Source organism: Lathyrus oleraceus, chromosome 5 (assembly GCF_024323335.1).
Source record: "Lathyrus oleraceus cultivar Zhongwan6 chromosome 5, CAAS_Psat_ZW6_1.0, whole genome shotgun sequence".
Classification (NCBI taxonomy): Eukaryota; Viridiplantae; Streptophyta; class Magnoliopsida; order Fabales; family Fabaceae; genus Lathyrus; species Lathyrus oleraceus.
This window is the reverse complement of record NC_066583.1, coordinates 349,647,597-349,719,685: the sequence shown is the minus strand read 5'-3', so window position 1 is coordinate 349,719,685 and position 72,089 is coordinate 349,647,597.

Below are 72,089 nucleotides of genomic sequence, written 5' to 3'. Positions count from 1 at the left end.
TCAAAACACCCAGAAATCGCAATTAACTACACCAATCGAATCAGCAAAGCATGCATAACACAAATCCAACAACCATTATCACTAATTCGAGCTCACAAAAGAGTAATCAACAAAAACAAGTTTGAACATAGAACTTCAAAGTCAGATTTCTCTTAACACAGTTAATCATTTCAAGTGACACAAAGCTCAATGGAATCAGCATCAAAAGATCTATCCTAAGCACCTCATGATTTTGGAAATAAAAGAGATCGAAAACTTACTTATATTTGAAGAAAAGAGTGAAACGGTTGCTGTTTTGATGATGTATGCTCAAACAGTCGAGGGTCCAAGCTCCAAATGATGGATGATGAAGTTATTTAAGCTCAAACTTGCTCGATTCAACCCTTAGCTCCAAACTGCCATGGAAGTGTCTTGAAGAAACAGAACCCGAAAATGGCCTTCCAGCTGGTGTTTTGTGTTTGAAAAGGCTCTCAAATGTTGGCCAGAATGAAGAACAAACCAATGGAGATCGTGTACTTTGAAGGTTTTGAGCAGAAATTGCAAAAATGTAAAAATGGAAAATGAGAGAGAATGAGGATTTCTGATGTGCAAAGGCTGCTAGGGTTGCTTCAAATGACAGAAAATGTCTTAAATATGGACTGTTTAGCATTGGTTGATGAAGTGTTAAGCTTGGTTAACTTAAATGAAGCCAATTGCCATTTTGCTAATTTCCAACATATGCACATGGAGGTGTATGGTCCTGCCCGAGTTTGGGCCTTGGACAAGTCTTAAATGTCCTTCCAAACAATTCCCAAATGGCCAAATGTCTTAAAAATTGCCAAATCAAAAAGTCAACTTTTGCACACACTTGAAATTAATAAAGTCAAGTCCAAAAATGGCATTTTGCATGGTGAGGTTTTGGCACATGATGAATGCATTTTTGGAAAGAGGGGATTAAATAGGACTTGTAGGAAAAAACCCCACTAGAATTGGCCTTGTGGTTCATGAGATATGGCCCTTTGAAGTTCACAAAATTTTGAAATTGAATTGATCATATCTTGACAACCATACATGGGAATTGAGTGTTCTTGGACTTTTTGAAAATGGGAGAACAAGATCTTAAACGTTGATGTTGGGCAAAAATTCATTTGAAGCTTGTATCATGATGTAAGTTTAAGATCAAGAAGTTTCCATTTTTGGCAGTTAAAATTACAGGTCAACTTTCTATTTCTGGAAATTTTCTGTCTGACTTCACATTCTTCCATGATGAGGTTGGACATGATACATGAGGCTTATATAAACATGAATGAACTCCTTCAAATCAATTCCATCCATCAAATCACTGATTAAATCCACAGTTGACCAAGTTTGACTTCAGTTGACTTTTCTAGGGTTTTGCATGATTGAACCACTTCTGATGAATTCCAAACCCTAATTTCTTGAGAACTTGATTCCAAATGATGTCATAAGTCATATGAACTCTTGATTATTGATCATGGTGCCCAAATTCTGCAAGAATGGCCACCATCCACTGCTTTGACTGACTGTGACTGATTTTGACCTAATTGACTGATGGTTGCTTCAGCTGCAAGCAACAAGGTTAGATGACAATATTTTTGTACTTTTTGAATGATAAACATATGAAAAGCAAAGATATACAAATGCAAAGTATGCTTGGTGATCAAGAATCAACTCACAAGGCACCCTACCCACTAGGAGGGAAACTAGGGCATGCAGTGATCCTTGAGGCCATGATATGATATGATATGGGCCATGAGGGATCTTAGGGCCCAAAATTGGGGTCTTACAGATGCCCCTATTTAAGGTCATTCTAGCCGGAGAAGTGAAGTTTAGAAATCTTCAACTCGACGTGGTAGAATGGGCTTAAATAACAGTAATGAGACAAATTTTGGTCCCTAAGAGACCTCATGATGCAAATGTATGCATGCAAAAGACACAAATTCTGTGGGGAACATGATTCACACAGAAGAAAAGACGATTCATCGGAGTAATTCACTCACCAGGAACAGAGACTCTAACAAGATTCTTGTTGGCGATAGACAAAACTGATATAGCGTGACCAAGACACGACTCTGATTAGGGAATAACAGAAAACAGAACGGAGAACTCACTAAGGAGTGAAGGACTCACACTGGGGAAAAGAATTCCAAAGGAAAACTAAATCCATTGGAGAGACACAAGCTGACTCCTGGGGGGAAGCAACAAGAAAACTTCACTGAGGAAACACCAAAGAAATGAGATGTTACCGGTATAAGGGTAACAAAAAAACAGGAAGGAACACCAAGGATACCGGGTTGTAGGTATGTAACAGGTGACCGACCAAAGACGTGAATTGGTGTGTGTTCCAAAACACTCATCATCCTGAAGAGAGCGAAAGCAAACTTGTTTATAGGATGGATATTTGATTCTGTAAAGAATGCAAATCTTACTCAGTTGGGGAAACAAACAAAGTGTTCGACAAAAGAGTGCATGAGATATATTATTCATAGCCGTCAAAACGTGAATAATATACTCGCACGGAAAGTTATCCTGAACTGGGTTGTAGGTTGTTTATAGGATAAGATCCGAAATCGTGAATTGGTTTGTGTTCCAAGACACTCATCACCCTGAAGAAAGCCAGAACAGCAGACTTGTTTATAGGATGGATATTTGATTCTGTAAAGAATGCAAACCTTACTCAACTGGGGACACAAACCCAAAGAGTGCATGAGATACAATATCCATTACCGGCAGACCGTGAATAATAATACTCGCATGAGATATATTATCTATTACCGTCAGAACGTAGATAATAAACTCGCATGGTAAGAAACACCAGAGATACCGGTTACTGGGTATATAATAGGTGATCTACCGAAAACGTGAATTGGTATATATGCCAAAACACACATCATCCTGAAGAAAGCTAGAACAGCAGACTTGTTTATAGGATGGATATTCAATTCCACAAGGAATATGAATCTTACTCTGAGGGGAAAGCAACAAAGGATTGACCCAAGAGCGCATGAGACATATTATTCATTACCGGCAGACCGTGAATAATACACTCGAAAGGAAAAGACACCAGAGATACCGGTTACTGGGTATATAATAGGTGACTAACCAAAGACGTGAATTGGTATATATGCCAAAACACTCATCATCCGAAAGGAGGGCTTGAAAAAGCAAATCGACTTACAGGATGGGCATTCGAATCCACAACGGGAAAACGAATCTTACTCAACTGGGGACACAAACCCAAAGAGTGCATGAGACATATCATTCATTACCGGCAGACCGTGAATAATATACTCGAAAGGAAAAGACACCAGAGATACCGGTTACTGGGTATATAATAGGTGACTAACCAAAGACGTGAATTGGTATATATGCCAAAACACTCATCATCCGAAAGGAGGGCTCGAAAAAGCAAATCGACTTACAGGATGGGCATTCGAATCCACAACGGGAAAACGAATCTTACTCAACTGGGGACACAAACCCAAAGAGTGCATGAGACATATCATTCATTACCGGCAGACCGTGAATAATATACTCGCATGAGATATATTATCTATTACCGTCAGAACGTAGATAATAAACTCGCATGGTAAGAAACACCAGAGATACCGGTTACTGGGTATATAATAGGTGATCTACCGAAACGTGAATTGGATATATATGCCAAAACACTCATCATCCAAAACACAAACTAGTTAAAGGATGGATATTCGATTCTACAAAGAATACGAATCTTGCTCAGCTGGGGAAAATCAACAAAGGATTCCAACTAAAGAGCGCATGAGATATATTATTCATTACCGGCAGACCGTGAATAATATACTCGAAAAGAAAAGACACCAGAGATACCGAGGTATATAATAGGTGACTAACCAAAAAGAGAGACAATCGATACCAAGCATCCGGGTAAACGAAAGACAACTCAAAGGATAAGTTGCAAGCATCCGGCAATTATCCGACAACAAAGAATATTCGACTCCGCAAAGGGAAAGAACGAATCTTACTCGACTGGGGAAACGCAAAAGGCTTCGACTGAAGAGTGCATGAGATATATTATCCATTACCGGCAGACCGTGAATAATATACTCGCATGGAAGATTATCCACAACCGGTTACTGGGTTAATAAAGGATAAATCAACCGAAAAGAAAGGCATCGGGATACCAAACTAGGTATATAATGATGACCAATCAAAAGGAGCAACAGACATTACCAACAAAAGGGTAAATGAAAGGCGGTCTGCTGAGGATAAATTGCAAGCATCCGGCAATTATCCACAGGGACTAGCTGGAGATGCATTGGTATACAACCAATGATCCGGGGAACAAATCACTAGCAAACGGTGAAAGGACCCACTGGGGATAAAATTGCTAGCATACGGCAATTATCCACAAAAGACTTGCTAGGGATATAAGTGCTGATCTGAGCAACTTATCCAAGCAAAGGAAAATCAACATCAAATACTAGATGGAGATAACCACAAAATTAGGGTTTACATCTACCGAATACGGGGTAGAAGACCAAAACTACTCCGCTGGGGAACAACCCACTGGGAAGCACAAGACTTTTGACAAATAGCCAATTCGGGAATAATCCGAAAAGACGGACTGAATCAAGACACGTCCTAATGAGGATATAACTCAAATAGGAACATCCATCCCAATATATGTGTTGGGAGGAAACGGAAGAAACCGTCATCCACGAGGATATATCTCAGTGGGGAACTGCAGAAGGAAAGACAACATTTTCTGCTTATGGGGTTGACTCTATATGGAGAGATTTATAAACACCCGACATCTGCTTGGGGAGATCTTATAAAGAGATCTGTATCACCACAGCAGGAGACACGACAAACAAAAGATATATGGCAAGAAATGCAACATGAATATCTGAATGTTTATGAACATGCATGAGTATGCGTGATTTATGTTTGATGAATGCTGACAAAACAGACAATTCTAACACAAACAGGTTCAGGGATCAAACACCCGGTATTATACTTCCAGGGGAAAAACCAGCTGGAGAGCCAATCTGCGGAGATCTGTATGCTGTAAAGCAAAGATCTGCGGGTACTGCTGAAGAAGCAGAGGGTCGGAGATATCAGGAAAACAACCCAATCAGGGTACAGAAAGTCACAACGGGCAAAACAGCCACCAAGACGAATATGTAGGGGAACAAGAGAAGTCCCAAAGTATCTGCAGGAGATCCCAGTGTCAACTGAGAAATAAAAGTGCGCTGCACAAACTGCTGTAGAAGCAACTTCACACAACTCCGCTGGGGAACAACCCACTGAGGGAGAATGATATCATCCAAATAGAATCTAACTGCATAAGCAACTCTACTGGGGAAAACTGTCGGCTACTCTCTCGGGGGACAAACCACTGAGGGAGGACAGATCAAACAAGTAGATTCTGCAACGAACCACTCCACTTGGGGAGAATATACATAGCAAACTGATCACAACAAGTAGATTCTGCAATATAAGCCACTCTACTGAGGATCACAAACAGTCAGGAAATCAAATCCGTTCTCTGGATGCTAGAGCCATCATCCGACTATATTGGGGATTGAAGGAGTATTCAACAGGCAAAATTGCCACAACAAACATTCTGCAGACTACGCTGAGGAAAAGATGGTTGAAAAATACCGGGATGTCAACCCAAATAACCACTGAGTAGGAAAATAAATCCTGCTCTGCTGAGGAGAGAAAAGTACTCTGATGGAGAGATAGCAACAATTCCACGGACGACTTCGCCAGGGAAAAGGTAAAGTACCGGGTATCGAACCGCTGACTTACCGAGTCTTCAAAAAGAAAGCGATCGTGCTGAGGAAACAGACAACTCCGCTGGCAACTGCACTGGGAGAGCGACAACAACTCTGTTCGCGACTCCGAGGGGGATATCAATCAACAGCTATACTCATGACTGCTGAGGAGACAAATAAAGTCTGGGGAATACGACCCACTGGAGAAAGTGACGGGGCACCAGGATGACAAACCATCTACCGCCGAAACTCACAAGGAAACACCCATGCTGGGAAAAACTGCTGCTGGAGAAACAAAGTCTTCCACAACACTCTGCTTGCGGCTATACTGGGGAACAACCCCAACAACAACTTTGTTTGAGGAACAACCCCAACAAAGATCTGAAGAAAGAAGATACCACCAAACCAGGAAAATGAACTAATGTCTTACCTGTTGGGAATCATGCCACCCTCAGGAGAGCACTGAGATATTCTTGAGTATCCTTTCAATCTTGTGAATGTTCACTTTGTTTAAAACAAAAATTTTGAAAAAATTGATTTGTTTAAAACAATGACATTTTATCAATTTAAAACATGCAAAACATTTGTCGAATTGAAACAAATAAGAGTGCAAATAATTGGATAAAAAGCTCAAATTGATTTGATAGAATGGTAGCCTGCAAATGGCAAGACTCCATAGATCTGTACAAATTTGAAATCAGTGATATATATTGGAAGAGGGCTACATTGAACATAATGATCCTTTCTCTACCAATTTGAATCTCGATGTATCCGAAGCTTCAGTTGACGACGAATCGAGAATCTTCTGACGAAATGACGACTGATGAACCAGAAAGTCTTGTCAGGATGCAGTTACTTGCCAAATCCCTAATTTTTGCCTAGATTGCCCCAGGGTGAGGTACTCAATCTAGCGGGATACAAATATTCTTTTTTTTTCAAGTCTCTAATTTTTGCCTGGATTACCCTTGCGGGTTCTCCACCGAGACGCTCATTTTTGCCTAAGCCGCCCTTTCGGGTTTTCAACTTAGCGAGCTATTCTGTTTTTTTTATTTGCATATACTTTTTTTTTTAGGCAAAGTATCTCTTAACTGCATCTGAATTCACAGGACGAGTGAAATCCTCCCCATCCATTGTTGTAAGCAACAAAGCTCCGCCTGAAAAGGCTCTCTTAACAACATATGGACCCTCGTAGTTTGGAGTCCACTTGCCCCTGGAATCGGGCGCGAAAGACAAAACTTTCTTGAGCACAAGGTCACCTTCTCGGAACACACGAGGCTTGACCTTCTTATCGAATGCTTTCTTCATTCTCTGCTGATATAACTGACCATGACACATGGCAGTTCATCGCTTCTCTTCGATTAAATTCAACTGGTCGTAACGACTCTGAATCCATTCAGCATCAGTCAACTAGGGACTTGAGGGTATAATTGTTCTTTTTTCCTTGGAAAAATTTTGAAAAAATTTTCCTGGTTTTTGATCTTTTCATCTTTTTCACCCTCTCATTTTTCTTTTTCTCTTTTTTTTTTTTGATTTTTGATTTTTTTTTTTTTGTAATGCCCCAGTTTGACTGTTTTGCTGATTCTCGTGATACAGCTGAATGAGCTTCTTTGGTGCTCAAGAAGGATAGGAAATCTCATCAGGAATCCCCTTTAACATCATCTTCCTCTGCCTCAGATACAAGGACTTCAAGATTGGGAGATGGCGTTGGGTCATTATGTTCAATGGGTTTAGAAATCCCTGCATAATGATTATGGATAATGAAAAGCTTTTGTATTCAAACAAGCAAATCAGTTATGCAGATGAAAAAGCTGTTTTTTTTTTTTGTTTTCCATGGTTTTTTGTGATCACTGATTTCATAAAGAAAAGCAAAAAGTGAAAACAAAGGAAAAACAAATGTTAAACAATGTGAAAATTGAATGAAAACATCATTGTATTAAATGCTGCCAACAATGTCATCACTTCTCCTTTTGGCATGGGAGAAGGGTTTTGAACAAAATGAACAAATCATGCTGACTTATGAATGACCGTAGGAACATCCACAGCGACCCAATTGTGGCAGACACCACCAGGAATGATGAAATTGTTCACGTCTTCTGCATCCTCTTCTAAGATAGCAGCAGCCTCTTCTGCAGGTTGATCGGCGTGAATGAACCCTCCACTTGCGAACAAACCTTGCTCCTTAAGTGCCCCAGAACAGTAGCCAATGCCAGCCCGGGATTAGTCAACCAGGAATAAATCCATCAACAGTACATAGTCTGGCAAAATCCTCCTCGAGTTCACAATTCTCTTGCTCAGGATGATCTATCAATCTGGCAGAATCGGCTCTGGTAAAATACCGGCAAAGTGCGTCTTCAAAATAAATGAAGGTCGCAGGGTCAGACCACAGGACGGGAGACCGGAACAAAACACCTGTTTATGCAAATGATGCATGAAGTGTTTATGCATATGCTTGTTTTTGTATCAAAGGAACCCGAGGGTTTTATTTGCAAACTTTGAAATATTAAGCATTTTGATCTTATATGAGAATATCTCATCAGACATATCAGGTGAAAAAATTTTCCCGGTTTTTTCATGTTTTGAAAATTTTTGCAAATAAACTCCTTTGAGTTCCTTGAAAATTTCTTTTTATCTGATGATATGGATGTAGATGAATGTATGAATGCATGAATGCAACAATCACACTCAAGGATCAAGCAAAGCACACCAAACAAAGGTCGTGGGAAAGCTCATTGTATCCCTAATATCAATCATCCATTTTGGTGGATTTAGGTTTTCACCTTATCGACACCCAAGTTCCATTGATATTAACGGTACATGAACCGGTTCAGACATTCTTAATATCAACCAGCCGCTTTGGTGGATTTTAGGTTTTACACCTGATCCGGGATCCATTGATATTAACAATGTTTGAACGACTCAACCACGAATCACGGGTTTGTTGAGAGTCACGAGCATGGAGTCTCGGTTAAGAACCACCCAAAGGGAGTGTACTAGGGTTTAAACCTGCCAGACATGTTCTACCAGAGGTTCCCATAATCATCGTTCCATCTTTCGAATATTATCGGAGGAACGAATACTCGTATTCCAAGAATATTCTCAAGAGAAACTCTTATGAGTGTAGTATCGCGTAACAATCGTATCAGAACTGACATCTGAACGACCTCCGCACTACAGTCCTAAAAATAGGCCAAGATGGGTTTGGTAAACTAAGGTCCTTGGCTTCTGCGGAACATGATTGAAAGAATAATGCCTAACCACAAATGACTTGTGTGACATTATTAATCCAACATGACCTCCACCAAGTGAATGGGCTCGCAAGTCAACTGGCTAAGGAATACTCCACACCAGTCAACAAGACTATGCCATTCTCCTATCCTAGAGTGCACTCGAGTTCGGGCATAGAACTCATCTCACAAATCACCAAAGCAAACAGCAATTGTATATCAAGCAATTCACACATTACAATCAATACAGTGATCCCAAATTGTACAAAAATATGTCAAATAACAAATAATAATATAACACAACAAGGGTGAAAAGTAGGCAATACCACCAAGGATATGTCCCCAGCAGAGTCGCCACTTTTTCTGTAGCGGTGTATTCGTCGCTATATGATTTTTCGATTAAACCATAAGCAAAACATACAATGAAATTTCGAGTCGCCACCGCACTTTTATTTATCCAAAGGACTGGCTAAAAAGCGAACAAAAGCCTAAGAAGTTTTACACGTAGAAAACTAATAAAAAGATCAGAGAGTCTGGGTAAGGGGTAAATTACGCAATGGGAAGGTGTTAGGCACCCACTACGTCCTAGGTACTCCTAGGGAGCCCTTTTCACACTTGTTGTAAAAGATTGTTATTTGTTATGACATAAACATTGTGCAAACATGATTGGGATGGTGAGAAAAGAATATACAATTTTATTATTGGGTTTGAACGGATGAACCCGCTGCCTACGTACCTTCCATCAAAGGTAAGGATCAAAACGCCGTAGTTCGGCTAAAAGATTTCCAAAAGTGGGTGGATTCAATTTTAAACACAAACCCTAAGGTCTTACGTTATCCACGGGAGAAAACTCAACCTTATACAAACAACAGGTCCACCATGTGAGAACAGCTTCAACTTGCCAGGGAGGGGTTAACCCTATAATAGGCAAGGAAGACTTACAATTCAATCAACTAAGGACAGAAGGCGAGATTAACATCAACCACTAAGATAAATCAAACCTATAGCTCATGTATGAAAAGATCAACAATGGACAAAGCCAAAACAAGTGAATGAGTGAAGTTAATTGATTGTGATTATGAAAATGGAGTCAAAGTATGATTAAGATTAATTCAAAGAAGTATTATGAAATGGAGTTTGAAAAAAAAGTCAAGGACTTGGGTCCAGGTTTTTAGTTAGAAAAAACATGAAGATGTTTGCACAACACTTATGTCAAGTTTGAAATCGAAGTGTGAAAAGGTTTAGGACATAATGAATGATGAATGGATGAGGATGGAAAGTAAAACTTCTTAGAAGGTTCACTTCTTGAGATCATATAGCAGATGATTCAAGTGCGTCCTTTGGAATGACAATGAATAATAACAAGCAAACAAAGCAAAAAGAAAAGCGGATATCGGATGCCAATCACTGGTCTTATACCAATCTCCTAAAACAGAAATGGATATCAGAGGCCACTCAATGGTCTTACACTAATCTCCTCAAACAAAGAAATAAAAGGCGGATACCGGATACCAATAGATGGATTTACACCAATCTCCTAAAATAGAACAGGATATCAGAAGCCACTCAATGGTCTTACACTAATCTCCTCAAAAGAAAACAAGAATGAAATGTGGAAGTCAACTGCCAATCTATCTGGACTTAGGTTAACTCCACATATGCTCATAGGAAAACCAATGCCACATTACAGGGACTTACAATGGATCCTCACATACAAGAACAAAAGCAACAATATGATCACAGGAAAGCAAATGCAACCTTACAGGGACTTATAATTGCAACCTCACATAAACAAAGAAAGCAAAACATGGATGTCAGATGCCAATCTGTCTGGGCTTACTCTAACCTCCACAGTATGGTCCTAGGAATACAAATGCCAACTTGCTGGGACTTACAGTTGTATCCTCACATACAATCAAACAATGCAACATGATCACAGGAAAGCAAATGCCAACTTGCTGGGACTTACAGTTGTTTCCTCACAATCAAACAAACAAAACAACAGAAGATATGAGTGACCAATGAGGTCTTACACTCTATCCTTCCATATCATAGGAGCAATGGCCAAAGAAATGGACTTACAATTGTCCTCAATGGGTAAACAACAATGACAATATCACAAAGACAAATGAGATGATTGTGCATTAATGAGCAATTAATGATGATGATAAATGCATGAAGCATACAAGCAAACATGTGCATATGAAGCAATCAATCAATCAATGAATATCAAACAGCACACTCTATAGCCAAACAAGGAGGGGCTCACACAAGAGGGTTAGGCACTAAGGCCAACTGGAATAGGGTCAAAGATTTGCTCTTAACCTTGCCATTGAGAGGCTAAGGTGAAGCAGATGAAAATGAGATGAGGGGTGTGCCTCATTGCTTCTATCCCTGATAAGGGAGAGCATATCAGAAAGTGTGGGAGCTCAGAAAGATGGAGCTCTTTCCACATTATTGACTCGATAGATCTTGGGTTTTGATCTCAATGCTACAACCATGTAATGGGAGCAAGGAGAAGACTCACTGAATAGTAGGGGATAGGCTACTTATCCCTTTGATCTACCAATTGCCTTACTTGAAGGACTTTTCCTGCTTGGGACAAAACTTAAACACACACAAGCATTGCCTCTTAAGGAGGACTTCAGACAGTTTGCCCGGCCAAATAACAAGCCGGGTCTCCAGACTACATGAAGAGAGAGTAATTATACCTCAAAAGCAAATTGCTAAATAGCAAAGCAAGCAAGTTCAAAGAACTTAAGCAACTAAAAGGGTACCTGAAATAGTCCAACTAATCAGTACACAGTTTCAACAATTTAAATCAGAAGGAAATGAATCAACAGTTAACAATAAACAGAAGTGCAAAAGCACAAGACCCAACTCATATGAGTCATACCACCTACAAAACAAAGATTAGCACATGACATATAATCAAGCTCAATCAAATTGGCAATGGTTTCTTTGAGGCAAATGCTTAACCTGAAACAAATGAACTCAACATAAGCCAAGAGACCACTAGGGCAAGCCTAGGGTCAAAAATAAATGATAAAAGTCAAACAGCAAAGGAAAGTCAACCAAAGTCAAGTTCAAACATTTAAGAAGAAAACCCAATTGGTTTCAAACTCATATCATGCATCAATATCATTTCATAGACAACAGGAAGCAAAATATGGCAAAAAAGAGCACACAAAGGTCAACAGCAAGACCAAGCTCAAAAGCAATCATAAACAATTCAAAAAATTTCCAAATAATTCATGCTCAATCAAAATCCACATAATGACATGCATATAAAATTTCAGCTCAATTGGATCATGGGAAGATGGTCAATTAAAATCAGAAAGTCAGACAATTTCAAACATGATCAAAAAAGTCAAACATACATGTATCAACTTCAAAAAATCATAACTTAATGAAAACAGATGAGAAATGGATGGGATTAACACCAATGCAAAGCTCAAGATGTCTAGTATGCACATGTAAAATTTCATGATCATCCAATAAGATATGAGAATTTCCCAAATGAAATGGCAAGGTGTGTCACACAAGGTCAACATTTGACTAGGCAGAGAAGAAAAATCTCAAACAATTAGGAAATGGCACAATTAATTCCAGGAAAATTCACACATCAATAAGACATATAAGAGATGGCTCATGCAAAATTTCACATTAATTGGAAGCCAGGAAGCATGTGAACAAAAATCATGAAATTGCATATCATTGGTGTGACACAAATTGTCACACCCTACTTCAAAAATTCATATCTCACAAACCACATATGATAAATTCAAGAACTCTACATCAAAACAAACATGAATTAGTGTAGAATAACCACAAAAAATTTCAGGGGCATTGGATACATCATCACAATTTCACAATGGTTTTGGCAAGAGGTGTAAAATGTGCATACATGTCAAGAAACCTAATACCATAAAAAATCCAGCCACACAAAAAATAATTAAAAATCATGATAAAATAGTGGACATTCTCATGAACATGATGCAAAAAATTCCATGATTTTTGGAGTTGAAATGAATGAGAAATGATTTTTAGAAGTTAAGCAATCAATTTGGAATAGAATGAGCAAAAGAACATGGTTTAATGGGTCAACAAGTTGACCGAGTGGCATTTTTGCAATTATCACAACAACTATGCAAAACGCAGCGTACAGGGCCACGAAATAAAATGTTTTGATTGGCTCATGTGGATAGCACAGTAACACGGCATGCAGCACACGTGAATAGTACAGATTTTTCTGGAAAATGATTAGGGTTTTAATGCTACAGTATGCTACAGTGCTCATCATCTCTTCCATTCAAATCGAAATTTTCAAAACACCCAGAAATCGCAATTAACTACACCAATCGAATCAGCAAAGCATGCATAACACAAATCCAACAACCATTATCACTAATTCGAGCTCACAAAAGAGTAATCAACAAAAACAAGTTTGAACATAGAACTTCAAAGTCAGATTTCTCTTAACACAGTTAATCATTTCAAGTGACACAAAGCTCAATGGAATCAGCATCAAAAGATCTATCCTAAGCACCTCATGATTTTGGAAATAAAAGAGATCGAAAACTTACTTATATTTGAAGAAAAGAGTGAAACGGTTGCTGTTTTGATGATGTATGCTCAAACAGTCGAGGGTCCAAGCTCCAAATGATGGATGATGAAGTTATTTAAGCTCAAACTTGCTCGATTCAACCCTTAGCTCCAAACTGCCATGGAAGTGTCTTGAAGAAACAGAACCCGAAAATGGCCTTCCAGCTGGTGTTTTGTGTTTGAAAAGGCTCTCAAATGTTGGCCAGAATGAAGAACAAACCAATGGAGATCGTGTACTTTGAAGGTTTTGAGCAGAAATTGCAAAAATGTAAAAATGGAAAATGAGAGAGAATGAGGATTTCTGATGTGCAAAGGCTGCTAGGGTTGCTTCAAATGACAGAAAATGTCTTAAATATGGACTGTTTAGCATTGGTTAATGAAGTGTTAAGCTTGGTTAACTTAAATGAAGCCAATTGCCATTTTGCTAATTTCCAACATATGCACATGGAGGTGTATGGTCCTGCCCGAGTTTGGGCCTTGGACAAGTCTTAAATGTCCTTCCAAACAATTCCCAAATGGCCAAATGTCTTAAAAATTGCCAAATCAAAAAGTCAACTTTTGCACACACTTGAAATTAATAAAGTCAAGTCCAAAAATGGCATTTTGCATGGTGAGGTTTTGGCACATGATGAATGCATTTTTGGAAAGAGGGGATTAAATAGGACTTGTAGGAAAAAACCCCACTAGAATTGGCCTTGTGGTTCATGAGATATGGCCCTTTGAAGTTCACAAAATTTTGAAATTGAATTGATCATATCTTGACAACCATACATGGGAATTGAGTGTTCTTGGACTTTTTAAAAATGGGAGAACAAGATCTTCAACGTTCATGTTGGGCAAAAATTCATTTGAAGCTTGTATCATGATGTAAGTTTAAGATCAAGAAGTTTCCATTTTTGGCAGTTAAAATTACAGGTCAACTTTCTATTTCTGGAAATTTTCTGTCTGACTTCAAATTCTTCCATGATGAGGTTGGACATGATACATGAGGCTTATATAAACATGAATGAACTCCTTCAAATCAATTCCATCCATCAAATCACTGATTAAATCCACAGTTGACCAAGTTTGACTTCAGTTGACTTTTCTAGGGTTTTGCATGATTGAACCACTTCTGATGAATTCCAAACCCTAATTTCTTGAGAGCTTGATTCCAAATGATGTCATAAGTCATATGAACTCTTGATTATTGATCATGGTGCCCAAATTCTGCAAGAATGGCCACCATCCACTGCTTTGACTGACTGTGACTGATTTTGACCTAATTGACTGATGGTTGCTTCAGCTGCAAGCAACAAGGTTAGATGACAATATTTTTGTACTTTTTGAATGATAAACATATGAAAAGCAAAGATATACAAATGCAAAGTATGCTTGGTGATCAAGAATCAACTCACAAGGCACCCTACCCACTAGGAGGGAAACTAGGGCATGCAGTGATCCTTGAGGCCATGATATGATATGATATGGGCCATGAGGGATCTTAGGGCCCAAAATTGGGGTCTTACATTGTTCATCCCAACCGATGACAATTACTATTCCGTGGTTTTCTGCCTTCTAACCGGTAGATGTAATCCCCTCTTGGTGGTTATCATTACCCAATTTTTGGTATTGATATTCCTTCCCCTTTTTGAAATTTGCTTTGATTAAGCAATTTTATCCTCAGCGGGTCCTCTTTCATTCACTGTTTGCCGGTAATGTTTGTTGTCCCTTTTGATTGGTCATCATTATATACCTAGTTTGGTATCCCAATGCCTCTCTTTTCGGTTGATTTATCCTTTAACAACCTACGACCGGTTATGGATAATCATCCATGCGAGTATATTATCTACGTTTTGACGGCAATATATAATGTATCTCATGCACTCTTCGGTCGAAGCCTTTCGTGTTTCCCCAGTCGAGTAAGATTCGTTGTCCCTTTGCGGAATCGAATATTCATCCTCATTTGTTTGGATGATTGCCTTGCTTGCAATTTATCCCCTGTGAGTCATTTCTCGTCTACCCTTTTGTTGTTGGTAACGATTGTCTCTCTTTTCGGTCGATTTATCCTTTTAACAACCTACAACCCGGTTATGGATAATCTTCCATGCGAGTATATTATCTACGTTTTGACGGCAATAGATAATTTTCTCATGCGCTCTTCAGTCGAAGTCTCGTCCTTCAAGTTGAGTAAGATTTGTATTCCTTGTGGAATCGAATGTCCGTCATATAAACAAGTCTGCTTTTCTAGCTTTCTTCAGGATGATGAGTGTTTTGGAACACAAACCAATTCACAATTTCGGTTGATTTATCCTTTAAACAACCTACGACCCGGTTATGGATAATCTTCCTTAAGAGTGTATTATCTACGTTTTGACGGCTATAGATAATATATCTCGTACACTCTTTGGTTGAATCCTTTGTTTGTTTCCCCAACTGAGTAAGATTCGCATTCTTTACAGAATCGAATGTCCATCCTATAAACAAGTCTGCTTTTATATCTTTCTTCAGGATGATGAGTGTTTTGGACCACACACCAATTCACGCCTTGGTCGGTCACCTGTTATATGCCTACAACCCGGTATCCTTGGTGTTCCTTCCTGTCTGCTCCCTATATCGACTTCGGTCCCCGACGGAGTCAGCTTTCCCTGAGTTGAAATACACCTTTTTCAGGTCTTCCTCAAATGATTTGGTCGATTGATATCTCTCACCCGTACACAGGTCTTAGATATTCATTCTTCCCGAGCTTGTTACTCACTAACCGGTAACACCTCATCCTTTTGCTTCCCCTGGAGAGTCTTTGTTAGATTTCCCCAGCGGAGTTGTTATTGTGATTCACTTTTTTGCTGTATTGGCATAACTCCCCAGTACATGCATTTGCCCGGCAGATTTGTCTTGTCAGCTCTTTCCCCAGTCTGAGTCCGGATTCTCATCCGAAGTATCCTTTGTGGATAGTCTTGCTGTGTTGGCGTATTTCCCAGCACACGCATCTTTGAATCAGCCTGAGTCTTCCATTGGATGTGTTTCCCTTTGGAACTATTTTCCCTAGTGTCATTCCTTTACTCTCCAGTAAAGTCTCCAGTCCCAAGTCGTGTCCTGCTCACGCATTCTTTTCTTTTTCTTATCCCCATAAGAGTCCCGTGAGAGTCTCTGTTCCATTAGGAAGTGCATCATTCCTGTGGATTTGTCTTTTCTCCTGATTTTCTTCTTTGTGGACCCATATTCCCCACAGAGTTTGTTTGATTTACATTCATACATTCGCATCATGAGGTCTCTTAGGGACCAAAATTCGTCTCATTGTTGTTATTTAAGCCCATTCTACCGCGTTGAGATGAAGATTTTAATCTTCACTTCTCCGGCTAGAATGACCTTAAATAGGGGCATCTGTAAGACCCCAATTTTGTCCCTAAGATCCCTCATGGCATCATATCATAGCATTGCATAGCCTCAAGGATCATTGAGCACCCTGCTTCCTTCCCTGTGGGTGGGATCTTTTTTTTTAGAGTGGTTCTTGATCACCAAGCATTGCTTGCATGTGTATATCATGGCTTTTCTTTTAATCACTAACCAAAATGTACAAAAATATGTCATTAACCTTTGTTACTTGCAGCTTAAGCAGTCAACAGGTCAAAGCAATTCAAGTGAATCCTTTATGCAAGAGATGGGGTTTTCCTTGAGATATGGATCATGTGATCATTATATTGAGCTTATATGATCTAGAGGTTCATCTTGGAGCAAATTCCCCAGGTGGTTGAGGCTCAGGTCCATTAGAATATTTTCAGGTCATCTGTGACCAATGCAATCAACTGAAAAGTCAATTGTGGGTTTTGAACTGGGAAATTGAGTTTCTTCATCCCATTCATGTTCAAACAATGCTTATTCATCATGTCAAACATTTCTATTGAAGAATTTGAAGTCAAATCAAAAGTTTCCAAAAATGGAAAGTGACCTATAATTTCAAGTTTCCAAAAATAGCAAGTTTTTGGACCAAGTTCAACTTGACTTTCCAACATCAAATAAGCTTCAAATGAATTTTTGTCCAACATGAAAGTTGAATATCTTTCTCTCCCATTTCCAAAGAGTCCAAGATCATGAGCATCTGATGAATGGTTGAGAAGATATGATCAAATCATTGCCAAGTGTGCATGGAACTTCAAAATGCCATAACTTTTGATCCAAAGCTCCAAATTGAGTGCCTCTTTTTGCATTTTGCTCCTCATGACATATATTTTCCAAATCCATAATGGAATTGCATGAAATTTCATCACATGACCATTTTCTCATTCATGTTCATTTTGGAGGGAAATTTGGAAATTCAAAATTGGTGCATCATATGAACAAAATATCAATCCAATTATGTGCATGAGATGTTTTTAAGTGAATTTGAGCCTTCATGTGGTACTGTTCACGTCCAAATGCTCCATGCACCTCACATTTTCCAATTTTTGCCATACACCTCATTTTCACTAATCATAATTAACTCATGCTTAATTTTGATTTGGATGTGATTAGGAGACCATATATAAACAAAATCATAACAGAATTTCAGTCTTCTTCATCAATTCTAGATCTAGATTCAAGTTCCCTCCATTTTTGGTCTCAATTGAAACTTCAATTTCTTCCACATAACACCTTGATTTTATTGGATATTCTTGTTCTCTGATCTTCATTGAGTATGAATCAAGCTCTGGATTGAGGATTTTGGCCAGGATTCGTGCTGTGCAAGCTCAAGAACATGAACATGGAAGCTGCCATTTGAGCTAGATCCAAGCAATTCCAAGCCTCAATTATTGCATCAAGCTTTAAGTCATCATCTCAGGATTGGATCTCGATCAATTGAAGCCTTGAATCGCTCGTTTTCTTATACTGCTCTTCAAGAGGTTAGAATTTTGAACCTCTTAATTCTTCAAATCATTGCCATGTTTAAGTAGATCTCATCATGCTGAGCATTCTGGTGGTTATAGAATTGATTTTGGTTGTGTATTGACTGAGTTATAATGAATTGAGGTTTTGAATGCATTGATGTTTTTGCTCGATTTGCACTGGTTATGGTGAATTAATGTGAATTGATGTTAGATTCGTATTGTACATGAGCTAAGCTTTCCATTGATATAAATTTCCCACGATTCTGGAAAAAAATTGTGATGCGTACACTGTAGCACCACCGTCTTCACGAAGAAGACGGTGGAAACCACCGCATGAACCACCGTCTGCAACTGGTGTGTTGCGCTAGGGTTTGATCCCTGCTGGCGCTCGCGTGGCTGCCTGTTGGCGAAATGATAGGCCAGGATTCTTTGACCAATTCCACATGCGCGCTGACCTGCTGACATGGGCGCCACCTCAATTATTTAAACTACAGCGTTTTGGCATATCCTCCCTTCGATTCCTGGTTGTTGCAATTTGTGGAATTATTGTGTTCCAAGCGCATTTTTCTTTGTACCTAGTTCGATCCTCCATTCCAGCATATTTTCAAATTACTTAATCCAATTCCATTTCCCTCCATTTTATCATGATTTCTTCATTTTTCATTTCAATATTTTCATGCAACTTGTAAAATTCATAAAAAATTGAAAATGATTCCAAATAATTCCAAATTTTTTCTCACATGTTCCTTGAATTGTCTATTATTTTATGATGTGATTTTCTGATTTTTATCATGTCTGGATTTTCAGAATGTGATTGATCTTTGAACATGTATGCAAATGTGACATGCTTCATTCATTCTATTGTGAAATGCTCAAAAATGATCCAATTACCATGAAATTTGGTATGCTGATTCCCAACATGTTGCATGATTTGTGAGATTTTATTTGGCATTTTTGGCATTTTTCTTCTCTGTTTGGGACACATGATTGTATGGTGTGACAATGTATGTCACACAATTTGATGCTGATCTTATTCATTTTCATATCCATATCAATTGAGCTTTCCTGTTTCCAATTTTTTGCATGATGCTGTTGATTGACATGTGGTATGCTCATAAAAAAATTCATGATTGTTTGAGTCATTTTTGTTTTAATATGGAATTTTGATTCTTAATAACCAATTGTGTGCTTTGAAATTTCCTTTGCCATATCTTGCTCATATATTGACTTTGCTTGATGCTTTTGACTTGGTCCTTTTTAGGACATGTTCTCACTTGTTTAAACATGATTTTTGCTGAATATTGGTTGCTGTTTTGACTTTTTGATCCACCTTTGACCCTAGGCTTTGCCCTAGGGGTTTATACTCACAATTTGAGCTTTGCATTTCAGGTTCAAGCATTTAGCTCCATGGTTGATGTTGCCTCATCATTTGAGCTTTGCTATTTGCTTTGTTTGCTAACCTTTGGTTATTTTGTAGGTCTTTGGTGGTGAACTCAATTGAGTTTATGGCTTACATGTTGTACATATTGGGAATGTCTGTTTGTTGTTATCTGTTGTTTGTTTGTCTGAACATAATACTGATTGTTTAGCTTTTCATACAGGTACCTTAGCCTCTTTAGTTCATTACTTGAACTTTGCTTTGCTTGTGGTTGGCATACCACTCAGGTAACCTCTTTTCTCCATGTAGTTTGGAAGCCCTGTCGTTTCTGTTTGGCAGGCATTTGGCTGAAGTGCTCCTTAAGAGGCAATGTCTGTGTATGTTTATCTTTGTGCTGAAGACCTCCTTGTCGAGGCATACATGTTAAGTCCTCCTAAGTGAAGAGGCAATTGGCAGATAGAAGGGATTTGCAATCAATCCCCTGCTAATCGTTTGATTCGTTCATTATGCTCGCACTACATGCTGAAGCTTTTGAACCTAACCCAAGATCATTGTATATAGAGTCAGTCATGTGGAGTAGAGTTCCTCATTCTGGACTCCCACACTTTCATTGATTCAAGCTCACCCAGGCTAAGGTTAAGAGCTATGAGGTCTAACCCTCATTTCCCATTTCATCTGCTTCACCCTAACCCTCAATGTTAGGGTTAAGAGCTCAAAACACCCATACAGTATCGGCTTGGTTGTCGAGGTTGATATGACCCCTTGACTAAAGCCTAACCTTGATTGAGCCTCTTGTTTGTGTATAGAGTGTGCTAATTGATTGTGATTGCTTGTGTTCACTTTGCATATTGTTCTTGCATATTGCTGTTGCATATTGTTTTGTATATTGCTTTTTGCATTTGTTATTTGTTTTGCTTGAGGAGTCAGATGTAAGACCATTGATTGGCCATCTGTTTCCTGTTCCTTTTGGGGAGCTGGATATAAGACCATTTATTGGCACTCCATTTCCTGTCCCGTGTTGCTTTGTGGAGTTGGACGTAAGACCATTTATTGGCACTCCGTTTCCCGTTCCGTTTTCGGAGTTGGATGTAAGACCATTTATTGGCAATCCGTTTCCAGCTTTTATTCTTTTATAAACTTTGCTTGTTTGCTTATTGCTTTGTGTTGCCTTTTCCAAAGGAACCACTTGGATCATCTACATATGATCTCAAGAGAGGAATTCCTATGAAGTTTTGTTCCTCATCCTCCCACCTTTTGTTCTTTAAACCTCCATTTGCATGTTAACTCGAACCAGAAAACTATTGTGCAAACATTTTTCACTTGTTTTCAAAACTAGAAACCTAGGCCTTATGCCTTTGATTTTCAAACTTCATGTTCACAATACTTCTTCTGAATTGAACTCTAATCATACTTTGACTTCCTTTTGTGAATAATTCTAATTGGTTAATTCCAATCACTCAATTGCTTTTGTGGCTTTGTCCACTTCTTAATCAAGTTTTCATACATTAGCCCTAGATCTCAATTATGTTAGTGGTTGATGTGAATCTCACCTTTTGTCCTTAGTGATTGCATTGTAAGACTTCCTTGCTTATTATAGGGCATAATCCCCACTAACCAGTTGAAGTTGTTCTCACATGGTGGACTTGTGGTTGCATAGGTTGAGTTTTCTCCCGTGGATAACGAAAGACCTTAAGGCTTTTGTTTAAAATCAAACAACTCATTTTTTTTGGAAATCTTTTTGCCGAACTACGAGGTTTTTATCCTATAAAGGTACGTAGGCAATGGTTATCCATCCAAACACAAAAATAACTAATTTGTACATTCTTTTCTCATCCCTTCAATCATGTTTGCACAATAAATATTTCATAAACAATAACTTTTTGCAACAAGTTGTGAAAAGGGTTCCCTAGGAGTACCTAGGATGCATTGGGTGCCTAACACCTTCCCTTTGCATAATTACCCCCTTACCCAGATCTCTGTACCCCTTTTATTAGTTTTCTCTTGCAAAACTTCTTAGGCTTTTGTTTGCTTTCTAGCCATTCCTTTGGATAAATAGAAGTGCGGTGGCGACTCTACCTTGTATGATTTACCTCGGATCTAATTAATATTTCCGATGGTGACGAATACACCGCTACAGGTATGTCGACGAAGACTGTTTGTACACTCTAGGAACCTACCATAATGTTTTCCACATGCTAGATAATTTAGGATTACACGATATTTATGCTAGTAAAGCACCCACCTACGATAGGCTCACTAGGGAATTTTTAAGTTCCCTAATTTACACTGTCCACCCTGGCACTGCTAGCACGGTAGGTACCATTTATTTTAGAATGTTTAATGTCGAATACGAGTACACTACCGATGCTTTAGCGGGTTTGCTCGGAATGCCTTATGGTGATGGTGTTGTTTGTGAGACGCCCTTAGATACTGAATGGGCACTCGAGGCATTTACTTTTTGGAACAAATTATCTAATGTTAATGTCACTTCCTTTGAAGGAATTTTGGCTTCTAATATCCGTAACCCGACCATACGTATTTTTAGATACCTTTTGGCATGTACTATATTTGGCCGGGAAAATTCTAACAAAGTAAATGCCCGAGAATTGTTGTTTTTACAAGGGTGCCTCACTAATCGTAGGATCAATTATGTTCCTTTCATGTTGGCCCATATGTCTGCCATCCTTAAAAAAGGAGGAACCATCTCTTTCGGTGGTTTGATTACCTCCATTGCTAGAGCGTTGAATCTACACGCTGAGTTAGCCACCTTAGAACCACTCCCTCACTGCACCATTAACTTGAAGTTTTTGAAAGATATGAAATTATGCCAGGTGTGGCGAGAAGGTGGTTTCTACCTCATGATACATGGTGCAGTTGTACCTAATGTTGTCTTACCTTACTCTCAGCATACGGATGTGCGACATGCGAGGAACTGGACATACGATCTAGATGCTCCACCCTTTATCAGTCCTTTGCCACCTAACGTTCCTATGGACGAAGGGCAAGGGACCGATGATTAGTCTGATCGGCGCAACCAGTCACCTGTTCATGATATTCCTACTGCATCACCTACACACACCACACCTTCTTCCTCTAACCCTTTTGCAGATACCACTCCCGGTTTCTACATCACCGAGGAGATGTGGCGCGAGCACCTGGCTCGTGAGGAAAGGCGTGACACCCTCCCGAACACCATAAACCAGCAACTGTCAGATAATATGAGTTTTATGGTAGCTTCCCAGCACCGTAGTGAGCAAGCACATCGGACTATCACTAAGTCCTTGCTTGCGATCACTAATGAGCAGCAATGCCAGCGACAGGCTAATGAGCGCCACTTCGCTCTCATCGAGGCCACCGAAGGATCTCTCCTAGGTCGCTCTTAGCAGTTGCAGGAAGGACTTAGTACTCGAACCAGAAATCGTCGACCCAGGCATCCTGACCAGGGCGGTGACGGTGACCGTATCGGTGCTCACCCCTAGCTCTCTTTCTCTCTCTCTCTCTCTCTCTCTCTCTCTCTCTCTCTCTCTCTCTCTCTTCCAGGTTACTCCTACCCTATCTCATATTGAAACATTGAGGACAATGTTCGGTTTAAGTGTGGGAGGATATTTCATCGCTTTTTATCTTTCTTTTATTTTTATTTCTTTTTATCGCTTTCCTTTACTTTTATCGCTTTTTACCGTTTTCTTTTATTTTTAGTATGTTTTGTTTATTTTGGTTGCTTGTTTTCCCTTTCAATAAAATAACATGTGTTTGACGAGTCATCTGGGTAAGTGTATCCTTATTTCCCCCATTTCTTTAACCTTACCAAAACATTTTAGCCAAGAAAATAGTACATCTTGAACATTCAGGCTATAAGACAGGTTTATAATAGGATGTAAAAGACTTGGGAAAACTTTTTCTAAAAATCGGTATTGTCTTAACACCTTAGGCTTCATGATTATAAGAGTCGATCCCGATACCCCATATGATGTAGCCCCGGTTTTTTTCCAAATAAGTCCTTAAGTAGTTTATCCTAGCAGCCATCTCCGGCTTAAGCATGCTCTACGTAGGGGACCGATGAAAATAAGTGAATGATCACAAAAATTCCTGCTTTATTCTCAAATCGCATGAAAATCTGGGCTAGGTGACTCTCACACGGTCATTTAACCCAGCAAAAATAAAAACATATGTAGAACATGCAGAAGAAAAACAAAATAAATAAATAATAATAGCCTATTTGTTTGTTGGTTCAGAGGTATCTGGTGTTGAACTTGGTAGGGTGGATTACGATCCAATCCCCCACAACTGCAAATTGGGTTAAATAAAGGGGTTACACCAACTTATGTACCGGAGCCCCATTCTTAGAAAAATAAAAAAAATAAGCCCATTTGCTTGTTGGTTCAGAGGTATCTGGTGCTGAACTTGGTAGGGTGGATTACGATCCAATCCCCCACGACTGCAAATTGGGTTGAATAAAAGGGTTACACCAACTTATGTACTAGAGCCCCATGCTTAAGATCATAATCACTAACCGGTCACTTTACTATGAGTATGTACGGATAACGGGCTTAATGTGATTGCACCTGAATGAAAAGGACTTTAAGAAAACAAAAGTAAGGCTTAGGTATGGTGGGGTAATGTGGATTGATTTGTATAAGAACGAAGCCTACGACCGCAATTGCGGGAAGTGTCACTACAATACCCTTAGTTCGATTCGTCAGTACCTATCGATACATTCCTCGAATGAACTCATAAGTATTTTTGCCTCGAATTAACTCTAGTTGATATTGTTTTTCTTGCATAAACTATAAAGAGTTTTGCTTGAGGACAAGCAAAGGTTTAAGTGTGGGAGAATTTGATCACACTGAATTACACCGTGTTTTTTACTCGGATTTCACATGTTTATTAGGACTTTATTATCATTTTTTTGTATTATGCTCTCTTTTCTCTTGTTTTCAGATATTTAGCACTTTCGGACTCTTTTGGAAGAAACGAAGCAAAAGACCTAAAATTAGGGTTTTTCATCGAAATTACACACATGGCGTTTCACATGGCAGCCAATATAAGAGAAGCCATGAGTCACCAGCCCTTAACTAGGAGCTAACCGCCACATTCCCATGATCCACCCCATTTACACACATGGCGGGCGCCATGAAGGGATGGCGGGCGCCACCTTTGGAAGTCACGTTCCCACTGAGGGGAAGTTGTAGGGCACCATGGTCTTTACAAGCTGCTGAAAACCTCTATAAATAGCTCGTTCCATTTCGTTTTCTAATCATCCAACTTAGTTTTACAACACTAAGCATATATTTATCATTTGTAATAGTGATAATTCGTCACATCGGGGGGTTATCACACCTTTGTGAGATTGAGTTGGGTCACTTCGAGTTGCTGTCATCTTTAGCTTCAGGAGTCGGAGGTTTATTTTTGTACCAGAATCGAAGCCTCCATTTGGAGCAGGTTCTTATTTTTGTACCAGAATCGAAGCCTCTTTTATTTTATTTATTTCCCACATCGCTTTTATTTTATTTATTTCCCGCACTCGCTTTTATTTTATTTATTTCCCGCACTCGCTTTACTTTATTTATTTCCCGCACTCGCTTTACTTTATTTATTTCCCGCATCGCTTTTACTTTATTTATTTTCCGCACTCACTTTACTTTATTTATTTTCCGCACTCGCTTTACTTTATTTACTTTACCCACTTTACTTGCTCTCCACGCCTCACATTCTAAAACAAACTTTTCATCATGATTAACACCGTTGTGTTTGTTTGTGTTACTATGTCAGGCTAAATCTTTTAAAGGTTAGAATGTAAATCGCGATTAAAGTAATGTTTCACATATTGAATCTGTAGAAATACTTTAAAGGATGTTTTGATTTTTAACTTGAGTTTTCTAAAAACAAACTTGGTTACTTTTAATTATTCGAGGAGTGCGAAAACACCCTGGCTTAGTAACTAGTTATTTTTATCATTTTAAGAAAAAACTACTTTTGAAACTATTTTCGGACGCGTTGATAGATTTAAAGTCAGGAAACTCCTTGGGTAAACTTTTCAAATCAAAATCACTTTTCTACTAAGTTTACAAGTCTCATTTCTTAAAAATAGGTTTACTACTTTAGCATTCTGCGCACCTTTTATAACTGACAATAAAAGGCCTTAATTTAAGGGTAAACTCGGTTCTGAATATGCGAAAGCGACATTTCCTGTTACGTGGATTCTTTTCAAGAGTAGAAAATATTGCCTCATAAGTAGTTCTATTTAGACAATCGAAACATCACTTAACTGACGTGAACTATATTGAACCTGTCTTTACCTGCATTTATTATTTACCGTTATTTTGCAAACCCAATATCTCTTTTATACCGTCTTAGATAAACACTGTAACGATAGTAACCGATAGATTGACGATTGGTCTCTATGGGATCGATATTCTTTTATATTACTTTGACGTAATTCGTGCACTTGTGAATAACATACGATCATTCTTCTTCCAACATCATTGGACCTACTGAAGTCAAATGAGTTGTTCTTGACATTAGACTTTGACCTTACATCCATCTTTTTCAGGAGTTTCTTGAACTGTCTCCCTAGTAATGCTACATCATTTGCCAGATCTCCATCAGTATCTTGACCACTTTCTTCCTCTTTCTCTTCAGTGTTTGACATGAAGGCTATGCTTTTGACTTTCTTTTCAGATCCATCATTCATTCCCAACTCAAATGTTTGGAAGGATCCAATTAGCTCATCCACTCTCATATTGCAGATGTCTTGAGATTCTTCTATGGCTGTCACCTTCATGGCAAATCTCTTGGGAAGTGACCTGAGAATTTTCCTCACTAGTTTTTAAAATGACATCTTCTCACCCAGGGCTCCTGAGGCATTAGCAATTTCAAGGATATTCATATGAAAGTCATGAATATTTTCATCCTCAAATTTTCAAACTTGGTAGTAAGCAGTTGCAATCTAGACATCTTTACTCTAGAGGTACCTTCATGAGTGGTTTTAAGAATATTCCATGCATCTTTATCCACCTCACAGTTGTTCATCAGTCTGAAGATGTTCTTATCAACCCCGTTGAATATAGTATTCAATGCTTTAGAGTTTCCAAGGGCTACTTCATCCTCCTCCTTGGTCCATTGTTCCTCAGCCTTCTTATCAGTTGTAACTTCTCCTTCCTTAGTAATAACGAGATGTTCCCAGCCTGTTAGAACAACCTTCCAAGCCTTATTATCCAAAGATTTCAGAAAGGCTACCATTCGAGGTTTCCAGCAGTCATAGTTAGATCCATCCAGAATTGGTGGTCTGTGAACAAATCCTCCATCTCTATCCATAGTACCAGAAAGTAACGTCCCAAGATCTCACCCAGAACCAGAGCAGGATGCCTGCTCTGATACCAATTGAAATTCTGGTATCAGATATGAGATGTCGAAGGTAATGTCACGACACTAATATCTAAACAATATAAACAGGATAAAAGATAAAGAACAATAATACAAGTGACACAAGAAATTGTTAACCCAGTTCGGTGCAAACTCACCTACGTCTGGGGGCTACCAAGCTAGGAAGGAAATCCACTAAACAGAATTAGTTCAAAGACTCTCAGTAAACAACTTCAAGTTATAGTCTTTTCACCTAATCTCTACCCGTGTGACTTCTATCTAAGAACTCTTAGATAAGAGACCCTACTCACTCCCCCTCAATCACAACAGTGATGTAAAAACAAATATTATAAAGAAATAAGACACTCTTCAAGAACACATACTTGATCTTGCTTAAAAGCTTAAACCAAGTCAACACACACTCATGCTTCAAACCTTAAAGTGGACAAATTACAACAAAAAGTCAGTCCAATTCAATCATCAATAGGATGAATGAATTGCTCACAATACACAAGCTCACACAAGACTAAAACCCTTATTCTCTCTCACTATTTCATTTGTTTTCTTGTGTGTTAAAACCAAGTTTTTAATGCCCTTTAAATAGAAGCTTTTGAATGGGGTTGGACATCATAAAACCCTAAATTTATTTTACTTTCGTATCTTCTTAACAGCTGATCATATCCTATTGGAAAATAAATCAATCTGGTTTTAATTACTGCTTGAATGGCGCGTCCAATCTCCACATCAATCACACACAAATTAGCATAAAAAGCGCAATCACAAAATACATAACATTCGGACTGAATGTTCTGTATACACATGTCTTGACATCGGGTCTAACATCTCAGCTAAATCCTACACAACCATATCTAAACACCCTGTAGGAAACTGATATCTCATGTCAAGACAACACTTGTGACAACTTGTGAAAACTCTAGGTTTTACCAAAATTGATGCCAACACATAGAACCAACACTACTAAACATGTAACTATTTTAACTGGAAGATATCTAATGAATATTCATGTGATGAAGAAGTAGCATGTGAGGAACTGGCTACCTCCTACAGAGAACCATGCATTAAAAGTGAAGAAGTGTGTCAGCTAGGAGAAAAACAAAAGAAAATTATATCTCAATTGCAGGCTGAAAAATAAAGATATCAATCTACAATCTCTGATCTTCAAGATGAGGTGATATTGTTGACTTCTAAACTTGATAACATAACAAAGGTTGTAAGAATGGTGAGCAAGGGATCTAATGTGTTAGATGAAGTTTTGCAAGCTGGGAAAGTCGTTGGAGATCTGAGGGGGATTGGCTTTCATTATCAATCTCTAGAAAAACAAGGAGAAAGATCTATGACCAACTTTGTTCTTCCTAAAAGGGAGCTTGTGCCTATAATGACTAAACATCTGACTCAACACTGTGCTAGACATTAGAATACTCAAATTGGAGGCAAGTTATTACGCTAGAGATGTCATTAATATGGAAAATATGGTCATATAAAGCCTTTGTGCTTCAAACTATATGGCTATCCCGGGTATCCAACACAACCAAGGGCTAATCAAGTGGTAACTACCACTAGAAAGGAGTGGATACCAAAGCCTGTCAACACTAGTCTCATAGCTCACACCTCTCTTAGAGCTTCAGCTCGAGAAGACTGGTATTTTGATAGTGGATGTGCTAAACACATGACAGGTGTCAAGAAGTTATTGGAGAATATCAAGTCATACTCAACCAGTTATGTCACTTTTGGAGACGGGGCTAAAGGTGAAATTAAAGGAGTTAAAAGACTAGCCTGTACTGGAATCCCGAGTCTTCATAATTTCCCATTGGTAAAAGGTATGATGACTAATTGGATTAGTATCAGTCATCTATGTGATGAGGGTCTTAAAGTTAATTTCACAAAATCCGAGTGTTTGGTCACTGATGAGAAAAATGAAGTTCTGATGAAGGGAGTCGGGTCTAAGGACAATTTCTACTTATGGACATCTCAAGAAATTAACTCTTATTCCACATGCTTGATACCTAAAGAGGATGAAGTCAACCTGTGGCGCCAAAAACTTGGACATCTACATCTGAAAGGCATGAAAAAGATTGTATCAAAAGAAGCCATTAGAGGTATTCCTAAGCTCAAGATTTAAGAAGGTGAAGTTTGTGGTAAGTGTCAAATTGGGAAGTAAACCAAGATGTCACATCCTAAGTTACAACATTAGACCACTTCAAAAGGTTTGGAACTTATTCATATGGACTTAATGGGTCCTATGCAGGCCGAGAGCCTTGGTGTGAAAAGGTATGCATATGTAGTTGTTGATGATTTTTCAAGATTCACTTGGGTGAACTTCATCAAGGAAAAATCAGATGTCTTTGAGGTTTTCAAAGATTTATGTCAAAGGCTATAAAGAGAGAAGGGGTGTGGATTTGTCAAGATTAGAAGTGACCATGGGAAGGAATTTGAAAATAGAAAATTTGATGAATTTTTCTCCTTTAAAGGTATTGGTCATGAGTTCTCTTCTCCCATCACCCCTCAGCAAAACAAAGTTGTTGAACGCAAGAACATGACTTTACAAGAATCAGCTAGAGTCATGCTTCATGCCAAACAACTACCTTACCATTTTTGGGATGAAGCAATGAATACTGCTTGCTATATTCATAATAGAGTCACTCTAAGAACTCGTACTTCAACTACTCTTTTGGAGCCCAATGAATATTTTTGGGGTACTCTACAAACAACAGATCCTATAGAGTTTTTAATTCCATAACCAAAGTCATGATGGAATCCATCAACGTGTTAGTGGATGATAATATCACAGAATAAGAGACTGATGTTGATGAAGACTTTGGGACATCATTTCAACAAATTGACACTTCTAAAAATGAGGGAGTTATTAAGTCAAATATTGAACCAGGAGGAACTGAACCAGACAATCATCAAGTCAACAAAGGTCCCTCTATCAGAATTCAAAAAGATCATCCAACAAAACTCATTATTGGTAATCTTAATGAAGGGTTCACCACTAGATCTAGAGAAGGAAGCCTTGACTGATGAATTTTGGATCAATTCTATGCAAGAAGAACTATGACATTTTATAAGAAATGAAGTATGGGGCTTAGTTCCTAGGTCTAAAGGAATGAATGCTATTGGGAAAAATGGATCTACAGGAACAAATCTGACGAAAAAGGAATTGTGACCAGAAACAAGGTTAGACTTGTTGCTCAAGGATAAACTCAAATTGAAGGGGTTTATTTTGATGGTACTTTCGCTCTTGTTTCTTGCCTTGATATTGATGGTAAATTCATGATAGCTCAAGTATATGTTGATGATATTGTGTTTGGAGGGATGTTGAACCAGATGGTTTAACATTTTGTCAGGCATATGCAATCTGAATTTGAAATAAGTCTTGTTGGTGAATTGACTTACTTTCTTGGGCTCCAAGTCAAACAAATGGATGACACTATCTTTATCTCTCAAGCAAGTATGCTAAGAGTATAGTAAAGAAGTTTGGCATGGAAAATGCTAGTCATAAAAGAAGACATGCACCAACCCACTTGAAATTGACCAAAGATGAAAAAGGTGTAAATATGGATCAATGTATGTACAAGAGTATGATTGGTAGTTTGATGTATCTTATACTTAGCATATCTGACATTACATTTGTTATAGGAGTATGTGCAAGGTATCAGTCTAAACCCAAAATTAGTCAATTCCTCAAGTGAAAAGGATCCTGAAGTACATCAATGGAACTAGTGACTATGGAGTTTTGTATTCTCATAATGCAAATTCCTTGCTTATAGGATATTATGATATAGATTGGGCAGGCAGTGTTGTACTTTTGGAGGATGTTTCTTCTTGGTAAGTAATCTTATATCTTGGTTCAGCAGGAAGCAAAAATAGTGTGTCATTATTTATGGTTGAGGCTGAATATATTGCAGTAGGAAGATGCTGTTCTCAATTAATTTGGATGAAACAAATGTTAGAGGAATACAATGTCCAGCAAGATGTCATGACATTATATTGTGACAACCATAATGATATAAACATATTCAAGAATCTTATTCATTACTGCAGAACTAAGCATATTGATATTCTTCATTATTTTATCAGGGATCTTGTCGAAGACAAAATTGTTACTCTTGAGCATGTAACCACTTAGAAGAAACTGGAAGATATTTTCACTAAAGCTTTAGATGCAGCTCAGTTTAAAAAGTTAAGGGGTGAATTGGGCATTTGAATGCTTGAATTATTATAGTAATTACTGATATGGAGACATGGAAATCAAATTTTCTCTTCCCTTCATTTAATGGTTCACAAAACTCAAAGAATATCATTACAACCCTTCCTTATTTTCCCAACACGCGATCCTAGCTACTCTATAAACATCATTCATGTTACCTATTTTAGTCTCTCTCTCTCAATCTTACTCTCAGTTACCCTCATCTTTGTATCTTCTCTTCGAAGTCCATACCTCAAATATCCAAAATGTATCAACCTTCTATCTCAACTCCTAATAACCATACCAAGGAGCAATCGAACCCTAAAACTATTGGTATTGAGATAGATCTCTCTGATGTCATTACCAATGTCGTTCCCCTCTCGATGGTTCTTGGGCATGCAACCCCTATAAGGAAGGTTGGATCCTGTGCTTCAAGAAAAGGCAAGCCATCTGTAAGACCCTAATTTTGATCCTAAGATCCCTCATGACATCATATCATTGCACATTGCATTTGCCTCAAGGATCATAGCATCTTGGCTCCTTACCCTAGGGAGGGACTTGTGTGAGTTGGTTTGAGACCACCAAGCATGCTTTAATTGTATATTATTGCTTTTCTTATTTAGTTTACTAACCATAAGCACAAAAATATGTCACTAACATCTGTTGTTTTGTAGCTTGAGCAATCATGTGATCCAAGGCTCCTAGGAGGCCCCTATGCTCAAAGAATGGCCAGGTGAAGTTGAAAGCAAGCATGACAATGGTTCACAAAGCTCTCAATTATCATATATTCCTCCCAAGTATCTCAATTTGTCAATTTGATCAAAGCAAACCAAAGGGCTAAAGGATTGTTTCCCAAGGAAACCCTAATTCAACTTTGCATTGATTGTGCCTTGCTCATGAAGCAACCTCAACCTATGATCAAATACAATCAAGGTAAGTTCTTTCACTCATCATTTCATGCATATTTGAGCTTATTTGAGTGTCCTCGATCATCATTTCATCAAGATTTGAAGTTTGGACTTGAGAAGTTGATCAGTCAATTCATCTGACTATTTTGAAATCCACTGAGGCCTAACTTTTGACGTGCTTGACAAATGAATATTACACCAAGAGGAAAAATGTTCTTAAGAACCATATGAACAACTTTGATGTTCATCAAAAATTTATTTGAAGATTGGAAGGTCATCATCCATTTCAAAACATTATAGGTCATTTTAACTAAAACCCTAATTTTAGGTCAACTTCCCAAGGACATAACTCACTCATTTTCCATGATTTTGAGGTGGAATAAAATGCATTGGAAATTTTAAGATGTCTACTTCATTTTTTATGTTGAACAAATTTTCATAATCCTAAAATAAGTACATGTGATAATACAAAACATTATAGGTCACTTTGGACCAAAGTCATTGAAATGTGAAAAGGTCCAACTTCAACTGCCCATAACTTTCTCATCAAAAATCTAAATGATGCAAAATGTGAGTCCAAATTGATTTTATTGAAAAGATATACAACTTTTATGTTGAAGGTTTTGTTATTTGGAGCTTGTATCATCGAAATAGAAGGGCCACCCATGCACCTGTACAGGCCCATGCATGGAGGCCCTCACTTCATGCACACATGATATTCACCTTGCTTGCATCACTTTGTGCTATAAATACAGGTGCTCAGCTTCACTCAAATCCAACCTTAAGGCGCCTTACATGCTGCAGAACTGAATCCTCACCCTCCATTAAAGGAATTTGGCAATTTTTCTTCATTTTTTCAGTTCCAATTTTCAACTTCCTTGGTTGATTATTGGACTTTAATTCCTTAGGCTAGCTCTGTTTCCATCTCAAGAACACACTGCACTCAAGAATTGGGAAGGATCGTGCCTCAGAGATCTGCACTTCAAAGGTTGTTGTTCAAACTTTTTCAATTCGAAACTCACTGATTCTTGCATATTTCTAGAGTGAAAATCAATGGCACAGGGGTGATGTACATCACCCCAAATTTCCAATGATAAGAGGATCACATGTTTTCATCAGGATTTCATAACCTGCAATTTCCACTGGAGCTAGCATGCTCGTCGGAGAAGACGGTGGAGTACACCACCGTCCCTGTTGCCAGATCACATCTGGACCGTCCATTGTGTTTTCCAGATTGAATCAGGACCTTTAAGACAATGGTGAGCGCGCGCATGAGGATCCTTGGATGTGCCACCTCATTTAATGAGGTTGATCCAACGCACCAGGATTTTTGGCAATTTCTGATTTTCCATTTTTATTTTTTTTATTTCATTTTATTTCAAAAATTCATATCTCTTTCATTTTAATTCCAAAAAATATGGGACCAATTGCACTATTTCCCTTTTTAATCCTAGTTTCTGAAAATGATTTTTAATAGTTTTTATTTTGTCATTTGATATTTTTTGTGAATTTTCTCTTTTCTTGTTATTTTTAATTCATTTTAAATAGTTTCCAATATTCAAAAAATGCAAAAATATTTTCTTAACCTCTTTGAATGATGATGGATCTATGAAAAATATCCTCATCAATTTCTTAATTGATTTGAGATTTTAGTTCAATTAGGTTATTTTTTATTCATTTTTAATTGATTAAAAATAGTTTCTGGTTTCCAAAAATGCTGAAATTTTTTGTCAAACCTTGTTTGACCTTGTCGAACTTAGGATGATCCATTTGGACTTTTTCAAGTTGATTTGAAATGGATTTGAAGTTTGACCTTTAATTGTTTATTTTAATTCAAGTATTATTTTAATTCTCAAAAATACCAAAAATATTTTATTTGTTTCTTGACCTTTAAGTTTCATTTTGCTTCTGTTTACAATTGATTGACCTTGATTCTATTCATGTTTGATCAACGTGTGTTGGTATTTTATTTGAATTTCAATTCATGTACATTCTTATTCTTCTTCTTCATCATCTTTTTCTTTTTTTAATCAATGAGTTAAAGATTGGTGGTTAGCCTTGACATATGAGAGGCTTAACCTTCCTTGATTCAAATCTAATTCATCTTGATCAAAGATCAAGTGAATGGCTTTGCATTAAGGATAGGTTGCTTCTTGGTCAAGCTAAAAACCTAAATCAATACAAGATCATTCTTCTTTTCTTTTCTTTTGGCAAGTTGTAGGAGTTTGGCTTACTAGTCATGGTCTCTAACTTGTGTTTGTTGCCTATAGTTTTATTGGCCGACCTCAGATAGGCGTGACTACTACATTAGTCCACTTACGATTGCTTAAAATAGCGCTAAATTGCCTTATGGCACACTAACACTAACTACTAATCATTAGCTTTGAGTTCAAATCATTTAATTCTTGCAATTTACTTTAATGCAATTTAATATTCTTGTACATTATTTCATTTGCTTTTTCCCTTTGCATACTTGAGCTCATGTTTATGTTAATGCAATTTGCCTTTTGCTCACTTGAGCACATTATTGTGTATATACTATTGTGCTTGTTTTGTTTTAATTGTGTGAACCAAATGCAAATGGACAAAAGGACTTAGATTTTAGGACCTATACCTATGCAAAAATTGGAATCAAGGAGCAACTAGGCCTCATGCCTTTAGAATGCTATAAAAGAAGAAAATGTCAAAGAGCAACTAGGCCTCAGGCCTTTAGAATGCTTAATCTTGAAGAAGGATTGGAAAGGACTTAATTCTAAACTCACTCTTGTCCATTCTTTGTTTGTATTTTGGAACTTTTTGATTTGTGTGTTCTTGTGTGCTAGGGATCCCAAACTTGCCAAGTAGAAGAATCATTGTCATGAGCATCCAAAATGAGAGATACAAAAGCCATTGTGTGCTTGATTGCTTGAGTTATTTGCTTATTGCTTGCTAATTCCAAAGGAAAGGCAACAACTTGGATCATCACTATGATCTTAAGAAGGGAACTCCATTATGGTTTTATTTCTCTTCCTTCATCTTTGCATGTTTAGGACCTTAGCTATTCTTCTTCTTCCCTCCACTCTAACCCAAGCCAAACTTTTGTGCAAACATTAACATTGCTTTTCAAAATTAGAAACCTAAGCACTATGCTTTTGATTTTTCAAACTTCTTTTCATAACACTTATTTTGAATTGAATCCTAAGTCAACTTTGACCTTACTTTGTAAATACTTTTCATTGGTAAATACAACTCACTCAATTGTTTCGTGGTTTCAAAGGCCACTTCTTGCCAAAGCTTTTCATAAACATTAGCTATTAGGTTTGAGTTATCTTAGTGGATGATATAATACTCACTTGTATCCTTAGTGATGGACTATAAGCCTTCCATGCTTATTATAGGGTTAACCTCTCACTAGCATGTTGAAGCTTCCCTCACATGGTGGATTTGTGGTTTTAGGTTGAGTTTTCTCCCTTTGATAACAAAAGACCTTAAGGCTTTTGAATAATCAATTCACCAACTTCTTTTGAGATTTTTACCCCGAACTACGAGGTTTTGATCCAAATCTTTTTTAAGATGGTACGTAGGCAATGGGTTTATCCATTCAAACACAAAATTGTAAATAATTTGTATATTCTTCTCTCATCTCCCCAATCATGTTTGCACAAATAATTTTCACAAATACCAACCTACCTTACAACAATTGTGAAAAGGGCTCCCTTAGAGTACTAAGGATGTTTTGGGTGCTTAAAACCTTCCCATTGCATAACCAACCCCATTACCCAGATCTCTGACATTTTTATTAGTTTTTGATTTGATAAAACTTCTCGATTTTTGTTCGCTTTCTAACCTTTCCTTTGGATAAATAGAAGTGCGGTGGAGACTCAAATTGTATGATTTACTTTTGATTTAGTCAATCAATGTAAAGGTAACGAATACCCCGCTACAGAAAAGTGGCGACTTTGCTGGGGACTATTTGCCTAGTGGGTTTTGCCTACTTTTCACATTTGTTGTATTGTATTGTTTATATTATTTGTGACATATATTTGTGCAAATTTGGGATTATTGTATTGTTTGTAAAGTATGAATTGCTTGATATATATTGCTTGTGTGCTTGGTGGTCTCTTGTGAGATGAGTTCTATACCCGAACTCGAGTGCACTTATGATAGGAGAATGGCATAGTCTTGTTGACTTGTGTGGAGTTATTCCTTAGCAAGTTGACTTGCAAGCCCATTCACTTGGTGGAGATTATGTTGGGATCAAGAATGTCACACGAGTAGTCGGGGTTAGGCATTACTCTTTCCAATATATGCCTTAGAAGCCAAGGACCTTAGTTTACCTAGCCCGTCTTGGCCTTTTTTTAGGACGTAGTGCGAAGGTCGTTCAAGTGTAAGATTTGATATGATTGTTACGCGATACTACACTCATAAGAGTCTCTCTTGAGAATATCTTTGGAATACGAGTAGTCGTTTATCCGATAATATCCGAAAGATGGGATGATGACTATGGGAACCTCTTGTAGAACATGATTGTCAAGTTTACCCATAGTGCATCCTTAATATCAATGGAACTTGCAACAAACCTGTGATTCATGGTTGATCCGTTCTTGTACATCCTTAATATCAATGGAACTTGGGTGTTGATAAGGTGTAAACCATAATCCACCAAAATGGATGATTGATATTAAGGATGACTTGATCCATCCCATGACCTTTGTGTGGTGTAATTTGCTTGATCCTTGAGTGTGATTGTTGTATCCATGCATTCATGCATTCATATATATCCATATCATCAACAATGAGAAAATTTTCAAGGAACTTAAGAGGTCTATTTGCAAATTTTCAGACATGGATAGGCAAAGAAGGAATAAAAAGAAGTACAGTTTCAGACAACCCGACTTGAAAGAGTTAAGGAGTTTGACATCCTATGTATTAGATCCCTTGGAGTTCAAGACTCGTCATGGGAAGCTTCTGTCTATTCTTGCTACTCAGGTGGATGAAGGTCTGATGAGTGTGTTGGTGCAGTTTTATGATCCCTAGTACCGTTGCTTCACATTTCCGGATTTCCAGCTTTTGCCTACGCTTGAGGAGTATGCTTATCTTGCGAGTATACCGATTCTAGATCAGTTGTCGTTCAGTGGCTGGAAGAGGGTTCCTACTTCTCAAGAGATTGATGATCTGTTGCATATAGATGAATCTATTATTGGTGCTCATATGACTACAAAGGGTGGAATTCAAGGACTCCCATCTGATTTCCTCATTGCTCAAGCTACTATGTATGGGAAGGCCATGAGTGAGGACGCCTTTGAGGCCATATTTGTACTTCTCATATATGGGCTAGTGTTATTCCCCAACATCGACAAGTTTATGGATGTGAACGCTATTAGGATTTTCTCTACTCTTAATCCCGTTCGTACTCTGTTGGGTGACAATTATTTCTCTTTGCATATGAGGAATGTAAAGGGTGGTGGTATCATTGTGTGTTGTTTGCCTCTGTTGTACAAGTGGCTTATTTCGCACTTGCCACAGACGGTCGCCTTTAAGGAGAACAAAGGATGTCTACGGTGGTCCACAAGACTTATGTCTCTCACTAATGATGATATCTTTTGGTACAACCGTGTATATGATGGTGTGCAGATTATTGACTCTTGTGGTGAATTCTCAAATGTGCCTCTTCTTGGTACATGTGGTGGGATTAATTACAACCCTATTTTGGCACGTCGTCAGCTTGGGTTCCCCTTAAAGGATAAACCTAATAACATTTTGTTAGAAGGTGTGTTCTTTAAAGAGGGTATAGATCCCCAAAACTTGAAGGTTAGGATGGTCCGCGCTTGGCGCAAGATTCATAGGAAATGGAGAAAAGAGCTTGGTCTGAAGAATTGTATTGCTTTGGAACCCTACACCTCATGGGTTAGGAGGAGAGCTTCCGAGGACCTTATGCCTTATGATTACCCGATACCTACACATTTGGTTATGGCTGGGCCTTCAACCCTCCCTGACCAAGGAGTAAAGGAGTTGAGAGACGAAGACTGTTCGCGTGCTTGGGTCCGTAAGCGAGATGAGCTACTTCAGCAGCTTAGAGATAAGGATGCGTTAATAGAGTTTCTTGAGAATCAGGTTATCGATGAGCCTGATGATGTGGTGACTTCTCTTCTTCCTCAGTCTTCCAGGTTTTGGAAGAGGAAGTACGATCGACTCGCCAAAGAGAAGGCAGATATGGAGGCAGCCTATGAGCGAGAGGTGAAGAGGCTTCGTGCAGCTTATCTTCCGGTCTCGAGAGCTTTGGATGATTGTTTCTAGGGTTCCATAGGATGTTCATTTTCCTTCTCTCTTGTATTACCAAGACTGTACTTCTTTGGTGTAAAATTTTTCCAGATATTATTGATATGATATTTCCATATATGTCTAAATGATTAAGATTTCCGATATTTTCAAATAGAAATCTAAAGTTCCTCTGATTAAAAATAAATCATATGCACGAGCATTACATGCATCATGTGCATAAGCAGGTTTTGCTCCAAGCTTCTTGTTTAATGGTCTAACTCTGTGTTCTTCATTTATTTTGAAGACAAGTTGAGGCACTTGTACTACATCAAATCCAACTCGTTAAAGCTAATGGATCACCTAGACCAAGAGAACAGAGAATTCAAGGAGGAAGTGGCAAGATTGACTACCCTGATGGAGTCATTCTTGGCCGCCCAAAACTAGTCTTCTCCAACGCCTTCAACTCCTCCCCAGAGGACAGTCATTTCTGAGATTGCTTCCTCAACCGTACCTGCTGCCAGTTCCTGTAACACCCCAAAATTTTCCCTCCTCATTCATGCATTCATTTTTTAGGTCATTTAGCATTTCATATTGCATTTCATCATGTCAATCAGGATCAAATCCAAGAAGTTATTCATCATTCAAAGCACTAATCTTGAAGGAGCAAAAAGCAGAGCCTAAGCTGTCATGCTCGCTAGGCGAAGCCCACGCGTTTTAAAAAAATAAAAATTTAAAAAAAAAAAAAAAAAAAAAAAAAAACGAAATAAATAAATAAATAAATAAAAAATAAATAAAAAACGAAAAAAAAAAGAAAAACAAACGAAAAATAAATAATAATAATAATAATAAATAAATAAAATATAACAGAAATTTTTTGGATTTAGGCCTCTCTCATCTGAGCCCATAGGTCCACAAAAATCAGGTTATAAATTCAGAGTTTCAGTGAAACAAAAGGCCATTCTATTCCTATTACCCTGGCTGAGGAAAAAGATAGTGAGAGAAGAGCTAACAGAGTTCAGAGGAACCTCCAGAGACTGAAGGGAACTCATCTGCAAGGAACCAATTCCCTCTCATATAAACCCTAAGATTGTTCTGCAAAGTCAACGGTGCAATTCAATTTCATTCGATCTCTCCAATCAGGTTTGCCCTATTTCCACTACTTTATACTTTCCACCTGAAATTTTTGATACCCTTTTAATGCATTTGTTTGACAAGAGGTTTAGGTCTCCTACCCTTGGTTGCTTTTTGTGAGCTTTTTGTGAATTTTAATGGCATGATTCATGTGGTTACATTTTGATTTGGGGATAACCCTTGATTACCTTATCTTTTTTCTCTAACCTGTTTGTTGAGTTTTTGTGAGGGCTCACATGATCCTTGCAGGGATAGTTTGCGTGGCATTCCACTTTATTTGTGGGATACCACCTGGAGGTCTATTCTGATTACCTGTACTGACTTGTTTCCTTGATGTTGCTATCCTGAGAGATCTCTGGGTTTCTTATCCCTTTAGTGTTGTTACTTCGGATCTTTATCCGTGGGGCAGATATCTTCATCCCTTCTTTATTTTTCCCGCATTTTACTGCTTCCCTAGCTGGAAGACCTCGATAAGAGGCAATGTTTTATGTGTTTACTTTAACATACATGTTTTGTGTGGTGTGATCGTATCCCCACAGGTAGTGCGATTCCTTCATCTAGGCCTGCCCTTTTGCCCTTTTGCATGAGTAACCCTCAAACCCTAACCAACTCATTGATTTTTCTTCTCCTAACACGTTTACTCCTTCTACTACAGGTGATTAAGTCTCCAAAGGTCGAGCATCCGGTAGATTGTGTAGTAACGTCGTTCACCCAAAACACAACCCTTAACCCCGTAGTTGGTCGAACTACGTGTTGCTCTGATTTTCATCCCAGATGAGATACGTAGGCGTTAGACGCGATGTCTTACCGAGCACACTAACCCCTAACCCATAGGTAGCCGAGCTACGAAGACTCTGATTCTCATATTCTCATGAGATACGTATGCAGTGGATGCAACATCCGTGCGAGTCATTTTCTTTTGACCCTTCTTTTAGTAAGTTATACATTAGATAAACATACACGCTTTTCTCATCCCTTCAATCATGTTTGCACAAATAGATTTTCACAAAATGCCAACCTTACAACAAGTGTGAAAAGGGCTCCCTAGGAGTACCTAGGATGCTTTGGGTGTCTAATACCTTCCCATTGCATAACCAACCCCCTTACCCAGATCTTTGACATTTTTACTAGTTCTTGATTCGATAAAACTATTAGGTTTTTGTTCGCTTTCTAACCATTACTTTGGATAAATAGAAGTGCGGTGGCGACTCGACTTGTATGATTTACCTTGGATTTAGTCAATATCTCTAATGGTAACGAATACCCCGCTACAGAAAAGTGGCGACTCTGCTGGGGACAATCCTAATGAGTTTCGCCTACTTTTCATATTTGTTGTAGTGTATTGTATATTATTTTTTGTGACCTATTTTTGTGTAAATTGGGAGTACTATATTGTATGTAATGATTGAATTGCCAGAATATTCATTCCTTGTATGCTTGGTGATCTTTGTGAGATGAGTTCTATACTCGAACTCGAGTGCACTTAGGATAGGAGAATGGCATAGTCTTGTCGACTTGTGTGGAGTTATTCCTTAGCAAGTTGACTTGCAAGTCCATTCACTTGGTGGAGGTTATGTTGGGATCAATAATATCACACAAAGAAGTTGTGGTTAGAAATTAATCTTTCCAATATAGACCTTAGAAGCCAAGGACCTTAGTTTACCAAACCCATCTTGGCCTATTCGTAGGATGTAATGCGAAAGTCGTTCAAGTGTAAGATTTGATACGATTGTTACGCGATACTACACTCATAAGAGTCTCTCCTGAGAATATTTTTGGAATATGAGTAGTCGTTTCTCCGATAATATCCAAAAGATGTGATGATGACTATGGGAACCTTTTGTAGAACATGTTTGGCAGGTTTAAACCCTAGTACACTTCCTTTGGGTGGTTCTTAACCTAAACTCCATACTCGTGACTTGCAACAAACCCTTGATTTTCTCGATCCTGATTAACATGCCACTGCATTGCATTCACATTAGTTTTCATAACATCATCTGCATAGTTGCATCCAACATCTCATGCTTATTCATTTGCAGGGTATTCCATTTCTAAGGGGGGTGCCTTGAAATTGAATAAGCAGTGCATCGCATACCATGCATATTAACCCTTGTTTATTTTGCCGGTGTCACCATAATGTCTAATGTTTGTTCCCTGTATCAGGCATTATTGGTCCCAAGCAAGTCCACAGGTACCCGACAAAGGAAAATCGTCCTCGACTAACAATGGACCAGGTACAGAAAGATCTAGCTGATATGCGTGAAAGGATGGATCAGTTCATGATATTGATGACTGGTATGTGTAAGACCCCAATTTTGGGCCCTAAGATCCCTCATGGCCCATATCATATCATATCATGGCCTCAAGGATCACTGCATGCCCTAGCTTCCCTCCTAGTGGGTAGGTTGCCTTGTGAGTTTGGTTCTTGATCACCAAGCATGCTTTGCATTTGTATATCTTTGCTTTTCATATGTTTATTAACCAAAAAGTACAAAAATATTGTCATCTAACCATGTTACTTGCAGCTGAAGCAATCATCAGCCAATTAGGTCAAAGTCAGTCAAAGTCAGCCATTGAGCTATGTGGTGGCCATTCTTGCAGAATTTGGGCACCATGATCAATAATCAAGAGTTCTTATATGTTATGACATCATTTGGAATCAAGATATCAAGGAATTAGGGTTTGGAATTCATCAGAAGGGGGTTCAGTCAAGCAAAACCCTAGAAAGTCAAACTTGGTCAACTGTCCATTTAATCAGTGATTTGATGATGGGATTTGGTCTGAGAGGTCTCATTCATGCCTATACAAGCTTCATATATCATGTCAAGCATCCACAGTGAAGAAAATAAAGTCAGACAAGAAATTTCCAAAAATAGAAAGTTGACCTGTAATTCAAATTTGCCAAAAATGGAAACTTCTTGATCTTAAACTTACATCATGATACAAGCTTCAAATGAATTTTTTCCCAACATGAAAGTTGAAGATCTTGTTCTCCCATTTCCAAAAAGTCCAAGAACACTCAATTCCCATGTATGGTTGGCATGTTATGATCAAATCAATCTCAAAAAATTTTGAACTTCAAAAGGCCATATCTCTCAAACCATTTGGCCAAATTTGGTGGGGTTTTTTCCTACAAGTCATATTTAACCTCCTCTTTCCAAAAATGTCATCCTCATGCACCAAAACATCACCATTCAAAATGGCCTTTTTGGACTTGCATTAATTAATTTCAAGTGAGGTTAAATTTTGACTTTTCCAAATATCCATTTTTAAACACTTTGGCCAATTGGAAATGTTCAGAAATGTCATTTTGGTCATGCTTGTAAGCCCAAATTCGTGCACCAGCCACTACACCTCCGCATGTGAACCAAAACCACCAATTAGCAAAAACTTACCATTAATCAAATTGTGTTTAGCTCTTACTAATGCAACCTTAAACAGATGTATATAAACACTTTTTCTGAGAATTCCAACCCTAGCAGCAGCCTCATTACACACAGAAAAACCATATTCTCTCAAACACTTCTTTTATTCATTTTGCATTTTTTCTGAAAAACTCCAAAGAAACACGATTGTTACTTGTTTACTTCATCATTCATCCTCATTTTGGAGCTGTTGCAAACCTCAAATCTCCACTGTAAGCAAATTTTCCAGCACTGCTATTCAAGAACACATCAATGGTGATTTTCGATTTGAGCATTTCCAAGCATCACCGAGCTAAAGTTATTCAACCATACATCTTTGGGAAGCTTGCTGGACGTCTGTTTCACTTCAACACATCCAAATAACACTGTTTCATCGATTTCTTCAAATCAAGTGAGTTTTTCGACTTCTTTGTTTTTCCAAATCATGCTATACATCATGTAGGTCTTCCTTTGCTGATTGTTTTGAGCTCTGAGTTTTTGAAAATGGTTGGATATTTATGAAGATATGTCGATTTGAAAGTTGATGTTCATGGATGTTTTTGCTTGTTGCTTCTTATTTATTTTGTTTTAATGATAATGGATGCTGGATATCTGATGCTTGTTGCTTGCTGTTTCAAATGCCGTGTTTAATTGCTATTTTTGGGTGTTTTGAAATTTTCGATTGGATGAAAGAGATGATGAACACTGTTGCTGTATAGAAAACCCTAAAAATATTTCCAGAATTTCGGTCTTAACGTCTTTGCATGAAGCTGTATACTGTTTCATCGCCTTGCCCAGTCATCACTTGCCACGCAGGATAAACGCAACGCTGCGTTTCATTTAGTTTCCCACTTATTTACCATAATGCCACCGTGCCATGTTTTATTTAATTAATCATGTATTAATCCATTCATTTGTTCAATATTTATTCCATTTGATTCAACATCTTACAAAAATCATAACATCACCATTTCACATCCAAAATTCATGAAATTTTTTGCATATTGTTCATATGAATGTCTACTTTTTTTATCATGATTTTTGCTGATTTTTTGGATGGCTGGATTTTTAATGGCATTAGGGTTTTGCTCATGTATGCATATTTTGTACATCTTGCCAATTCAATTGTGAAATTGTGATGCATTGTCCATTTGATCTGAATTTTTCTGTGCTTAATCTACACTCATCCATGGTTATTTTGATGTAGAGTTCATGATTTTATCTTATCTGGTTGTTGAGTTGTGAATTTTTGAAGTAGGGTGTGACAATTTGTGTCACACCAATGATATGCAATTTCATGATTTTTGATGACATGCTTCCTGACCTCCAATTGATGTGAAATTTTGCATGAACCTACTTGTATATGTCTAGTTTATGTGTGAATTTTCTTGGAATTAATTATGCCATTTCCTAATTGTTTGAGATTTTCTCCCCTGTCTAGTCAAATGTTGACCTTGTGTGATACATCTTGCCTTTCCATTTGTGAAATTCACATACTTTATTGGATGATCATGAAATTTTACATGTGCATACTAGACATCTTAAGCTTTGCATTGGTGTTGATCCCATTCATTTCTCATCTGTTGTCATGGAGTTATGAGTTTTTGAAGTTGATACATGTTTGTTTGACTTCTTTGTGCATGCTTGAAATTGTTTTGACTTCCTGATTTTAATTGACCATCTTCCCATGATCCAAATGAGCTGAAATTTTATATGCATGTCATTATGTGGATTGTGATTGATCATGAATTATTTGGTAATTTTTTGAAATGTTTATGTTTGCTTTTGAGCTGAGTCTTGCTGTTGACTTTTATGAGCCCTCATTTGCCATGCTTTGACTTCTTTTGTCTATGAAATGATGATGATGCATGATATGAACATGAAACCAATTGGGTTTGTTTCTTAAATGTTTGAATTTGACTTTGATTGGATATTGTTTGCTGTTTTGACTTTCTCATTTATTTTTGACCCTAGGCTAGTCCTAGTGGTCCTTTTGGCTTATGATTGAGTTCATGTTTCAGGTTAAGCTACAAGTGCTTCAAAGAAACTTTTGCAAGTTGATTGGGTTTATCTGTTTATCATGAGCTAACCTTTGTTTTGTAGGTGGCTTGACTCATATGATTTGGGTCTTGTGCTTTTGCACATTTGTCTGTTGATTTAACTGTTGATTCCTTTCCTTTTGCTTAAACTGTTGAACTGTATACTGATCTGTTTGACTATTTCAGGTACCATTAGTTGCTTAGAACTTGCTTTGCTTTGCTATTTAGCAATTTGCTTTGAGGTAATCCCTTTTTCTTCATGTAGTCTGGAAGACCTGGCCTGTTATTTGGCCAGGCAACTGTCTGAAGTCCTCCTTAAGAGGCAATGCTTGTGTGTGTTTATTTTTTGTCCCAAGCAGGAAAAGTCCTTCAAGTAAGGCAATTGGTGGATATAAGAGATAAGTAGTCTATCTCCCACTTTTCAGTGAGTCTTCTCCTTGCTCCCATTACATGGTTGTAACATTGAGATCCAAACCCAAGATCTATCGAGTCAATAATGTGGAGAGAGTTCCTACTTTCTGAACTCCCACACTTTCTGATATTTAAATGCTCTCCCTGATCAGGGATAAGAGAAATGAGGCACACCCCTCATCTCCTTTCATCTGCTTCACCTTAGCCTCTCAATGGCAAGGTTAAGAGCAACCTTTGACCCTATTCCAGTTGGCTTCAGTGCCTAACCCTCTTGTATGAGCCTCCTTGTTTGGTTATAGAGTGTGCTGTTTGATTCTCATGGATTGATTGATTATATCATATACACATTGTTTGCTTGTATGCTTTATACATTCATCATCATTAATTGCTCATTAATGCATGATCATCTCATTTGTCTTTGTGACATTATCATTGTTGTTTACCCATTGAGGACAATTGTAAGACCATTCATTGGCCATTGCTCCTATGATATGGAAGTGAGTATAAGACCATCACCTTGGCCACTCATCTTATCTTTGCTTGATGCATTTGTTTGATTGTATGTGAGGATACAATTGTAAGTCCCTGCAAGTTGGCATTTGTTTTCCTAGGATCATACTGTGTATGTTAGAGTAAGCCCAGACAGATTGGCATCTGACATCCGTTGTTTTGTATTTGTTTATTGTGTGTGAGGATGCAATTGTAAGTCCCTGCAAGTTGGCATTTGCTTTCCTATGATCACATGTTGCATTGTTTGTTGTATGAGAGGATGCAATTGTAAGTCCCTGCAAGTTGGCATTTGCTTTCCTATGATCATATGTTGGATATTGGTATAAGCCCAGACAGATTGGCATCCGGTATCCAAGTTTCATTTCTGTTTTAGGGAGATTGGAATAAGTCCATCTATTGGCTTCCGACATCCTTGTTTCTTTGTTTAGGAGATTAGTGTAAGTCCATAGAGTGGCCTCTGATATCCAGTCCTGTTTTAGGAGATTGGTGTAAGCCCAGTGATTGGCATCCGGTATCCGCTTTTGTTGACTTTCTCATTTGTTTGCTTGTTTTATTATTAATTTTCCATTCCAAAGGACACACTTGAATCATCTTCTATATGATTTCAAGAAGTGAACCCTTCTAAGAAGTTTTACAATCCATACTCATCCATTCATCCTCATTATGTCCTAAACCTTTTCACACTTTGATTTCAAACTTGACATAGATATTGTGCAAACATCTTCATGTTTTTTCCAAACTAAAAACCTGGACCCCAAGTCCTTGACTTTTTTTCAAACCCCATTTCATAACACTTCTCTTGAATCAATCTTAATCATACTTTGACTCCATTTTCATAATCATAATCAATTAACTTCACCCATTCACTTGTTTTGGCTTTGTCCATTATTAATCTTTTCACATTAGCCATAGGTTTCAATTATCATTGTGGTTGATGTAAATCTTACCTATCCTTAGTGAGTCGACTATAAGACTTCCGTACTGAAAATAGGGTTAACCCCTCTAGTGCGTCGAAGCTATCCTCACATGGTGGATGTTGGTCTTGGTCGAGTTTTCTCCCATTGATAATGAAAAGCCTCAGTGCTATTGTTTAAAATTGAATCCACCAACTTTTGGAAATCTTTTAGCCGAACTACGGCGTTTTGATCCTTACCTTTGATGGAAGGTACGTAGGCAGCGGGTTCATCCGTTCAAACCCAATAATCAAATTGTACATTCTTTTCTCATCATCCCAATCATGTTTGCACAATGTTTATGTCATAACAAATAACAATTTAGTACAACAAGTGTGAAAAGGGCTCCCTAGGAGTACCTAGGACGTAGTGGGTGCCTAACACCTTCCCATTGCATAATTTACCCCTTACCCAGACTCTCTGATCTTTTTATTAGTTTTCTACGTGTAAAACTTCTTAGGCTTTTGTTCGCTTTTTAGCCAGTCCTTTGGATAAATAAAAGTGCGGTGGCGACTCGAAATTTCATTGTATACCTTGCTTATGGTTTAATCGATAGATCATATAGCGACGAATACACCGCTACAGAAAAAGTGGCGACTCTGCTGGGGAAAGCAACAATCCTTGGTGGTATTGCCTACTTTTCACCCTTGTTGTGCTATATTATTATTTGTTATATGACATATTTTCTGTACAATTTGGGATCACTGTATTGATTGTAATGATTGAATTGCTTGATATACAATTGTTGTTTGCTTTGGTGATCTGTGAGATGAGTTCTATACCCGAACTCGAGTGCACTCTAGGATAGGAGAATGGCATAGTCTTGTTGACTGGTGTGGAGTATTCCTTAGCCAGTTGACTTGCGAGTCCATTCACTTGGTGGAGGTCATGTTGAATTAATAATGTCACACAAGTTATTTGTGGTTAGGCATTATTCTTTCAATCATGTGCCGCAGAAGCCAAGGACCTTAGTTTACCAAACCCATCTTGGCCTATTTTTAGGACCGTAGTGCGGAGGTCGTTCAGATGTCAGTTCTGATACGATTGTTATGCGATACTACACTCATAAGAGTTTCTCTTGAGAATATTCTTGGAATACGAGTATTCGTTCCTCCGATAATATTCGAAAGATGGAACGATGATTATGGGAACCTCTGATAGAACATGTCTGACAGGTTTAAACCCTAGTACACTCCCTTTGGGTGGTTCTTAACCGAGACCCCATGCTCGTGACTCTCAACAAACCCGTGATTCGTGGTTGAGTCGTTCAAACATTGTTAATATCAATGGATCCCGGATCAGGTGTAAAACCTAAGATCCACCAAAGCGGCTGGTTGATATTAAGAATGTTAGAGCCGGTTCATGTACCGTTAATATCAATGGAACTTGGGTGTCGATAAGGTGAAAACCTAAATCCACCAAAATGGATGATTGATATTAGGGATACATTGAGCTTTCCCACGACCTTTGTTTGGCGTGCCTTGCTTGATCCTTGAGTGTGTTTGTTGCATTCATGCATTCACGCATTCATCCGCATTCATGTCATCAAAAAAGAAAATTTTCAAGGAACTTAAAGGGTTTATTTGCAAAATTTTCAGACATGGAAAGACCAAAGAGGCATACAAAGAAGTACAGCTTTAGACAGCCCGATGTAAAAGAGTTAAGGAATCTGACATCGTATGTATTAGATCCCTTGGGTTTCAAAGCTCGCTATGGGAAGCTTCTACCGCTGATCACCACTCAGGTTGACGAAGGGTTGATGAGTACCTTGGCTCAGTTCTATGATCCGTTGCATCACTGCTTCTTATTTCCAGACTTCCAGCTGTTGCCGACTTTGGAAGAGTACTCTCATCTCATTGGGATTCCGATTCTGGATCAAGTGTCGTTCAGTGGCCTAGAGAGTATTCCATCTGCTCGAGAGATTGCTAGCTTGTTGCACATAGATGAAGATCTGATTAGAGCTAATCTGACTACCAAAGGCGGAATTCAGGGTTTTCCTTCCGAATTCCTCATTGCCCAAGCTACCTTTTATGGGAAGGCCATGAGTGAGGATGCCTTTGAGGCTCTATTTGTGTTACTCATCTATGGATTGGTGCTATTTCCCAACTTCGACAAGTTCGTGGACATGAACGCCATTAGGATCTTCTCAGTCCTTAATCCAGTTCCAACTTTGTTGGGCGATACATATGTCTCCTTGCACCTGAGGAATATGAAGAATGGAGGAGTCATTGTCTGCTGTTTACCCCTGCTGTACAAGTGGTTTATTTCGCACTTGCCGCAGACAGTTGCTTTCAAGGAGAACAAGGGATGTCTACGGTGGTCTCAGAGACTCATGTCTCTCACCAATGATGACATCACCTGGTATGATCGCGTGTATGATACCGTTCAGATCATCGTTTATTGTGGTGAATTCCCTAATGTGCCTCTTCTTGGCACATGTGGTGGGATTACCTACAATCCTATTCTTGCACGACGTCAGCTTGGGTTCCCCCTGAGGGATAAACCTAATAGCATTCTGTTAGAAGGTGTGTTCTTCCAGGAGGGTAAAGATCCCCAAGACCTGAAAGCCAGATTTGTCCGTGCTTGGCGTAGTATCCGCAAGAAGAGTAGGAATGAATTGGGTCCAAAGAACTGCATTGCTTTGGAGCCATACACCTCTTGGGTCAGACAGAGGGCTGCCACCTACTTGATGCCGTACGATTATCCAAGACCTACACCGTTGGATGTGGCTGGGCCTTCAACCCTCCCTACCCAACGTGTAGAGGAGTTGAGAGAAGAAGACCTTTCGCGTGCTTGGATCCGTGAGAGGGAGGAATTGCTGCAGCAGCTCAAGGAGAAGGATGCTATGATTGAGTTTCTCGAGCACCGAGTGATCGATGATCCGAACGACACTTGGACTTCTCTGCTTCCTCAGTCATCCAAATTCTGGAAGAGGAGGTATGATCGACTTGCAAAAGAGAAAGCTGATATGGAGGCGGCCTATGAGAGAGAGATCAAGAAGTTGTGCACTTCTCGTCTTCCAGCATCCCGAGCTTCTAGGGATCCATAGGATGTCATTTACCTTTTCTCTTTGTAATGAATCAAAAATGCTGTATTTCTTTGTTTCAATATATTGAATGAAATATTTTCCATGAGCAATTAAAATGTTTAAATATTCAAAATATTGCAAATAATACCCTAAGGGTTCCTTGAAAACAAAGCATCTGCACAAGCATTTCATGCATCATCTTTGCATAAACAGGTACTCCTTTTCTGGTCTTCTTGTCCTAACCTTTGTTCTTCATTTATTTTGAAGACAAGCTGACTCACCGGTATTATACGCGGGTCAATTCAGCAAGGGTCATGGAGCAATTGGAACAAGAGAACAGAGAACTAAAGGAAGAGGTCGCCAGACTTGGCGCTTTGATGGAGCAACTCCTCGCTGCTCAGAATCAACCTGCTCCGACGCCTGCAACGCCTGTTCAGAGGACAGTCATCTCAGAAGTAGCTACTTCAACGGTGCCAGTCAGTGCCCATGTACCCAATGCCATGCCTCCCGGTTTTACTTGGGGGATGCCTCCAGGCTTTATGCCTGATCTGCCAGCTCCAACCTTTGCTCAAATGCCGGCATCTAGCCCGGTCCCTGTTCCCGCTCCTCCTGTCGTGCATACCATGCCTAGGGTAGACGACACCATCTATCACTCCGAGCCGTCTGAAGGCTCAGACGTTCATGAAAAGATGGATGCAATGAACGACCAATTCCTTGAGCTGAGGAAGGAATTGAGGACCCTCCGTGGTAAAGACCTATTCGGCAAGTCTGCAGCCGAACTGTGCTTAGTTCCTAGTGTGAAGATACCGATCAAATTCAAGGTCCCTGACTTTGAAAAATATAAAGGGAACACCTGTCCACTTGCTCACCTAGTCATGTACGCCAGGAAGATGTCAACACAGACTGATAATGATCAACTCCTGATCCATTATTTTCAAGACAGTTTGTCTGGTGCCGCGCTCAGATGGTACATGAGCCTGGACAGTGCCAACATCCGATCTTTCAACGACCTTGGCGAAGCTTTCGTCAAGCAATACAAGTACAACGTCGATATGGCGCCTGACCGAGATCAACTCAGGTCCATGTCGCAGAAAGATAAGGAATCATTCAAGGAGTACGCCCAGAGATGGCGAGAGCTGGCAGCTCAAATCACTCCACCGCTGGAAGAGAAGTGTAGCGGTGTATTCGTCGCTATATGATCTATCGATTAAATCATAAGCTAAGAGATACGTTGAAATTTTCGAGTCGCCACCGCACTTTTATTTATCCAAAGGATTGGCTAAAAAGCGAACAAAAGCCTAAGAAGTTTTACACGTAGAAAACTAATAAAAAGATCAGAGATTCTGGGTAAGGGGTAAATTACGCAATGGGAAGGTGTTAGGCACCCACTACGTCCTAGGTACTCCTAGGGAGCCCTTTTCACACTTGTTGTAAAAGATTGTTATTTGTTATGACATAAAGATTGTGCAAACATGATTGGGATGATGAGAAAAGAATATACAAGTTTTATTATTATTGGGTTATTGGGTTCGAACGGATGAACCCGTTGCCTACGTACCTTCCATCAAAGGTAAGGATCAGAACGCCGTAGTTCGGCTAAAAGATTTCCAAAAGTGGGTTAGGTTCAATTTTAAACACAAACCCTAGGTCTTACGTTATCCACGGGAGAAAACTCAACCTTATACAAACAACAACGTCCACCATGTGAGAACAGCTTCAACTGGCCAGAGAGGGGTTAACCCTATAATAGGCGAGGAAGACTTACAATTCAATCACTAAAGACAGAAGGTGAGATTAACATCAACCACTAAGATAAATCAAACCTATAGCTCATATATGAAAAGATTAATGGACAAAGCCAAAACAAGTGAATGAGTGGAGTTACTGATTATGATTATGAAAATGAAGTCAAAGTATGATTAAGATCAATTCAAATAAGTATTATGAAATGAAGTTTGAAAAATGGTCAAGGACTTGAGTCCAGGTTTTTAGTTAGAAAACATGAAGATGTTTGCACAACACTTATGTCAAATTTGAAAAGATAAAGTGTGAAAAGTCTAGGACATAATGAATGATGAATGGATGAAGATGGATAGTAAAACTTCTTAGAAGGTTCACTTCTTGAAATCATATGACAGATGATTCAAGTGTGTCCTTTGGAATGGCAATTAATAATAATAAACAAGCAAAGCAAGTAAAAGCGGATATCGGATGCCAATCAATGGTCTTATAATCTCCTAAAACAAAATGGGATATCAGAAGCCACTCAATGGACTTACACCGATCTCCACAGGCAAAGAAATAAAAATGGATACCGGATACCAATAGATGGATTTACACCAGTCTCCTAAAACAGAACAGGATATCAGATGCCACTCAATGGACTTACACCGATCTCCTCAAAAGAAAAGAACAAAGATGAAATATGGAAGTCAACTGCCAATTTATCTGGACTTAGGTTAACTCCACGGTATGCTCACAGGAAATCCAATGCCACATCACAGGGACTTACAATGGATCCTCACATACAAGAACAAAAGCAACAATATGATCACAGGAATGCAAATGCCAACTTACAGGGACTTATAATTGCAACCTCTCACACAAACAGATGAACAAACTATGATCACAGGAAAACAGATGCCAACTGACAGGGACTTATAACTGCAACCTCACATACAAATCAAACAGATCACATTATGATCACAGGATAACAGATGCCAACTTACAGGGACTTATAACTGTATCCTCACATACAAACAGATAAAACAGAAGATATGAGTGACCAAGGAGGTCTTACACTCTATCCTTCCATATCACAGGAGCAAATGCCAAAGCAATGGACTTACAATTGTCCTCAATGGGCAAACAACAATGATAGCATCACAAAGAAGCAAATGAGATGATCATGCATTAATGGCAATTGATGATGATGATAAATGCATAGCATACAGGCAAACAAGTGCATATGAAGCAATCAGTCAAGCAATGAATATCAAACAGCACACTCTATAGCCGAACAATGGGGGCTCACACAAGAGGGTTTGACTTTGAAAGTCCACTGTAATGGGTAAAGGTCGCTCTTAACCTGGCCATTGAGGGGCTCAGGTGAAGCAGATGAATAGGAGATGAGGGGTGTGCCTCATTGCTTCAATCTCAGATAAGAGAGAGCATATCAGAAAGTGTGGGAGTTCAGAAAGTAGGAACTCTCTCCACATTATTGACTCGATCAGATCTTGGGTTTTTATCTCATTGCTTCAACCATGTAATGGGAGCAAAGAGAGGACACACTGAATAGTGGGGGATAGATTGCTTATCCCTACCTTCCACCAATTGCCTTACTTGAAGGACTTTTCCTGCTTAGGACAATTTTAAACAAACACAGGCATTGCCTCTTAAGGAGGACTTCAGACAGTTTGCCCGGTCAAATAACAGACCGGGTCTCCAGACTACATGAAGAAGAAATATTTATACCTCAAAGCAAATGCTAAAAAGCAAAGCAAGCAAGCAAGTTCAAAGAACTTAAGCAACTAAAGCACCTGCAAAAGTCAAACCAATTAGTAAACAGTTCAACAATTAAAACAAAGAGGAATGAACCAAAAGTCAACCACAGAGGGACCAATTGTGCAAGGCACAAATACTCAAGCATATGAGTCACCTACAAAACAAAATGTTAGCACATGATAAACAAAACAACTCAATCAAAATTGAAAGGTCTTTGGGGCATTGGTGCTCAACCTGAAACAGATGAACTCAACATAAGCTTAGAAGACCACTAGGGCTAGCCTAGGGTCAAAGATGAAAGAAAAAGTCAAGGCAGCAAGCAATGTTCAATCAAAGTCAAGTTTAAACATTCAAGAAACATTCTCAATTGGATTCATAACCAAATCATGCATCATGGTCATTTCATGTGCAAAAGGATGCAAAGCATGGCAAGAGAAGCCTACAAAAGTCAACAGCAAAGACTTCATTCAAAAGTCAACTCAAACATTCCCAAAAATCATGAAATAAATCACACTCAATCCTAACATCTAACATGGTATACATGTCAAATTTCAATGCATTTGGATGAGAGGAAGGCAGGCAATTAAAATCATGAAGTCAAATCAAATTCAAGCAAGCATGGTGAAAGTCAACAAGCATAGGTCAACTTCAAAAAATCATATCAATTTGAAAACAGAAGAGAAATGAATGAGATTAACACCAATGCAAAGCTTGAGAAGTCTAGTTATCACATATGAAATTTCATGGTCATACAATAAGATATGAGAATTTCACAAAAGATTTGGCAATGCATAGCACAAAAAGTCAACAAATGACCACATATGGAAGAAAATTCTCAGTCAAATGGAAAACAGCAAGATTAATTCCAAGAAAATTCATACACAAACTAGACATACAAAGGATGGTTCATGCAAAATTTGGAGTCATTTGGATGTAGGGAAGAGTGTGAACAAAAATTGTGAAAATGCATGATCATGGTATAGCACCAAATGCAACACACAACTTCAAAAAATCATAACTATCAATCCACAAATGATAAATGCACAAACTTTATATGGAAATGAAGATCAATGTATCTAGTCTCACCACAAAAAATTTCAGAGGCATTGGATATAACATGAGAATTTCCCAATTGAAATGGCACAATGTATCATTTATGCACACATGTGAAGAAAATAATTACCATAAAAAATCCAGCCAATGGAAAAATCATTAAAAATCACAATTAAATGAAGGACACATTCATGATCATGAGGAAAAAATTTCAAGATTTTTTGAATAAAAATGAATGAGAAATTAATTTGTGAAGATTGATGAATAATTGAAGCAACATGAACAAAAGACATGAACTAATGGGTCAAACTAAAGTCAGCGCATGGCATAGGTGTAAATACACGCATCACTTAACAAAACGGCAGAGTTTTGAAGGGCCAAGCGAAATGTTCTAATTGGCTAGCTTCCAATGTAACAGTACACAGGCAAGGCAAAACAACAACAGCAACCAATCGAAATTCAGCCTTCTGGTTTTAGAAACCCTTAGGGTTTGGCAACAACAGGGCAACAGGTTCCATTTCATAATTCATCATATCATCATGAAATTCAAACAAACATGGCAATGGTGATCGACAGCAACACAAAAACTTGACTAGCATGCAACAGCATTCATCATCATTTATCATTTAAATCGACAGCACGTGAACACAGCAACATTCAATAATCAAACCAACAAAATCATGAGGAAAAATCTGGACATGGTAAGTTTCGAAACAGCCAGCATAGCATCATCATCATTCGACCAAACCAAAACAAATGACAGCATGGTATTCATCATCATCATGTTTCAAAACAATAGCACATAACAGCATAGCAGGCACACATTCATGTTTCAAAATTGCAGCAGAATTTTAGCAACAGCATGGATTTAGCAGCAATGGTATCATGTGACTTCATGCAATCAATTCAAACTGAAACCCAACAAGAGCTCACAAACAGCACATGTAACATCCAACAGCACAAACCATATGGATTTTTTGGGAAAATATGTTAGGTTTCATGAACAGCAGCATGGTTAGCAGCATGGTATAGCATAGTAGGTTCACAGCAACATTCATCACTTCATGCTCATAATCCTCAACTAACACTCGAAACAAATAGATTACACAACAGCACATAAACAGCATGGCCATGGAAATGTGTAGCAGCAGGACAATAATGTTTCACATGAATTTCATGGCAATGTTCATGGTTCAATAGCAGGGCATTTCATCATCAATTAAGCAGCAGCATGTAAAACATTGATCATACAACAAACCAACATTCATGTCCAAACACAACAAATACCAACATGAGGATTTTATGAGCAATGTTCAGGAAATTTCGAACAGCAGCATTCAACACAAAAAAAAAAAAAAAAAAAAATATAACATGAATCAAGATGGATTTTCAAGACAAATGTTCAAGGAGTTCAAAACTGCAGCATGGTATTGGTAGCTTCCTACAGCTTTAAGCAACAAAATCACACACAATGGAGAAAGTCTGGAAGGCAGCTAGGGCTTAATTAGCATGGCAGCTCATGTGTTTATGGTCTTGGCAATGCAGACAACATAGCAGGGTAGTAACAGCATCATGTAATCAACATGAACAACAGCAAGCAAACAGCACGTAACACAGCAATCATGCAATAATCAAGCATGGTAATGAACCACTATCATTAAGCAATCCTAGTCAACAACAAAACAACACAACTATGGGAGTTTTCTGGTCAGAGTGCTAGGGCTCGAATGTAACAGTGTTCCTCATTTCTTAAAAAAAACAGTATGAACAAATGTGCCCGATAGTTGACAATGTGTATATCAAAAGCTTCAGCTAGCCAAACACACACACAATCCACCATTTTCACCCAATAATTTAAGCACATAACAGAGAAATCCACATAAACAAGTTTGAGCTTAGAACTTTAAGACCATATTTCTTTCAACACAGTGGATTATTTTTAATGGTTTAAAGTCTATTGGCATCAGCAAGTTAAGGAGTTCACATGGCATAGCATGGATAAGAGAAAAGAGAGGGTCGAAAAACTTACTTGTTTTGGAGGAAATCGTGTAACAGTGATGTTTTTGATGATCCTCCTTGAAACAGATGGTGTTTATGCTTTACAATGATGGAACCTCGAAGTGGTGAGCTCAGCCAAGCCTGGAACTCTTCAAATCTCTTTCTGCCATTGTTATAACTTGAGGAAGAACAGAACTTGAGACTGTGGTACAGGTGAGGTTTTCTGGTTCAATAGGGTTCACAAAGGTGACTAGAGCGTGAGGGAAGCAAGAGTGGATTGAGTCCTTTGAAGATTTGAGCAGAAAAATGTCAATTGCCAAAAATGCAAGAAGAGAGAATGAATGTGTTTTGTCTGTGGTATCGGTGAACACTAGGGTTGTTTGTGCAGAAAATCCACTTATATACCACTGCTTAACAATACTAAACCAATGCCTAAGCTTGCTTAGTTCAAAAGAAGGCAATTACACATTTGCTAATTTGGTCAAGTGTATAGTGGAGGTGTGAATTTGGCATGGTTTTGGGCCTGCTACAAGCTGCAAACAGACTGCAATTTTGCTGTTTTGGTTGTACAAGAAACTGCAGTGTGTGTTTTGTTTATGTACTTCCTTTTTGCACCTTTTGCCAACTTTGAATTTTGATTCAAAATGATGATAAAAGGATGGTATGATGATGGTTTTGGGATTGGAACAAGTCACAAATGTGATATGGAACATTTTCCAATTGGTAAAAATGAGAAAAAGTCAAAAACTCAAAAAGTCAAAGTTTGGTCAAACTTTGAATTTAAATGCAAAAGGTCCAAAAATGCCATTTTGAATGGTGAGGTTTTAGGTCATGAAATTTATATTTTTGGAAAGAGGATGAAAAATGTGGTTTGTAGGAAAAAACCCCACCAAATTTGGCCTTATGGTTTGAGAGATATGGCTTGTTGAAGTTCAAAAATTGGTGAAAATGATTTGATCATATCTTGACAACCACACATGGGATTTGAGAGTTCTTGGACTTTTTGAAAATGGGAGAACAAGATCTTCAACTTTCATGTTGGGCAAAAATTCATTTGGAGCTTGTATCATGATGTAAGTTTAAGATCAAGAAGTTTCCATTTTTGGCAGTTGAAATTACAGGTCCACTTTCTATTTCTGGAAAATTTCTGATTTGACTTGATTTTCTTCCATGATGAGGTTGAACATGATAGATGAGGCTTATACAAGCATGAATGAGCTTCTTCAAATCAATTCTATCCATCAAATCTCTGATTAAATCAACTGTTGACCAATTTTGACTTTTCTAGGGTTTTGGACTGATTGAACTTCTTCTGATGAATTCCAAACCCTAATTCTTTGAGAACTTGACTTCAAATGATGTCTCAAGATGTATGAACCTTTGATTAATGATCATGATGTCCAAATTCCACAAGAATGGCCATCATCCATTGCTTTGACTGATCAATGACTGTCTTTGACCTAATTGCTGATGATTGCTTCGACTGCAAGCAACAAGGTTAGACTGACAATATTTTTGTACTTTTTGAATGATAAACATATGAAAGCAATAATATACAAATGCCAAGTATGCTTGGTGATCAAGAAACAAACCCACAAGGCAAACTATCCACTAAGAGGAAAGCAAAGGCATGCATTGATCCTTGAGGTTATGATATGAATGACATGGGCCATGAGGGATCTTAGGGCCCAAAATTGGGGTCTTACAGATGCCCCTATTTAAGGTCATTCTAGCCGGAGAAGTGAAGTTTAGAAATCTTCATCTCGACGCGGTAGAATGGGCTTAAATAACAGTAATGAGACAAATTTTGGTCCCTAAGAGACCTCATGATGCAGATGTATGCGTGTAAAAGACACAAATTCTGTGAGGAATATGATTCACACAGAAGAAAAGACGATCCATCGGAGCAATACACTCACCAGGAACAGAGACTCTAACAAGACTCTTCGGGGATAATAAAAGAAACGCGTGAATAAGACACGACTCCAAACTGGGGAAGATAAAACTGACACAACGTGAACAAAATACGACCCTGATTAAGGAAAACAGAAAAACAGACTGGAGAACTCACTGGGGAGTGAAGGACTCACACTGGGAAAAGAATTCCAAATGGAAAATAAATCCATGGGAGGGACACAAGCTGACTCCTGAGGAGAAGCAAAAGAAAAACTCCACTGGGGAAGCAACAAAGAAATGAGATATTACCAGGCATACGGGTAACAAACTCAGGAAAATCTGACTCCACAGGGGGACCGAGGTCATAATAGGGAGCAGAAAGGAGGGAACACCAAGGATACCGGTTACTGGGTATGTAATAGGTGACCGACCAAAGCGTGAATTGGATTTCACTTCCAAAACACTCATCATCCTGAAGAGAGCGAAAAGCAAACTTGTTTATAGGATGGACATTCAATTCCACAAGGAAAATGAATCTTACTCTGAGGGGAAAACAATCAAAAGATTGACCCAAGAGCGAACGAGATATAATATCCATTACCGTCAGAACGTGGATAGAATACTCAGATGAGACATATCATTCATTACCGGCAGACCGTGAATAATATACTCGAAAGGAAAATTATCCTGAACCGGTTACTGGGTTGTTTATAGGATAAAATCCGAAGACGTGAATTGGTTTTCACTTCCAAAACACTCATCATCCGAAAGGAGGGCTTGAAAAAGCAAATCGACTTACAGGATGGACATTCGAATCCACAACGGGAAAACGAATCTTACTCAACTGGGGACACAAACCCAAAGAGTGCATGAGATATAATATCCATTACCGGCAGACCGTGGATAAGAACTCGCATGAAATATATTATCTATTACCGTCAGAACGTAGATAATAAACTCGCATGGTAAGAAGCACCAGAGATACCGGTTACTGGGCATATAATAGGTGATCTACCGAAAACGTGAATTGGTTTTCACTTCCAAAACACTCATCATCCGAAACACAAACCGGTTAAAGGATGGCTATTCGATTCTACAAAGAAATACGAATCTTGCTCAGTTGGGGAAAATCAACAAAGGATTCCAACTAAAGAGCGCATGAGATATATTATTCATTACCGTCAGAACGTGAATAATACACTCGAAAGGAAAAGACACCAGAGATACCGGTTACTGGGTATATAATAGGTGACTAACCAAAAAGAGAGACAATCGATACCAAGCATACGGGTAAACGAAAGACAACTCCAAGGGATAAATTGCAAGCATCCGGCAATTATCCAACAACAAGAATATTCGACTCCACAAAGGGAAATAACGAATCTTACTCGACTGGGGAAACACAAAAGGCTTCGACTGAAGAGTGCATGAGATATATTATTCATTACCGGCAGACCGTGAATAATACACTCGCATGGAAGACTATCCACAACCGGTTACTGGGTTAATAAAGGATAAATCAACCGAAAAGACAGGCATCGGGATACCAAATTAGGTATATAATGATGACCAATCAAAAGGAACAACAGCCATTACCGAGAAAAGGGTAAATGAAAGGCAAACTGCTGAGGATAAATTGCAAGCATCCGGCAATTATCGACAGAAGACTAGCTGGGGATGCACTGGTAAACAAACAATGATCCGGGGAACAAATCACTAGCATACGGTGAAAAGACCCACTGGGGATAAAATTGCTAGCATACGGCAATTATCCACAAAATCTTGCTAAGGATACAAGTGCTGATCTGAGCAACTAAAACAAGCAAAGGAAAATCAACATCAAATACTAGATGAAGATAACCACAAAATTAGGGTTTACATCTACCGAATACGGGGTAGAAGACCAAAAACTCCGCGTGGGGATAGAACAAATCACAAGTCCGCACGGGAAACCAAAATAGGGTTTATAACAAACCACAAACTGCTGAAAAGCAGGAAAAATAGGATTTTACAACTACCGGGTATGAGGTAGAAAACCAAGACTCTGGCTGGAGAATAAAAGGTGTATAACCACAAATTCTGTTAAGAAAGCCAGGAAAGATAGGACTTATAACTACCGGTTACTGGGTAGCGGCCCAAAAAACATCCCGCTGGGGAACAACCCACTGGGAAGCACAAGACATCTGACAAACAGCCGATTCGGGAATGATCCGAAAGGACAGACTGAATCAAGACACGTCCTAATGAGGATATAACTCATATAGGAAAATCCATCCCAATATACATGTTGGGAGGAAACGGAAGAAACCGTCATCCACGAGGATAATCTCAGTGGGGAACTGCAGAAGAAAAGACAGACACATTTTCTGCTTATGGGGTTGACTCTATATGGAGAGATTTTAAACACCCGACCTCTGCTTGGGGAGATCTGTAAAGAGATCTATATCACCATAGCAGGAGACACGACAAACAAAAGATATATGGCAAGAAATGCAACATGAATATCTGAATGTTTTATGAATATGCATGAATATGCGTGATTTATGTTTGATGAATGCTGACAAAACAGACAATTCTAACACAAACAGGTTCAGGAACCAAACGTCCGGTATTATACTTCCAGGGGAAAAACCAGCTGGAGAGCCAATCTGCGGAGATCTATGTGCTGTAAAGCAAAGATCTGCAGGTACTGCTGAAGAAGCAGCAAGTCAGAGGTATCAGGAAGCAACCCAATCAGGGTACAGAAAGTCACAACGGGCAAAACAGCCACCAAGACAAATCTGTAGAGGAACAAGAGAAATCCCAAAGTATATCTGCAGGGGATCCCAGTGTCGACTGAGAAATAAAAGGGGTGCGTTGCACAAGCACTAACTGCTGTAGGAGCAATTCCACATAACTCCACTGGGGAAAAACCCACTGAGGGAGAATGATATCATCCAAATAGAATCTGACTGCATAAGCAACTCTATTGGGGAAAACTGTCGGCCACTCTCTTGGGCACAAACCACTGAGGGAGGACAGATCAAACAGATAGATTCTGCAATAAACCACTCCGCTTGGGGAGAATATACAGCAAACTGATCACAACAAGTAGATTCTGCAATATAAGCCACTCTACTGGGGATCACAAACAGTCAGGAAATCAAATCCGTTCACTGGAGGCTAGAGCCATCATCCGACCATACTGGGGGATTGAAGGAGTATTCAACAGGCAAAAACCGCCACAACAAGCACTCTGCAGACTAAGCTGAGGAAAAGATGATTGCAATACTGGGATACCAACCCAAATCAAGCAGCGAGTAGGAAAATAAATCCTGCTCTGCTGGAGAGAATAACTCTGATGGAGAGATAGCAATAATTCCACAGACGACTTCGCCGGGGAGAGGGTAAAGTACTGGGTATCAAACCGCTGACTTACCGAGTCTTCAAAAAGAAAGAGATCGTGCTGAGGAGACAAACAGCTCCGCTGGCACACTGCATGGAGAAAAGCGGTAACAACTTCACTTGCAACCCTGGTGGGGATATCAATATCAGCTCTACTCACGACTCCGAGGGGAGTACCAATCAATCAGTTATACTCATGACTGTGCTGAGGAGACAAATAAAGTCTGGGGATACGACCCACTGGAGAAAATGACGGGGCACCAAGATGACAAACCATCAACCACCGAAACTTCTCAAGGAAAACAACCATGCTAGGGGAAGACTGCTGCTGGAGAAACGAAGTCTTCAACAACAAATCACTTGTTACTGTACTGGGGAACAGCCCCAACAACAACTCTGCTTGAGGAACAACCCCAACAAAGATCTGAAGAAAGAAGATACCACCAAACCAGGAATATGAACGAATGTCTTACCTGTTGGAAATCATGTCACCCTCGGGAGAGCACTGAGATATTATTGAGTATCCTTTCAATCTTGTGAATGTTCACTTTGTTTAAAACAAAAAATTTTGAAAAATTTGATTGGTTTAAAACAATGATATTTTATCAATTTAAAACATGCAAAACATTTGTTGAATTGAAACAAATAAGAGTGCCAATAATTGGATAAAAAGCTCAAATTGATTTGATAGAATGGTAGTCTGCAAATGGCAAGACTCCATAGATCTGTACAAATTTGAAATCAGTGATATATGTTGGAAGAGGGCTACATTGAACATAATGATCCTTTCTCTACCAATTTGAATCTCGATGTATCCGAAGCTTCAGTTGACAACGAATCGAGAATCTTCTGACGAAATGACGACTGATGAACCAGAAAGTCTTGTCAGGATGCAGTTACTTGCCAAAATCCCTAATTTTTGCCTAGATTGCCCCAGAGTGAGGTACTCAATCTAGCGGGATGCAAATATATTATTATTATTTTTTTTTTAAGTCTCTAATTTTTGCCTGGATTACCCTTGCGGGTTCTCCACCGAGACGCTCATTTTTGCCTAAGCCGCCCTTTCGGGTTTTCAACTTAGCGAGCTATTCTGTTTTTTCATTCTCTTTTTTTTCATTTGCATATACCTTTTTTTTTTTTTTTTTTTTAGGCAAAGTATCTCTTAACTGCATCTGAATTCACAGGACGAGTGAAATCCTCCCCATCCATTGTTGTAAGCATCAAAGCACCGCCTGAAAAGGCTCTCTTAACAACATATGGACCCTCGTAGTTTGGAGTCCACTTGCCCCTGGAATCGGGCGCGAAAGACAAGACTTTCTTGAGCACAAGGTCACCTTCTCGGAACACACGAGGCTTGACCTTCTTGTCGAATGCTTTCTTCATTCTCTGTTGATACAACTGACCATGGCACATGGCAGTTAAACGCTTCTCTTCAATTAAAATTCAACTGGTCGTAACGACTCTGAATCCATTCAGCATCAGTCAACTTGGCTTCCATCAAGACTCGCATTGATGGGATCTCCACCTCTACTGGGAGAACGGCTTCCATGCCATAAACAAGAGAGAAAGGGGTTGCCCCTGTTGAAGTGCGTACAGACGTACGATATCCATGCAAAGCAAATGGCAGCATCTCATGCCAATCTTTGTACGTGACAGTCATCTTCTGGATAATCCTCTTGATATTCTTGTTAGCAGCTTCAACAGCCCCATTCATCTTGGGTCTGTAAGGAGAGGAATTATGGTGTGCGATCTTGAATTCAGCGCACAACTCATCCATCAACTTGTTGTTCAGATTGGATCCATTATCAGTAATGATCCTCTCTGGCACACCATAACGGCAAATCAACTGGTTCTTGATAAACTTCACAACCACCTGCCTGGTTACATTCGCGTACGAAGCGGCTTCAACCCATTTGGTGAAGTAATCAATTGCTACGAGAATAAACCGATGTCCATTGGACGCTTTCGGCTCAATCATACCGATCATGTCAATTCCCCACATAGAGAAAGGCCATGGTGACGAAATCACATTCAGGAGTGTCGGAGGAATATGAATCTTATCCGCATAAATTTGACACTTGTGACATTTCTTCACATACTTGCAACAGTCAGACTCCATTGTCAACCAATAGTAGCCTGCTCTCAACATCTTTTTAGCCATGGCATGTCCATTGGAATGAGTACCAAATGAACCCTCATGGACCTCAGTCATCAATAGGTTTGCTTCGTGTCTATCCACGCATCTGAGCAAAACCATATCAAAATTTCTCTTGTACAGCACTTCACCACTGAGGTAGAAACTGCCTGACAACCTTCTCAAAGTTTTCCTATCTTTCACAGATGCCCCAGGCGGGTAGACCTGGTTCTGGAGGAAATTCTTGATATCAAAATACCAAGGCTTGTCATCTTTCACGTCTTCAATTGCAAATATGTGAGCGGGTCTGTCCAAGCGCATCACAGTAATATTGGGAACATCATTCCACCATCTGACTACTATCATGGAAGCAAGCGTTGCAAGGGCATCTGCCATCCGATTTTCCTCTCGAGGAATATGATAAAATTCAACTTCTGTAAAGAATGTTGAAATTCTCCTTGCATAATCTCTGTACGGAATGAGACTTGGTTGATTTGTCTCCCATTCACCTTTGATCTGATTGATAACCAAAGCTGAATCACCATAGACATCAAGATATTTGATTCTTAAGTCAATGCATTCTTCAAGTCCCATAATACAGGCTTCATACTCCGCCATATTATTCGTGCATTTGAAGGTTAGCCTTGCTGTAAATGGAATGTGCGAACCCTGGGGATTAATAATTACCGCCCCAATTCCATTTCCATATTGATTAACAGCGCCATCAAACACCATCGTCCATCTGGAACCAGGTTCTGGACCTTCATCAAGTGTAGGCTCATCGCAATCTTTCATCTTCAAATACAGAATTTCCTCGTCGGGAAGTCATACTGAACAGACTGATGATCTTCAATCGGCTGGTGCGCTAAATGGTCAGCCAAGATACTACCTTTGATAGCTTTCTGAGCTCGATACTCAATATCATACTCAGACAACACATCTGCCAACGGGCAATCCTCCCAGTTAAAGCAGGCTTCTCGAAGATATACTTAATTGGATCCATTCTGGATATCAACCAAGTTGTATGATTTATCATGTACTGGCGCAAACGCTTAGCTGCCCAAGCTAAAGCACAGCACGTCTTCTCAAGCATAGAGTACCGAGACTCACAATCAGTAAACTTCTTACTGAGGTAGTAAATAGCAAACTCCTTCTTCCCTGATTCATCTTGTTGACCGAGTACACAACCCATCGAGTCTTCAAGAACTGTTAAGTACATAATCAGAGGTCTTCCTTCCACAGGCGGAGACAAAATCGGAGGTTCGGACAGATAATCTTTGATACTGTCGAAAGCTTTCTGGCAATCCTCGGTCCAATCATGAGACTGATCTTTCCGGAGGAGCTTGAATATCGGCGCACATGTGGCAGTCATGTGGGATATAAATCTGGAAATGTAGTTCAAGCGGCCAAGAAAACCTCGGACTTGCTTCTCAGTTTTGGGTGCGGGCATCTCTTGTATTGCTTTGACCTTTGCAGGATCAACCTCAATACCTCTTTCACTTACCACAAAACCCAACAACTTGCCGGAACGGACTCCAAAAGTACATTTGTTCGGATTCAGACGAAGTTTGAACTTCCTCAAACGCTGAAAAAGCTTCAACAAATGCTCAATATGCTCAACTTCCGTTCGGGACTTAGCAATCATATCATCAACATAGACTTCTATCTCCTTGTGCATCATATCATGAAACAAGGTAGTCATAGCTCGTTGATACGTGGCTCCGGCGTTCTTCAAACCGAAGGGCATCACTCGATAACAGAATGTTCCCCAAGGTGTGATGAATGTTGTCTTCTCCATATCCTCTGGTGCCATCTTGATTTGATTATATCCGGAAAATCCGTCCATAAAGGAAAAGACTTTGAATTTAGCTGTATTGTCTACCAACATGTCAATGTGTGGTAGAGGAAAATCATCTTTTGGGCTAGCTTTATTCAAATCCTGTAATCAACGCACATACGGACTTTTCCGTCCTTCTTAGGAACAGGCACAATATTGGCCACCCATAGAGGATATGTCGAAGTCACCAGAAACCCCGCATCAATTTGCTTCTGAACTTCCTCTTTGATCTTCACTGCCATATCTGGATGAGTTCTTCTGAGCTTCTGCTTCACAGGCACGCACTCAGGCTTCAAAGGCAGGAAATGTTGCACAATATCTGTATCTAAACCCGGCATGTCTTCATAGGACCAAGCAAAGATATCTGAATATTCTCGTAGCAAGCTGATCAAATCTTCTTTAACAGACTCTTCAAGAAGTGCCCCAATCTTCACCAGGCGCTCACAATCTTCAGATCCCAAGTTGACTGTTTCCAAGTCTTCGAGATGCGGCTGAATGATCTTCTCTTCGTGCTCAAGGAGACGGGTGATCTCATCAGGAATCTCTTCAACGTCATCTTCTTCTGCCTCAAATACAGGGAATTCAAAATTGGGAGATGGCGTTGGATCATTATGTTCAATGGGTTTTAGGATCAACCTGCATAATGATTTTGGTTAAGAAAAACTTCAGAATTTAAACAAGCAAATCATTATGCAGATGAAAGAATGTTGCTTTTACAGCTTTTATTTTGTTTTTATGGTTTTTTGTGATCACTGATTTCATAAAGAAAAGCAAAAAGTGAAAACAAAGGAAAAACAAATGTTTTGACAATGCAAAAATTGAATGAAAATATCATTGTATATATGCTTTGCCAACAATGTCATCACTTCTCCTTTTGGCATGGGAGAAGGGTTTTAAACAAAATGAACAATTACTCTGATCTATGGATAACTGTAGGAACATCCACAGCGACCCAATTGTGGCAGACACCACCAGGAATAACAAAATTGTTCAAATCTTCTGCATCTTCTTCTTCAATGATAGCAGCAGCTTCCTCTTCTGCAGGTTGATCAGCGTGAATGAATCCTCCACTGGTGAACAGACCTTGCTCATTGCATGCCCCAGAACCATAGCCAATGCCAGCCCGGGATCGATTATCTTCAAGTTCAAGCACTTTCCCTAATCCAGCAACTGCACCACATTCAATGGCCAGCTTAGCATCTCGGTAGGAAGTGAATGAAGGAGACTTCTTCTCGATTGGTTTATCAATAGATAAAGCTTGAAACTGAGTTCCAACTTCATCCTCTGCATCAATGTACGAGAAAGAAGACAGATTACTGACCAGGAGAGCCTTTTCTCCCCCTACTACAACCAATTTCTTGTTTTTCACAAACTTCAGCTTTTGGTGTAGGGTGGATGTCACGGCGCCAGCCTCGTGAATCCATGGTCTGCCCAAGAGACAGCTGTATGATGGGTGAATATCCATTACTTGAAAAGTGATCTGGAAATCACTTGGTCCAATCTTGATTGGGAGATCAACTTCCCCAATCACGGTCTTACGCGACCCATCAAAAGCTTTAACAACAACCCCACTCTGCCTCATAGGAGGACCTTGATATGACAACGAGAGAGTGTGGATTTTGGCAATACATTCAGGGACGATCCAGTGTCCACCAGTACATTGGACATTGCATCAGATTTGCAATTCATGGATATGTGTAAAGCCATGTTGTGGTCTCTTCCCTCCTCAGGGAGATCAGCGTCACAAAAGCTCAGAGTGTTGCAAGCGGTAATGTTTGCAACAATGCTATCAAATTGTTCCAAGGTGACGTCGTGATCGACATATGCCAGGTCCAAGACTTTCTGAAGAGATTCCCGATGGGGCTCTGAATTCAGCAATAGAGAAAGAATGGAGATCTTGGAGGGCGTGTGTAGAAGCTGGTCTACAATATTGTACTCGCTCTTTCTGATGAGCCTCAGCATCTCATCAGATTCTTCATCAGCAGTGCCACTCGGGCCAACAGAAGGAACAGGAGTCTTTTGTACAGACGAGGAAGGTTGGGCAACAGCAAGTGCCGGATTCTGAACATTCACAGCAGTCCCCACAGGACGCTCAACAGATTCAGAAGCAACAGCCTTAGCAGGCGCAGAAAACACACGACCGCTTCGGGTCAATCCACTAACATCAGCGATAGTGGTCACGGAAGTAGACGGCAGAGGTACTTCAACCCCATCCTGGACAGCAACAGGATTGTACCGGAAAGGTACGGCTTGTCAGATGAATACGGCACAGGGCCGGCTGGTTTGATAATCAAAGCAGGGAAGCCTTGGGCTTGTTGCTATTGTAGCGAATAACAACCGGCTCTGGCAACTTGAACACCGGGGAGATGACACTCACTTCGGGCTCAACAACATCAACATTGCGATTCTGGAGAATCTCAATGGTACCTTCATTCAACACATTTGAAGTTCTCGGCGCACTTGGTCACAACCCAAGCGGTTGACAGAACAGACGGCACTGGTCATGGTTATGCTCCAAATAGCTGTGCTGACACAGCATCTTATGTAATCCAACCAATGACTGCCGGATATGGCTGATGTACTTCACCTTGTACTTCCCAAGGTCTTCCTGGATCATATTCACAGATTTCCCATGCGAAGGCAATGGGTTCCTGGTGACATTGGGTTTGAGTCTTCAAAACTCAGAATTCCGCTTCTCATAAGGTCTTGAACCTTATTCTTCAGCGGGAAACAGTTCTCAACGTTGTGGCCCGGAGCACCGGAATGGTAGACACAATGCTGGTCTGGTTTGTACCACCATTGCGGGTTGGCAGGAATAGCAGGAGGATCCCTGGGAGAAACCAACTTCCTCTCCAACAAGGAGGGATAAAGCTCTGTATATGTCATCGGAATAGGGTCGAAGCTGACCTTCTTCCTATCATAGTTCACATTTGCTTGGTTGGTTGTACTTCCACGAGGCTGGTAAGCCTGTTGCTGTGGACGCTGCTGTTGCTGTTGATATTGCGGTTGTGGATATTGCTGCTGATGCTGATACTGTTGAGCATTATCCTTGAATACAGGTGCCACACTAGCCACCTGATGCTGATGTCCGGAATGACGTGCAGGCTTCCTCTGAACAGAGGGTCTTCGATGCTTTGGCTGAGACTGCACAGCATGAGCTTCACCTTCTTTCCTCTTAAACGCTCCATATCGTTTAGAGGAAGAACCATCATCTTTGCTAACCGTCCTTCACGGACGCCTTCTTCAAGACGCATCCCCATGTTCACCATCTCGGTGAAATCAGAGGGAGCGCTGGCCACCATTCTCTCATAATAGAATGACCCAAGAGTCTTCAGAAAGATCTTGGTCATCTCTTTCTCTTCTAATGGTGGAGTGATTTGAGCTGCCAGCTCACGCCATCTCTGGGCGTACTCCTTGAACGATTCTTTGTCCTTTTGTGACATAGACCTGAGTTGATCTCTGTCAGGCGCCATGTCAACGTTGTATTTATATTGTTTGACGAAAGCTTCGCCAAGGTCATTGAAAGAGCGGATATTGACGCTGTCCAAGCTCATGTACCAGCGGAGAGCAGCACCAGACAAACTGTCTTGAAAGTAGTGGATCAAGAGTTGATCGTTGTCTGTCTGCGTGGACATCTTCCTGGCGTACATAACCAAGTGTGCCAAAGGACAAGTGTTCCCTTTATATTTTTCAAAGTCGGGGACCTTGAATTTAACAGGTATTTTAACGCCGGGAACTAGACAAAGTTCGGCTGCTGACTTGCCGAAGAGATCTTTGCCTCTAAGAGTTCTCAATTCCTTTCTCAGCTCAAGGAATTGGTCGTTCATTGCATCCATCTTCTCATGAACATCTGAGCCCTCAGAAGCTTCAGAGTGATAGATGGTGTCGTCTACCCTCGGCATGGTATGCACGACAGGAGGAACAGGAATAGGGACCGGGCTAGATGCCGGCATTTGAGCAAACGTTGGTGCTGGCAGATCAGGCATGAAGCCAGGAGGCATCCCCCAAGGAAAACCGGGAGGCATGGCATTTGGCTGATGGGCACTGACTGGCACCGATGTAGTAGCTACCTCTGATATAACGGTCCGCTGAACCGGAGTTGCTGGCTGTTGGGGAGCAGGCTGATTCTGGGCAGCAAGAAGTTGCTCCATCAGAGCGCCAAGTCTGGCGACTTCATCCCTCAAACTCTGGTTCTCTTGTTCCAATTGCTCCATAATCCTTGCAGAGTTGACTCTCGTATAATACCGGTGAGTCAGCTTGTCTTCAAAATAAATGAAGAGCAGAGGGTTAGAACCGGAAGACCAGAAAAATGGGTACCTGTTTATGCAAGAATGATGCATGAAATGCTTGTGCAAATGCTTTATTTTCAAGGAACCCTTAGGGTTTTGTTTGCAATATTTTGAATATTTAAACCCATTTTGATTGCTCATGGAAAATATTTCATTCAAAATACTAAGACAAAGAAGTACAGCATTCTTTTAAATATTACAAAGAGAAAAGGTAAATAACATCCTATGGATCCCTATTAGCTCGGGATGCTGGAAGACGAGAAGTGTACAACTTCTTGATCTCTCTCTCATAGGCAGCCTCCATATCAGCTTTCTCCTTTGCAAGTTGATCATACTTCCTTTTCCAGAATTTGGAAGACTGAGGAAGCAGAGAAGTCCAAGTGTCGTTCGGATCGTCGATCACTCGGTGCTCGAGAAATTCAATCATATCATCCTTCTCCTTGAGCTGCTGCAGCAATTCCTCTCTCTCGCGGATCCAGGCACGCGAAAGGTCTTCTTCTCTCAACTCCTCTACACGTTGGGTAGGGAGGGTTGAAGGCCCAGCCACATCCAACAGTGTAGGTCTCGGATGATCATATGGCATCAGGTAGGTAGCAGCCCTCTGTCTGACCCAAGAGGTGTATGGCTCCAAAGCAATGCAGTTCTTTGGACCCAATTCATTCCTACTCTTTATGCGAATATTGCGCCAAGCGCGGACAAATCTGGCTTTCAGGCCTTGGGATCTTTACCCTCCTGAAAGAACACACCTTCTAACAGAATGTTATGGGGTTTATCCTTTAGGGGGAACCCAAGCTGACGACGTGCAAGCGTAGGGTTGTAGGTAATCCCACCACATGTACCAAGAAGAGGCACATTGGGGAATTCACCACAAGAATTAATGATCTGGACGGTATCATACACGCGATCATACCAGGTGATATCATCATTGGTGAGAGACATGAGTCTCTGAGACCACCGTAGACATCCCTTGTTCTCCTTGAAAGCAACTGTCTGCGGCAAGTGCGAAATAAACCACTTGTACAGCAGGGGTAAACAGCAGACAATGACTCCTCCATTCTTCATATTCCTCAGATGCATGGAGACATATGCATCACCCAACAAGGTCGGAACCGGATTAAGAACTGAAAAGATCCTAATGGCGTTCATGTCGACGAACTTGTCGAAGTTGGGAAAGCACCAATCCATAGATGAGCAACACAAATAGAGCCTCAAAGGCATCCTCACTCATGGCCTTCCCATAAAAGGTAGCTTGGGCAATGAGGAACTCGGAAGGAAAACCCTGAATTCCGCCTTTGGTAGTCAGATTAGCTCTAATCAGATCTTCATCTATGTGCAACAGACTGGAAATCTCTCGAGCAGATGGAATACTCTCTAAGCCACTGAACGGCACTTGATCCAGAATCGGAATCCCAATAAGGTGAGAGTATTCTTCCAAAGTCGGCAACAACTGGAAGTCCGGAAATAAGAAGCAATGATAGAGCGGATCATAGAACTGAGCAAGAGTGCTCATCAATCCCTCATCCACTTGAGTAGTCAGCAACGGCAGAAGCTTCCCATATCGAGCTTTGAAACCCAAGGGATCTAATACATATGATGTCAGATTCCTTAACTCTTTTACATCGGGCTGCTTAAAGCTGTACTTCTTTGTATGCCTTTTCGGTCTTTCCATGTCTGAAAATTTTGCAAATAACCCTTTAAGTTCCTTGAAAATTTTCTCTTTTGATGACATGAATGCGGATGAATGCGTGAATGCATGAATGCAACAAACACACTCAAGGATCAAGCAAAGCACACCAAACAAAGGTCGTGGGAAAGCTCTATGTATCCCTAATATCAATCATCCATTTTGGTGGATTTAGGTTTTCACCTTATCGACACCCAAGTTCCATTGATATTAACGGTACATGAACCGGTTCAAACATTCTAATATCAACCAGCCGCTTTGATGGATTTTAGGTTTTACCCCTGATCCGGGATCCATTGAT